The sequence below is a fragment of the Pungitius pungitius genome, chromosome 16, assembly GCF_949316345.1.
Source record: "Pungitius pungitius chromosome 16, fPunPun2.1, whole genome shotgun sequence".
NCBI classification, from domain to species: Eukaryota; Metazoa; Chordata; class Actinopteri; order Perciformes; family Gasterosteidae; genus Pungitius; species Pungitius pungitius.
In genome coordinates, this window is record NC_084915.1 from 17,589,302 (window position 1) to 17,659,027 (window position 69,726).

The 69,726-nt window shown below is 47.0% G+C and overlaps 4 protein-coding genes across 7 annotated transcripts in view; 2 read left to right on the plus strand and 2 right to left on the minus strand.

Annotated features, from left to right (window-relative positions):
* Positions 1-3,588: 3,588 nt before the first annotated feature.
* On the minus strand, positions 3,589-30,389 carry pdlim4 (PDZ and LIM domain 4). The gene is made up of 7 exons (XM_037467892.2): positions 30,141-30,389; positions 24,387-24,538; positions 18,180-18,261; positions 10,219-10,763; positions 9,910-10,067; positions 6,023-6,161; positions 3,589-5,003 (listed from the first exon to the last, which is right to left on the minus strand). Exons 1-7 carry the CDS (start codon positions 30,231-30,233, stop codon positions 4,799-4,801), a joined length of 1,374 nt encoding a protein of 457 aa, XP_037323789.2. The 5' UTR covers positions 30,234-30,389; the 3' UTR covers positions 3,589-4,798.
* An 8,556-nt stretch (positions 30,390-38,945) lies between these two features.
* LOC119215724 (prolyl 4-hydroxylase subunit alpha-2) lies at positions 38,946-51,816 on the plus strand. 3 transcript variants are annotated; one of them, XM_037468136.2, is made up of 16 exons: positions 38,946-39,067; positions 42,889-42,985; positions 43,810-43,906; positions 44,157-44,308; positions 45,274-45,411; positions 45,546-45,785; positions 46,571-46,767; positions 47,107-47,283; positions 47,362-47,432; positions 47,617-47,716; positions 48,108-48,161; positions 49,227-49,286; positions 49,366-49,431; positions 50,455-50,523; positions 50,785-50,881; positions 51,164-51,816. In XM_037468136.2, the coding sequence occupies exons 2-16, from the start codon at positions 42,907-42,909 to the stop codon at positions 51,232-51,234; spliced, it is 1,668 nt and encodes a 555-aa protein (XP_037324033.2). In that variant the 5' UTR covers positions 38,946-39,067; positions 42,889-42,906; the 3' UTR covers positions 51,235-51,816. The 3 variants fall into 3 exon arrangements, with proteins under 3 accessions (XP_037324033.2, XP_037324035.2, XP_037324034.2); XM_037468138.2 differs by lacking the exon at positions 49,366-49,431; XM_037468137.2 differs by lacking the exon at positions 49,227-49,286.
* A 51-nt stretch (positions 51,817-51,867) lies between these two features.
* Positions 51,868-61,499, minus strand: pou2f3 (POU class 2 homeobox 3). Its single transcript, XM_037468139.2, has 12 exons — positions 61,451-61,499; positions 58,081-58,109; positions 57,047-57,148; positions 55,992-56,097; positions 55,798-55,886; positions 55,527-55,700; positions 54,788-54,929; positions 54,529-54,662; positions 54,279-54,443; positions 53,894-53,942; positions 53,284-53,383; positions 51,868-53,024 (listed from the first exon to the last, which is right to left on the minus strand). The coding sequence occupies exons 1-12, from the start codon at positions 61,497-61,499 to the stop codon at positions 52,985-52,987; spliced, it is 1,179 nt and encodes a 392-aa protein (XP_037324036.2). The 3' UTR covers positions 51,868-52,984.
* Positions 61,500-62,623: 1,124 nt separating this feature from the next.
* trim37 (tripartite motif containing 37) overlaps positions 62,624-69,726 on the plus strand; it is a 10,522-nt gene continuing 3,419 nt past the window's right edge. For both annotated transcript variants that reach the window (XM_062558084.1, XM_037468059.2), the window contains exons 1-19: positions 62,624-62,841; positions 63,372-63,451; positions 63,582-63,683; positions 64,165-64,205; positions 64,385-64,501; positions 64,783-64,870; positions 65,053-65,175; positions 65,451-65,574; positions 65,923-65,990; positions 66,303-66,427; positions 66,514-66,564; positions 67,077-67,158; positions 67,368-67,444; positions 67,570-67,749; positions 67,851-67,965; positions 68,041-68,235; positions 68,310-68,443; positions 68,604-68,686; positions 69,681-69,726. The exon at positions 69,681-69,726 is cut by the window's right edge and continues 182 nt beyond it. In XM_062558084.1, the coding sequence (XP_062414068.1) occupies positions 63,431-63,451; positions 63,582-63,683; positions 64,165-64,205; positions 64,385-64,501; positions 64,783-64,870; positions 65,053-65,175; positions 65,451-65,574; positions 65,923-65,990; positions 66,303-66,427; positions 66,514-66,564; positions 67,077-67,158; positions 67,368-67,444; positions 67,570-67,749; positions 67,851-67,965; positions 68,041-68,235; positions 68,310-68,443; positions 68,604-68,686; positions 69,681-69,726 (1,772 nt within the window). In that variant the 5' untranslated portion in view covers positions 62,624-62,841; positions 63,372-63,430. The remainder of the gene's footprint in view (positions 62,842-63,371; positions 63,452-63,581; positions 63,684-64,164; positions 64,206-64,384; positions 64,502-64,782; positions 64,871-65,052; positions 65,176-65,450; positions 65,575-65,922; positions 65,991-66,302; positions 66,428-66,513; positions 66,565-67,076; positions 67,159-67,367; positions 67,445-67,569; positions 67,750-67,850; positions 67,966-68,040; positions 68,236-68,309; positions 68,444-68,603; positions 68,687-69,680) is intronic.

Consider the following 69,726-nt stretch of genomic DNA (forward strand, 5'->3'; position numbering starts at 1 on the left):
TTCCTCATAGACGTCTATGGGAGCAGAGGAGTCGCCCCCTGCTGGTCACTACACAGAAGTAGAGTCATTTCCTCATAGACGTCTATGGGAGCAGAGGAGTCGCCCCCTGCTGGTCACTACACAGAAGTAGAGTCATTTCCTCATAGACGTCTATGGGAGCAGAGGAGTCGCCCCCTGCTGGTCACTACACAGAAGTAGAGTCATTTCCTCATAGACGTCTATGGGAGCAGAGGAGTCGCCCCCCCCCTGTTTTTTTTATATAAGCTAATTGATTTTTCTGACTGAGCTTTGTGTGCTGAATTGGAGGAAGAACAAGGAGAAATCTTCACACTTGAATGCACATTAATCCTCCTTTAAGCTCCAGGTTTGAGTCATTGGTCTGAATGTGGAGATGAGATCATGTTAGCTGGTGACGAGCTGCAGCAGCAGGCTTTCATCTGGGCGGTCTAAACCCCCGCACATCTGTGGGTGGATCGAACATTATGTCATATTAACACAACTATAATTACACAATCCCTATCATTTACACAGGGGTGGCTTACCCAATTGTGTGTGTGTGTGTGTGTGTGTGTGAGCGCATGGTCTTGGTGTTCTCGTGGTACTTCTTTTTCACGAACTCAAAAACCAGACATTTTCATTTGGTTTTTGGTATTTATTTTTTCTGGTTTCAGTGTAAATCGATCCTGAGGAAACACAATTAATTGAAGCAGAAACGAACCAATGGAAACACACACAATCTGCGAGTGCATTTATTTATCCACCTTCGTCACACCTTAAAAGAAGTCTACAATTAAAGTTTCTTTGGGCTCGAGCCGAGAACACAACGCGTCGTCACTTTTCGCGATGACATCGTCCTCCATTAGAAGTTGTGTTTCTCTGCACCGAGCTCCTCCGTTTAGGCAGGAAAGACACACGTTGGCATTCAGCTACGTGGTTGCATTCCTCCAAAGGAATTGGAATGTTAAAAGTGAAACTTTCTCTGCGTCATGTCCTGCAGAACCGTGAAGATGAAAGCGCTCTAACGATGCGTTTCAGTTGTGTTTAACAAGGTGCGACCGGTGCGTTTTATTTGGTCAGAAGCCTGTTTGGATTTTGGCGGCAGGTCTCAGGCTTCTGGCCTAATAACCAAAAGCAGCATTTCTTTATTCTTATTTTATATTTTTAAGCTACGAGATTCAAACTGCTGGTGTCTCTTCAGCAGGTCCCCCCCCCGAGGAAGAAAAGCCTTCTCACTCAGCTGAAGATAAAAGAAACAAAGAGGCAGAAAGAGGGCTGGTGGGGTTCTTCATGCAGTCACTATGGCATCCGCTGAAACACGTCGCTGTTTGTCCAGGGAAGGGGGGGGGGGGGGTGGGGGCGGGTGAGCTTCAGTTGTGTCTTTTAAAAAGAGTCAAAGGGGCAGACGGGAAGAGAAGCAGAGAAAGTGCAAGAGAGGTTGAAGACATCTGTTTACATTCTCCTGTATTGGAGGGCTTGCTGTGATTGGCTCCCCAGTTTACCGTCAAAATAAGAGTCCGACTTGGACCCCCCCCCCCCCCCCCCTATCCAGTTCGTTCCCCGTGTGAAGCGGATTTTACCTACGAACTTCCAAAGTTCTTTTAACCCCAAATAAAATCTATTCCTTTAGTAGTAATTAATGATGGAAGTTTATTTTGAAAATCCTTTTAGCTAGAAGTCTCTTCTTATGTTGTGTGCTGTATTTCTAATTCTACATTAAATTGTAACCATTCACGTTTGGAATCTGACTTTTAGAAAGTGTCCCAGTAGACTGAGGACATTCTTCACGAGGCGATTGATCGGATTAACGAGCAACGTGAAGATTTCAAAGAAGAAAAGCATGTTGTTTTTATGTAAAACCCGTCCATTGTTTGGATCCCTTTCAGTTCACTTCATCCCATCATCACGTACATCACGTACAACGCACATTTTACACATTCACAACCCCGTCAAAGTGAATAAAGATGGACTGGATGCTCACGTGGGTCCGTGCCTGAGAGACATGTGGCTTTCGTTCCGCTCCGACACAATTGGCACAAACTTGGAAACTCAAGTGAAATGTTGTCAACATGTTTAAAGCACTTCGTGGCCTTCTGCCACTCGGCGTTGTTTTCATGGGATTTCACAGCTTAAAGGAACCGTGAGAGGAACTAAACAATGAGTGACCTCTGACATGGCAGCACGCACAACATAACACGATGTTTGTAACAAGTCATGTTTCATCTAAACATCGAAATGCTTCGCATTGTTCGCCATTCTAGTTCGTTTGGTAGAAAACAACGAGTTCTTAACATTTATTTACATTCCACGTGTTATTAAAACCCATCTGTGGAGTTAAAAAAAAAAAAAAAGTCGGTGGTGGAGAGCTGTCAATCACAGTAAGCCCCGCCCTAAAGCAGACCCTGCTTTCCGCTCCATTTGAAGCTGAACGGACCATAATTTACTGAGTGAAATCAAAGCTTCATCCTCCCACGAGGCCTCAAGAGACGTGAATCCGGAGGGAGATGTTTACACCCAAACATCTTTGTGTACACACTGGAATACACACACATGCGCGTCCACAAATAAGACAAAACACAACCTCCTTCAGTCCACTAGAGCTCCAGACTTGTTATTTTGAGGGGAAACTTTCCGAGGCCCCAGCAACGTGTCGTACGTGGTGTTTAGTGTGAGGATTCAGTAGAAGATGGCGCCTCAGAGCCCAGGACACGGCGCCTTCAGATGTTTCCTCACGCCATCGGAAGCAGAAGACCTCGACGGTTTGATGGACTCGAGTCCGGTTCCAAGTCCAAGCTCTTGTTTCCTCAGCGATCAGAAGCATTTATTTTAAAGTGGACTAAATGTTTATAGCTGGAAAGAATCCGAATTCCTTCCTCGCGGCGACGTAGCGGTTTCTCTCTCCGTATCTCCTCTAGTTTTCACCGCGTGGACACGTGAAGGCTTTTTCACGCCAGGTTCCCTTTACAGGCTGCAGATGAGGAACGCAGACCTCCGTCTCTCTGGAACATCGAGGAAGGCCCCGGGGATCCGTCCTCGATGCACTTTCCTCCTCCTGTCAGTAAACTTCTGCTCCAGGGGTCTTCAACCCCAAACTGATGGCGAAATGGAGCATTTTAAATTGCATTAAATTGTGTTTATATTATACTGGGCCAAGTGACCCTGTTATTCAATACTAAGCTATTCAAATTATACACAGCTTCATAACATTAACATTTTTATTTTTAACATGTGCACGGTACATAAACATACATCTTGCATACAACACTGAGCTAACAGTTAATAACAACTTATTAAAATCATGTTTAACATACATTTAGAAGGGACAGTGTAATGTGTATTTAAAGACAATAAATACAATTCTCATTCCCAAGACATTTACATTTGTGGAAAACAAATAAAAGGGTTTAAATAATCAAACAGAAAGAACTCTATATTCAAGCTTTAAAGTTTCAATCATGTTGGTTGATACACGGTGCCGTAGTGCTAGAATAAGAGTATTAATATATATATACTATATATATATATATATATATATATAGGAGTATTCTCCGTCCTTTGCATGTTTTGGAGGGAAGAACGAGAACGATCACGTCACGATAAACCACTTCTCATTTTATTTAGATTTTTAAAAAACAACAACAAGCAAATAATAATAAGATAAGACAAAAAATGACATGTGTTGGTAGCACAATAAGTTAAACAAAAGAAGAGGATTTGAGTGAAAAAAAGCCCTGTGAGTGACGCTCGTTACGCTGCAGAGAAACAAATATGTACAATAGAATCAGCAATAGAATCCTCACATCATTTACAAGCCCACTGGTACCGGCGCCATGCCAGCAGCTACACATCTGCTAACATCAAAAAATATAAAAAAGATAGACATCAGCACTACCAGATCCATTTTTAGTTTTATTGTTATTGTCATTTCAAATATTAAGAACAACATCACTCTTTACTGCACTATTCACAATGAGCCGGGACATCGGAGTCATAACGACCCCCCCCCCCCCCTCACACCCCCTCAGAGGGAATGGAGAAGTGGGTTTAATTTGCTTCATGGAGAAACTCGAGTTCATAATACAAGTATTTACTTTTTCTCTTCTCCCAGGAGGAAATGTAATGTATTGATAGCTGAACATCAAAACCACGCGTCTCCGTCTCAGATGATCACATGATTCCTTAAAAGTCGTCTCGAGAAGCTCACCTCATCATCTCACCTCATCATCTCATCGAGTACAGGCTTTATCTACATCTCAGGGGGCGGGGCTTGTTAATACGGTCATTCACGATTGGCTACAGCTCGCTAAAACTCCAAAACAACATCTGCTTACAAGCAAACTACGGCTAAAAGGAGGAGCAGAGAAAGTGGCCACCAAACAGAGATGCTTCTAAAAAAATGTCCATCTGCAGCACGATTACGATTACGATGTTTAACTTTAAGATATTTAAAAAACACAGAAGAACTCAAAGCCCTTGAGACCTTTGAACATCGTCACACCAGAACGTTCCAAGCGCTACAAAGAGTACAAAATGAGTCCAAGTGACCAGCATCGACCCGCAGGTATCTCACACACACACACACACACACACACACACACACACACACACACACACACACACACACACACACACACACACTCACACACACACACTCACACACTCACACGTTAGTGTGGTTCTTTAAGGCTGCAGTGAGGGTTTCAGAGGGAGGCAATAATGATTGTTATGTTGGTAAAAAGGAACAACACACACACACACACACACACACACACACACTTCCCAGTTAGGCTGCAGCCGGGACTCAGACCAGCTCCACCTTGGAGTTGGGGTAGACGGCGACCACGTCGTAGCCCTCTGGGGGCTGGACGCGGGCCATGGCGTGCGTCTCGCAGTACAGGTTGTCCTCGATGAAGAAGTAGCCCCTCTGCTTGAGGTTCACGCTGCAGTCGTCACAGGTGAAGCAGCCGGGGTGGTAGAGCTTGTCCCTGGCCTTCACGATGGTGCCGCTGGAGGAGATGGAGGAGGGTTAGACTTTAGGAGGGGACATATTTAATGTTCACCATGTTATCGTTCCATTATGTTTGTCCATGAACCCTTGCATGAAGCACTGAGTCTGCGTATCAACACCATTAGCAGCGGGTGCTCTACGCTGATAGCGGCTTTCAGGGAGGTGCCGTAGGACACTTTAAAAGGAAGTAAGTGATGACAAATCGCTGGTGACTGACTCACTGTTTGACTTTCACATTGTTTTTGCTTATCAGAAGTTATCTGACTATATAACTGCTCTATTTGAATGCATTTCATCATATATGGCCGGCCAAAGGGCAACACTGGAGCATTTAGAAGTTCACTGCTTTGTTCATTCACTAATAAGACTTTCACTTCTGGCCTTCAGCCATGAGCCCGCCTCCTCCTCCTCCTCCTCCTCTAACCGACTTCTCCTCGCCGTTTAACCTCTGACTCGCTTTTAACAAGCTGTAAAACGCTCCCAGGTCACAGCGGCCCGATTGTGTCCCACAATGCCCTTTTTGTAACGAGTAAGCCGGTGACATCACGGCTCACCTGCAGCTGCTTTCACAGAGGGGGGGGGGATTACCGGTGCATGTGGAAAGGTGTGTGTGTGTGTGTGTGTGTGCGTGGGAAAGGGCGTGGAGGAAGGCCGGCTCGGTTTAATCATTCGACGGGATCAATGGCAATGGGCCGTCTTGTTTTCGGGCCTGTTGCTGCAGGTTGAGCTGCACCGGTTCACTTCCTTAACTCCCCCCCCCCCCCCCCCCCCCTTTAAGCTCTGTGACCACGGGCGCAGGCATAACATCATTCAACAGCAAATGGGATAATAAATCATTCATACTGTTGACGTGGTTCGTGGCTGCACCTTCAGTAGCCTGTAATCAGGGATCGCAGGAACCATAATTTGAAAGCATCACATTTGACTCCGTGACATGAAATAAATCAGAAAGATTATAGCTTTGTGTTGAAATAAACAGCCAAAAGAAACATGCATAAAATAAACATTTGTGCTTACACAATGCCGTTACAGCAGCGGGTGCACTGGGGGAGCTTCTGGAGGCCCGGCATGGGGCCCGGGATGGGGCTCCCCAGTTTGGGGACCGGAGACCTGACCGGGGACTTCAAGCTCCTCATCCGCTCCGTTGGGGACACACCTGGAAAACAGCAACACAAACAAAACCAGCTGAGAATAAATACAGGAACATGTGTAACAAACGAACAGAGCAGCAGGTCCAGGTACCAGGCTACTTTAAGCTCCACAGTAAGGCCAGTAAGGTCTCCACCAGGTGCGTCTCGTAGCCGTATACCTGTCCAGCCGGCTGATTGGTGGTGGGCCGACTCACACTCACTGACCCGAGCACGCACCTGAGCACCAGGATCTATTAACAGCGTTCTTCCACCTGAGACAATGGACTGGTTCTGCAGGTTTTGCTGATCCCCTGCCGAAGGTAACGGGCTCGTTAGTGTCAACAGGAAGCTGCCCCCCCCCCCCTCTGCTCTTCCTCTCCTTTGTGTTTGTGTGGCACGCTACCTGGGATCCAAAGGACTGAACAAAGGGAAGTTTGCACAAACTGTTTAGGAAACTTTGTCAAACCTTTTAACAACTGACTTTGTTTTCAGTTTTGTTGCTATTATTTTGCTATACCCTTTTTTGTACCCTTTGACCTTTCACGAAGCCGCTGTGTATTCATTATTACATTCGCTCCTTTATCTCACTGTAACGTCTGTTTGTTTGAAGACGGACCCTCAAACAAGTGATGGTAGTTCTTCTGGTTGTGGACGGGGGGGGGGGGCTTGGTTCCCTCAGACGGGTCACCGGTGAACCGGGGCCAAACGCGACTTCCTGTTACCGACGTTTGGCTGCTCAGGCCAACGGGACACCTCCAACTCACCGCAGCCCAATTAGCTCCCACGTGGCTAACAGTTAGCTTTAAGAGCTCACATCAGCCGGGTGTGTTATTTCTGGGATTAATGTCTCCATTACACGATGATCCACTCCAACGGAAAAGATTTTCCGTGTGCAGCGTTTCTCCCAGAGGGGACGTGGTCAGGAGTAGAGACCCGACAGCAGAACGAAGGAGCGCTTGTTTAGTCTCGACCCGTTTGCCTCAGACAGTCAGACACCGTGGTTTGATTTGACACACATCTCACCACACGCAACTTCCACGGCTCCGTGTGACGAAACCCACCCCCCCACCCGGACTTAGTGTAAAACCGCCCCCCCCGCCCCCCTCGGACCCGTCACGGGCAGCACGGGGAGCTTCGGGGAATTCAAGGCGAAAGTGAATCACAGAGAGGAAAGATAAATAAACAGCTGCAACAATTTCAACCTTGATTTGTCACTGAGCCGCTGCACGCTGCACGGACTTCAGGGTTGGATTTTTCCGAGGAGTTTAAAGGTGGTTTCGTCGAGACTGTTTGGTGGGAAAGATCATGGAAAATGTGCAGCTTGAATGTGTCTGAAAGAGTTTTTAAACTTTTAATCTCCGGGGGCCGGGAGGAACAAACGCCGCGAAGCCAAAAGAGGAGAAATGGTGTCAGAAAGTGCTGATCTGAAGGAATGAATGTAATCTGATCATCACTCCTTTTTGTTTCCATTAGCTGTAAACAGAGCACTTCAAAGCTCCCTTTGCTCCAAACAAACCATGTTAACCCAACATTTTATTTTCCTATTTTGACTTTTCTTTCAAAGCATTTTTTTGAATTAATATTTTACTCTTTACAAAAAAAGAAATTGACCAAACTTAATTCAGCATAAAATATTTGTACTTTTTAAAACTTAAAAAAAAAACTTTTTGACCTAGACTATTTAGATTTTGTTTTCAAAACCTTTTTTCAACTTTTTAACTTTTTCTTCGTAAACTATTTTTGACCTCATTTAAAAAAAATTTTTTGGATTTAAATATTTATTGACTTAATATTTAACATATTTCTAATTTTTTATTAAAAAATGTATTAGACCTAATATATTTAGATTTGTCACTTTTTTACTTTTTTACATTTCTCAAAGTAATATTGTTTTTTAGCTTTTCTCAAACCCTATTTTGACTTTTTTCCAAAACTGGTCACAGGTCTCCTGAGGAAGGAGACCCTGATCTCATCTACTCAAACTTGCTTTTGTGGCCATCATTCATCTCTGTTGTGACGAGCTTTCTGCTGATTTACTGCACAGACGCTTTTCTTTAAACACACGATGGACAAAAGTAGATCTTTTGTTTAAACAAATAACCCTGGAGTTTAAGTAATGGACGAGGCTTCACTAAAAAGGTCAGTGGAATTTTGTTTATTTACTTTTCCAAGGTTTGGAGAAACACTCCTCCTCCTCCTCCTCCTCCTGCCATCTCCTCTCCTCTGTAAAGGCCTGTTAGCATATAAATAAGTAACCGTAACATCTTCTGGTAAAAAGTCCCTCACATTGCTGCGACTTTCTGTCATGGATCAACCTCAGGAAATATTGCATCCAACACCAGTTTGTACTTTCATCCACATCGCTTTGCGCTCATGGCAGGGTCGGAGGAATTCTGGGTAAACTGACACTCTTGTTTACTTTGACTTTAAAAGCCTCTGAAAGTCAACATGGCCTCTGCGGGGGGCTTTCACCTTCAAAAGGGGGGCCGACTACTGTGATTCGAAAACGCCTGACGACAAGGTATGCGTCCAACAAGAGGACGATTCGACTTTCACCTCCAGGGCTCACTTGTAAATTTGACCCGTTTCTTTCTTTTAAAACACAACAACAAAGCGAACGACTTCAGCAACGTTTCCACCAACGGAGCGATTTGCTTTTCGAATGATCCCAAAGTAAAGCCGAAGTGTCCTCTTGTGTCATCGAAGGCTTAACCTGTCACTCAAGGACCACTCAAAGGGTCCCCTTTAAATCGCTTTAATCCGTTTGCACTGCCCCCCCCCGAATCTGTCTCTTTACCGGGCTTCGAGCTGAATTAAGGAGAATTTGGCCCTGAGCCAGAGTTGTTCCTCGTGGATCATCACGTCAGAAGGTAGAGAGCCGGGCCTGAGGCTTTGCAAATGCAATGCTTTGCAAATGGCTTTAAAATAAATGTTTTTTTAGATTTCAATTTGACAGAAAACAGAAACCTTAGTTGTTGTAGCAGCTGCTCCATGACTGAAACACACTCCTCGCCATCAGAGAAGGACGTGAGGAGATCGGAAAAAGACCGGACCACCCACTTGCAGAACCAAATGCCGCTCCATGGAAGCTAAGCTAAGCTAAGCTAAGCTAGCTTACGGCACTAGTGCAGACTCCCACGTCGCCAGCCAACGGCGTTACTGAGGCGAAGAGAAACATTAATGAAAGACACTGTGCATTATAAACCCACATCTCCAAGGTTTCACAGGCCACTTTCACTAGTCCAGCCCCCCTTCAGAGAGTCTGGGGGTCAGCTGCTGTCAGCATGACTCCCACTCAAAAAGCCGGAATGCTGAGCAGTCAGAAGGCAGACGGGAAAGACGTATTTCTCACTTTATTGTCCTCTTGTGAAGTTATTTTTTGTAGTAAATTGCCAAACCAGAACCTCCCTGCCATGTTCGTCCGTGTGCGAGCTATTTACAGCACTTCATCTTCCTCCTGCTGCTTCTCGCTCTGCTTCTCTGCCTCGTAAACGTCCTTCTTTAAAAGGAAAGCTATGCCAGTGAGACGGTGAGAGAGGAGCTGCCCGAGAGAAATGTTCCTCTGGATGGAATCATGAGGAGGAAAGATTTAAAAAAAACACCTTGATGATAGTAAATATTTGTTTAACTTTACCTGCTCAACATCATGATAACAGCCAGTTTGTATCGAGATCAAAATAACGGTTAATAGCCGTTATTGTAGCTAACGGTCACCATGACACATCGATCCTCCACCATCACGCAGGCGTAGGCCTCCACCCAAAGCGCGCCTACCTCCGTCCTCGGCCTCCAGGATCCCCTGCAGGTACTTGAAGGAGCCGGACTGTTTGGGAGCAGAGACGGGCTCCTCGTGGTCCTGCAGCATCTTGTAGACGTCTGAATGTGGGTCGAATCCATTCCCCCCCACGGGGGACTGAGGGGGGGGCTCCGGGCTGAAGGAGACGAGGGAGGGTGGGGGGGGGACACGGTGCTGTTGTTAGTGTCACTCGCTAGCTTACTACAGGTACAGGAAGTAACATAATGATGCAGATCTGTAAAGGTTAAGCAAGCGGCTGAAGAAGACAAACCCCTTGGTCCCCTCACCTGTGAGTGGTGCTGAGGCTCAGGCCTCCCATCTTGCTCGGCAAAGATCTGTCTCCATTGCTGCCGTTATGATAAAGTCCCGCCGGGTTGTTGTACTGAGCGTGCCCGTTCCCGTTCCCGTAGCCGTGGCCGTTGTTGGGTTTGGAGTGTCCGTTATTCAGGTGAGTGGACTGGGGAGCCTGTTGGTACTGGAGACCCTGGGGGGACTGGGGAGCCTGTTGGTACTGGAGACCCTGGGGGGACTGTGGAGCCTGCTGGTACTGGAGACCCTGGGGGGACTGGGGGGCCTGTTGGTACTGGGGGGCCTGTTGGTACTGGGGAGCCTGCTGGTTCTGGGGTGTCTGTTGGTACTGGAGACCCTGGGGGGACTGGGGAGCCTGTTGGTACTGGAGACCCTGGGGGGACTGGGGGGCCTGTTGGTACTGGGGAGCCTGTTGGTACTGGAGACCCTGGGGGGACTGGGGAGCCTGCAGGTACTGGGGTTCAGGGGTGTACGAAGTTTTGCGACTGGAACTTCCATAACCGCTGGTGATGGGACGGAAATTCTACCAAGATAAAAAATGAGATATCCATTGTTTATAACACTGAAATTGTGGAAAACCAGATAAATGTTGATACAAAAGCTGAAACAGAAAGAGCACGTTAGCAGAAAAATGATTAATAATGTTAGGAAGAAAACAGGTAATGGGCCCATTACACAATAAGCCATTAGGTTTTGGGTCAGGAAATGAGTGAAAGGTGGAAAACCACAATCCTTCAGAGGCAAAAAGAGTTGTTCCTAAAAGAGGTTTCTCAGCACAGGGGGATTGAGGGAAAAGCTTTTTCCCCCTTTAACAGCCATGTTGGTTAGGAAGGAGCTCCAGTTAGATCTCCTGCAGATGTTTCTGTCAAAACAAATTAACTTGTGTGGTGTAAATACTGAAAGAACATTTCCCCCCTGCTGCTTCCTTTATGGATCGAAGAGTTTATGGAAGCTGACAGATCCGAGATACCCTGAGAGATGAAAAAAGTAGACTTTATATGTGTGTTCAGATGGAGCAGATTAGAAGAATACACTGGAATAATGTAGGATAGATGCAAAGACACCTTACAATAGACGTCTGAGACAAAGACCTCGTCACCATGACGACAACCAATCGACTGCAGCTTGGAAGCATTGAATTCAACGTTTTTAGCCTCCGTGGGAGCGTGGCTTTTATTACATGTTTGGGAAGCCTGCTCCATGTGCTCCTGTCTGACTAAATGGACCTCCACTCACTAGATGGACGTTTTACGGTTTCGGGGGATGACTCAACGTTACTGATAAGGTTTAATAGCTCACGGCTTGCAGTGATGTCACCGCCTCTCGTGCGGGGTTTGGGATTTCTCCGAGACGGGCGGCCGCTCCTGAGGAGTAAACAGGAGTAAAGAGGAGTGTGCGTTGTGATAAGTCCACACGATAAACATCTGAAACCGAGTGGCTTGTTTACAGGTTAAGCAACGCAGGCGCATGGGAACCGGTTCCACCGCGGAGGCAATGGAGCCAGTGTTTGTGCAGGTGTGGGGCGCCGGCTTGGCCCGGTCATTGCCCGCCTCTTGTAGTGAAGGAGACCTTTGAGTCTCCCTACTCTTCCCCAAATAAAAAAAACGTCTTGGCCAAACGTCGGCGGTTAAAGTCGGCGCAGCGTCTCTTGCGGAGCGTCACACCCAGCTCCACCAGACACTCTGAGGCCAAACCACAGCCGTCTCCATATCTTCATCTTCAGCCCTATTTGCACAGATGGTGGACCTCATGTGATGGTAATCAAAGGCTCCCTAAACCTCCATGTTTGAGTGACCTAGAAGGAGGAACTACGTGATAGAAACACCAGGTCCGAGCTTTTCCTGATTCAACAGCGCAGGAATCTTTCCAGAGGAAAATCATTTTTTCAATGTATAACTGATAACTTCCTCCTCCTATGCGCGCTGAAAGGTCTGCCCAAGTCGTGGCGGCACTCCTCTCACTACTTTCGGGACCAACTTCCTTTAAAGCAACGTCTCTGGACGGATCTTCAAAAAGCGACGTCTTGAACTTCCGTTTCTCGTCTGCTGAGAACAAACCCGAAGACAAAAGGGCGAAGTTCCTGAGAACAAGTGATTGTCCCGACACGTGTTTTAAGTATTATTGGGAATCCATTATTCATTTCTAATGTTTGAACAAGGGCTGAACCTGGGGATATCAATCAGTGCAGTAAGGCGAGCTTAGTCACGTCTGTGTGCACAGGAAATCCCAGAGTGCATTGTGCTTCATGCTGTTGCAGCGGTGACTCCTAATCTGAACATCACGGAGAGGACGGGAGCGCCGACAGTGATGGACGGAAAAGAAAATCAATGCTGTCCTTCACAGGGGAACGAAGAGGGACATCAAGTCAGTTTTGTCCACGTAACCCTCGAATGTCCAACAACAACAACACACGACACCACCTCGCTGCCATCGATACCCAGAGGCCCCCCCAAGCTGGTCCCTGATATCTGGGACTGTGAAGAAGACGGAATACTGAGTAGAGGGGGGGGGGGGGGCGGCATCAGGGTGATGACCTCTGTGTTTTGGTTTCCGGTGCTTTTTCCCATGGTGTTTGCATGTTTTCACCTTCACACTCCTTCTGTCCCAGCAACTAACCCCCCTCCTCCCACACAACCCATTCCGTCTTTCCACAGATGCCTTGCCTGCAAAGATGTTTGCTTTGAGATTTACAAGGCGGCACATCTGGTGCTCTCCTTGAGAGAATGCCCCGCTTTCTAACAGTCCGGACCTGCACATGCGTTTTTTTTATTATTACAAAAATCCGCTGAAAGCAAACTGTGGCATCAAGAAGCCGCTCTGTGCCTCTGTGGAGCCTGGACTGCGTTCAGCTTTAATGGAGACGTCGTCCCTAAGTGACAGTTAATCTGGTGAATGTCTCATCAGCCGGATCCCCCCTGGAAACCGTATCTTATTTTTCCCAACGTAGTCAGAAGAGCTCAAGGTTAATATGAGCAGCTTCAGTCGTTATCGCAGACAGAAACTCTACTTAACAGACCCGTCCGTGACATCATCCCTTTCCAAATTTCTCCCTCCCTCCACTACATTCCTTTCGGGTTTGGAGCGAGAGGGGAGAAGAGACGGCAAAGGGAAGGAGAACGGCTCCCAGAGCAGCAACTATTCATGAGCACCAGCATTGTCAGGCCGCCATCTGATGTCCCCGACCTGTCTGACAACGGCGCCCGAGCGTGGCGAGTGGTTCGGGGTGACAGGATGCCAAAGGAGGAGGAAAGGCATTAAAGTGAACTTCACTCTGTGGGAGATGAAAAGACGGATTTCTAGCTGAGGTCTTTCAGTTCCTCCTTTCAGCAGCGTGACTTTATCAAGTCAAAAACATTGTTTTCATGCACCAGTCCTTGAAAACATCAGAAACACACATTTAAGTGTGCATTTCTTTACAGTTTCATCCCTCCTTACAGTTTTTACAGAGGGCTTCGTTCAGTTATCACTTGATTTATAAAACACTTTATTCCAAAAGGAATATTTTTGTATGTTTTATTTAGTGGATTTATGGAGCGACACATAGAAACAGCCAAAATCCTCCTTAAAAACCTCAAAATGAAACAAGCACAAGGATCCAGGTTTTATCCAATGTCAAGATTTACGTCGTGGAGATGTCCATCTGGGGGAGTTTCAGGGTGATTTTTAACCATATTCACCTGCAGCGTCTGGCTCAGCTCACAACCACAGTTGGGTCAGGGAGGGGGGGACATTAATTGAAGTCATATGCCCGTCTTTAGCGGAAGACCTCGGCCTGCCTGCCTCACCCCGCACACACACACACACACACACACACACACACACACACACACACACACACACACACAGCTCCGTCCTTTTCTGCCTCCTGCGTGGTTTAATCCCTCAGGACCTTTGGAAATTAAGCCTTTCACATGGCGCTCTGCACCGCTAACCAAACACAAACCAGCCTTTTATGGCTCCCTGGGACCCGGCCCCCCGGGAGCCTCTGTGGGAGGACGGGCAGACGGGCCCGAGTGGCCGGTATAGAGAGATGAAGTTTAGGGGGGGGGGGGCCACAGGGGTGATTTAGGGCTTCTGGCCATGAGCCCCTCTGAGAGGGAAGAAGATGGCTGACGTTCACTTGATCAAATCACTCTATTGGATTAGGCTTTTAAGAAGCTTCTACCACCACGACAGAGGATGAAAACATTCATATATACACACACATACACACATATACACACACATATATAGACACATACACACATACCTTGTTATTAAACTCAGAGAAACCAGAGGAGGAGTCCAGAGTCATGATGAATGTTAATGAGCCCAAGCTCTGCAGACCTTCTCACCCCGGCAGCGAGTGCTGACCCAAGGAAAGCCGCGAGGGAGAAGGGGGGGGGGGGACTCCATTATTAAAATCCCACAGACCGCTTTGGACATTTCTGGAGATTACTGGCTGATTAGTGAACACAAACAACCAAATAAGTGGGGTCAGAGGGGCGTGATCCAAGAGGCCGGTGACTGAATGAATGTGGAGCTGCTCAGAAAGCCCATTGGCCGTCTTTGTGGTTCATCCGGTCAAAACCGGCCCCACGCTTCATCCGCCGTAGACGTTTCACCAATTAGGTTCACCGCTATCTGCTCGTTCTTTTCTCCTTCGAACTCAAAGCCACAGTCCATTCACAAAAGGGACTTGAATCCCGCGGGCGGCTGGTGATCACCTCCGAGCCGCGAGAGTCACGCGGGGACGGCGTGTGTCAGCTCCCGTCAATGCCTTCAGCTGGCGGCTCCTGGCGAGATCCACATCTGCTTCCTCCTTCTTTCCACCACGGCTCAGCAGATGGGCCTTTAATAACAGGGGCGCCTGGCATTTTTCATTTCGCCCGCCAGAACACTGGCTTCAACACGGACCGATTCCAAGCCGCCCCCGAGTAGATTTAAGGGAAGGGTTTCTAAAACCTGCAACTTCAGGAACTGGTGGTGAACATTGACTAAAACCTTCTTTCCTACCGAAAAAGATGAGATTGTGTTTCAGCGGCTCGTAGCCCAGAGCAACCACATGTCATTTCATCAAAGGCTGATGAGTGTGTTTGAGCGCTATCACTGTAACGATGAGACCGTCAGAGGAACCCGGTGGAACCGACGAGGTCAGAGGCTCCTCAACCAGGAGAAGACAGCAACGGAGCTGCAATGAGCAGCTTCTGGTGACAGGCTTGAGCACGAATCGGGGCTCGTACCGGACCTTTCAAAGAATCCGTTCGACATGTAATAGCAGGGTGTGATTCAAAGAATCTATTGTAGAATGGAACCTTCATCAATTTCATTAATGACACCTGTGTTTACCCTGCTATTACAGGCCCAGTGGCTGCTGGGAAAAGGGCCCTTTGTTGAAGAGCAGTGACGTGGTCCAAGCAGAGCCACTTTGATAAAGTACGGTTCCTGAATGAAAAACGAGTGAAGCCTCCCTCCACATTGTTGTCGTAGTTACGCTATCACATTGACTGCACAGTTTAACGACCCTCAAATGGATTTGCGCGCTTTTCGACGCGGCACATATCACAAACTACACGCTTGAACCCATCTGGAAAAGATGAGTTTCACCCTCTGGGGGAGCTTCGTATCTTCCAAAGACAAAACAGAGTGAACTGGCGCAAGAAGGCTTTTCCTCAGTGTAAGAAGAGGAAAGAGCGACGCGACGTGTTCCCTCTCCTCCCGACCGGCTTTCAGTCGGAGTTTGATTGACAGATGGTTCCCGTTTCTACGTAACCAACCATCTGGTATGGGTCAGGTTCCTTTTTCTGAAAGGTGGCCTCGACCAAGACGTTTGGAGAACCACAACTGCAGAGCCATTCAGTCCTCAGCGAGGCGGCGTTTTCTAGCAGGTCATTCAGTGCAATCAGCTTGACCTTAAAAGTCTCTCTCTCACATGTGGTAGTCAAACCAACACATGCGCTTCCCGTTTTACTTACTGCATGACAACGGGTCTTTATCTCATAGCTGCCACCTCGCATTATCAAAAATCATTTCTATTTCAGGAGTGTGACATCCAGTAGGCGGTGGAAAGTCGTGAGCTCATTTCTTTGGCAACACGGCACTGCGAAAACAACGCTTATAAGCAACAATGGAGCATTTCCACATCGGCTTTTATAAGAATCCCACGTGTCCAAGGTGAAAGGAAACACCTCAAAAGTTCCCAAGTGTCACTTCCTGCCGAGTTCCCACGAGCGCGGCTGGAATTTCCAAAGTCAGCCAGTTGGTCCAGAACAAGGAGGCCGTCATTCAGAAAGGAAAAAGTTGCATAGGGAACATCATAAATAATGATGTCATTGGGTTCAGAACTATTCGGAAGGCCTTATGCGGCCTCGAGTGGTAGAGAAACTACAAAATTCTTTCATGACTGTGGAGGCCAGAGAAGCGTGAGGTCATTTCCCAGAGGATTTAACTATTTGCATTAAGTGGCCTGGAACGTCTCAGATCACACTCTGCTAGTGCGGGTGCTGCCTCGGCACAGGGGGGCTGTGGTTGACAGATCCACATCTTTGCCGGCAGGTCGTCATTGGAGCGTCACACACTTCAGTCTGGATGTGGGGGGGACGGGACGTCCCGGTTCATATAGGGTTTCCAGTCCAGGGACAATCGGCATTGTTGCCGAGGTACGCTGAAGTCTTTCTTCTCTACAAGACTTTCCTCTAAAGGCGCCCAGAGGCTGACGGATAGATTTCACTTCAGCTCTTTGTGGTTCTGCCCCGCCCCTTTCTCTCTCTGAAAGGAGACCCTTCCCCATGCGGGGGCTCGAGAGACACAACAACCACAATGCGATACTTGAGGAATTGACGCGCATGCTTCTGAGCCACAGCGCGCTCATTGTCTCTTTCAGTCACACGGCAGAAACCTGTCGGCTCGCCAGCTGTGGAAAACTTGGAGAAGATCATCTCCTGGAGCTCGTCATGCCTCCATTGTCCGTCTGGCAGCTCGGAAACGAGCGAACAATCGAGATAGTATTCCAAAACCTCTCCAGTGAACAGTGGGGGGCATTATCTCATTCATAACCACGTGAATGACAGCGTACAGCAGTCTACGGATCGAGTGTTGTGCCCGTTTCCATGGATTCTGTTTGTGATCTGAACTTGTGAGTTATGAGCCCAGATGTGGAGGATCCTCTCTGAAGTGGTAGGTGGCAGAAGAGCCCGACCCGCAGCAGCAAATCCCAAAGTACAAACCGGACTCACATAAAGCAGACCGGAGTCTCGCCAAAAACAACAGTTCAACACCTCGTGATGACGTCAGAATTTACGTCCTCCGCCCAATACTCCCAATTAAACAATGCAAAGCACTGGAGCCCAGTCCGTTAGCGGTTAGCCGTTAGCTCTCCTTCTCAATCGTCATATTCAGCAGAGATATGTTTACTTCATAAAGTAACTTGGTTAGGGATTGGCCTCTAAAAAGCATTAATGCCGTAATAATAATAATAATAATCCATAGTTTGTATATTTTAACTGAATGTTAGCGATCGTCAGTAAAACTTTTCCTTTTCTTAAGTTTATTGATATTCATGAATGGTTGTCGTGATACAGACCAAGTGAACTAGACTTCAATACTAACATATGATTTAGTATGCCGGAAAAATATTTAGTTTGTCGAAAATACCAGTATGTTTTTTTATTTTTTATACATCTGGTCGCATTTTGTGGCATTGAAGGGCAGCAGCAGGCTTTGCTGGTTCTTCTGACCCGGAGTCGCCATGTGAGCAAGAGGGTCAAAGTTCAAAGTGGGATGATAAGACAGCAGTTGAATGCAGACTTTGTAGGGGCGCCTGGAGCATGAGCCGGGCTGGCAGCATGAGAAATTCAAGCGGATTAGTTGTGACAGCCTCCCAGTGGGCGTGAATGTGAAAAAAGGTAAAGAAAAGCCGCGTTACTGGTGCTCCGGTAAATCCAGAGTAAACAGTGGTTACCTGGGAGTTGGGCTCCATGTAAGGGCTTGTCTTCCCGTCTTCAATAACCGTCGGCGACCACACTCTGTCTCCTGATCCCGACCTGAAAGACAATACCCATGAGAGAAAAGACAGTCGGATCAATTCTGCCCCATTGGACACCAAAGTGTTGAAGCTGGTTCCCCCAACGAGGATACAAACAATGGTTCATTATTTCTGAGCGAGCGGGTTCTGAACCCTGGTAAAATGACTGGAAGCTCGACCAACGCCACAATTCTTGTCTCCTTCGAAATCGGATAAAGTTGTTGATGTAATAATTAGTTTCCTCAGTTTAACCCCCTCATGTTTCATCAAACACACAAATAATAAATAAAGAATTTGACAAAAAGGTGAATTAAATGCTCCTTAGAACAGAATGCACAGCCACGGATTAGACTAAATAGATTAAGTTTGAAGCGACGGTCAGTACTGGGAACATTTTACAATAACCACTTTTGTCCCACTGATGTTTTTTAAGGTTTTAAGGTTTAAGGTTTTGCACATTTGGCAGGTATTCACGTTGGGGTACCTCAGCGTTCTGGTATGAAGATAAGGTCCCAATCACATCATAAAAAGAAAAACCCTGCATTTTGGGCCAAGAACTTATCAAAAGTAGTGATAACTGAATTAGTGGTATCGGAGTCCTCCCCCCCCCCCCCCCCTGTAATTGACTCCAGTTGCATTTCCTGCAGCAGTGACGAAATCAATCACTTGGAGCCCTGCTGAAAGGCCCTGTCGGTCCTACGAGTCTTTCCAGAGGATGAAATGCTTCAGTGAAGTCAACGGCTGATAAAACGTGGCGATTAAACAGCGACGGCATCGCTCAGCGCTTCACTTGCATCACTCTTTTACTCTTTTACTTTCCAGCTCTAGTGTTGAAGTGTTGGCAGTTCTCTTGCTGTCTCACAATAAAACAAAAAAGATCAGAGGGGAATTCTTTGGTTCCTTGGGTTGGGGGCGGGGCTTCGTTGCCATGGCGTTGGCGGTCCAGCAGGAAAAGCATTCAACTTCCAAAAAGGGGAGTCTGCCCCCCCTCCCAACCAGCAGCACCAACTGCCTTCTGACACAAGTGGGAGCTCGGTCTGAAGAGGCCTGTTTGAAATGACCTTTCAGCCAGTGAGCAGGGTTTCCATTAATGGAGATGAGAACATTGCACTCATTACACTGAAGGTCCAAACAGGCATCAGGAGTTTTTCAATTACATCTAAAAAAAGTTATCCGCGTCTTCATTATTGGATTATCGTTACTCCTTGATCTCGGGCATCAGCTGACATCCCTCTGCCGCCTGCAGCTCATCCAAAACAGCTGGAACCTGGTGCTTTTATATTATTACGTGTAAAAACCCAGAGTTATCGGTCAGATCTGTAAGAACCTTTTTAGGTCATTACTTGTGTTTCCTCCAGGAATGAAGAGGCCTGTCCTCCAGCATCAGTCAGTCTGGAGTCTCTCCACCTCCCATCGCTCTCGCTGTTGGTCGATTTTCTGCCCGTTCCACAGTAGAATCCAGCTGTTGAAACCCCCCCCCCCCCCCCATAGCCGAGAAATACCTTGTGATGAAATATAAACCAGATCTTCTGAGAGGCTTTATCTCCTCCCTCTAGCTGCAGTACAGGAGCGCTGTGAGAAAACATTTCTCTTTCTAAACACAGATTCATAATGATGAGTGGGACGCGGGGGAATAGTTACAGACTCATTTATTTAATGTGGTCTTTGGTTGCTCTTAACTGCTGCATCAATGTCCTGATTGAACCAAGACAAATGAGGCCAAAGAGGCCTGAAGGAAGTCTCTGGGAGTTGTTCCTCCGGTCACGTCTCCCTCTGACCTCCCACTCACTCAAGTTTCATTCCTAGATTGGCGAGGGGTTCTTTTTTTGCTGTTCGTTTGGTCCCTCAGAGCTGAAAAAAAGGTTCCTCCAGTCAGGCTCCCACCACGAGACCCCGTGATGCTGTTACTCCGAGCAGCTCTTCTAGGCGCGCACTGCGCACAGATTCATACATTCACACATTCACACATTCACTGTAAGACGCTCAGCGTGTGGCACCTAAAAAAAAGTGTCTCCTTCAAGAAGTCTTTCAAGGAATTTGGATTATGTTCGAACAGTGAGGCCGTGACGTCCTTACGCCACGTACCACGTACTCAAAAGCCATCTGCAGCTCCAGCTCCCTGCCAGCCGGCACGTAATGAAACAGGAGCAGCAGAGCTTCACCAGAACAAGACAGTCAGGAGCACCTTCTGCTCAGGCACCAGACACCATTTCTCAGCACATTTAACTTGCACGGCGCAGCGAGCCTCTTTCTGAACAGCCCGACCGGCGGTGGAAACGCGTCCAGACCGCCATCGGGCCTCTGCGACCACACGGCCTCCTCCAATAAGCCCTGGGAAGGAGGAGGAGAACCGCAAGGGAGGTGATGGCAGGTTGGGAGAAGAGGAGATATAAAAAGAAGAAACGGCCAATGAGTGAAGTGGGACTTTTGGTTTGGAGAGGGAGAACGGTGTTACGGGGTGGTACCGACCAGGGGGCGAGGAAAAGGTCACAGGGATGACGGATGAAGAGGAGCAACCCCCGCAGCTGGTTCCTATATTCAAACGGTCCGTTTAGGTGTGAGGAGAGAAGAGCCAAGCAAAGCAGACGTGACACACTGCAACACGGGCCTCGTGCGTCTGTCAGCGGCCTTCTGACGCCAGCCAACCCGGAGCGTCACAGCGCTCCTCCTCGCCTCCATTAGCTCGCCGACGCCACGAGCCGAGAGAACCCGGCACGCTGACGGAGGGGGGGGGGGGGCAGATGGAAAATGGAAGGCTGCGGTGAGGTGGTGACCTCACAGCCCGTTTACTCCTTTTTTGTTTCTCTTTCATTCCTTTTCCTTTTCACATTTCATGAGCTATGAAATGGTGTGAATTTAATTTGCCATCATGACCCTCGTAGTGTCAGAGCTCATTCATCATGAGACACCAGAGCAACTTTGTTTTTTTTAGCATTTTAATGTGCTAGCTTGTAAAAAAAAAACTCGCTTTTCTTTTACAACAATGAACCCAAGTGACCATATTTAGATTGATGAACAGACGTTGTCTCTGTTAGAGACCTGTCAATCAGCGTGTAGCCCCACCCTAAAACACCCTCTCTTTTATGATCTGTTTGACTCTAAATGGACTATAATTTACTAAATGAACATCATGTTGTGTTGAAGGAGAAGTAATTTTCTCGTTGACGTCTATGGGAGCAGAGGAGTCGCCCCCTGCTGGTCACTACACAGAAGTAGAGTCATTTCCTCATAGACGTCTATGGGAGCAGAGGAGTCGCCCCCTGCTGGTCACTACACAGAAGTAGAGTCATTTCCTCATAGACGTCTATGGGAGCAGAGGAGTCGCCCCCTGCTGGTCACTACACAGAAGTAGAGTCATTTCCTCATAGACGTCTATGGGAGCAGAGGAGTCGCCCCCTGCTGGTCACTACACAGAATTAGAGTCATTTCCTCATAGACGTCTACGGGAGCAGAGGAGTCGCCCCCTGCTGGTCACTACACAGAAGTAGAGTCATTTCCTCATAGACGTCTACGGGAGCAGAGGAGTCGCCCCCTGCTGGTCACTACACAGAAGAAGAGTCATTTCCTCATAGACGTCTATGGGAGCAGAGGAGTCGCCCCCTGCTGGTCACTACACAGAATTAGAGTCATTTCCTCATAGACGTCTATGGGAGCAGAGGAGTCGCCCCCTGCTGGTCACTACACAGAAGTAGAGTCATTTCCTCATAGATGTCTATGGGAGCAGAGGAGTCGCCCCCTGCTGGTCACTACACAGAAGTAGAGTCATTTCCTCATAGACGTCTATGGGAGCAGAGGAGTCGCCCCCTGCTGGTCACTACAGAGGATGCAGCTATAAGGCTTCTCTTTTCAGAAGTGTTGTAGCCTTGTTCTGTGTTTTGTGAAGTCACAGTTGCCTTTGATCACCAAAGTCTAACACAGATCATCTTTGAGTGCAAGCGGACGTTTGTGCCAAATTGAAAAGGATCCTCTGCAGGCGTTCCTTGACGAACAAGATGAATGATTGATGATCTAAAAACATATGCGCTTTTCAATGTTGAAGTTTCCATGAGTGATTCTTTGAGGAAAAAACAGCTCCCGCCGCAGCACCAAGTTTTCCCGAAGCCTCTTTATTTCTTACTCAACCCCCCCCTTCCCGTCCCCCGACGGTCTTAAATGCTCCGTAATGGGAATTATAAAAACATGTGGGTTGTGAAAGTATTAAATGCAGAGAAGTTGCAAAGCGACATTCTTGTTTTATAGAAGCCCCGAGGCTCGGATGGATCTGGTGTTCTGTAATTTTGGTTCACAGCAGACGTGTAGACTTGTATATTTGTCCATCGGCAGAAAGACTAAATTACAGGTTTCCTCCTCTGTGACTCCGTATCATATGACCGCGTCTTCCAATGACGGCCAAAACTGGTGCCCTCTGAAATACTGTTTCTCAGTGAGTCAGCGCGAGTCCTTTGGGTTCCTCCTAGAGCTTTGACCCCAGTGTCCGTGGTTGCATTTAAATAACCTTGTTATTGGCGCGGCCCACAGTTGAGGAGTCGTTTCATTACATAATCGCCGGATCTAAATTATTTTAAGCCAACCACAACCGTTTCTCATAAATGTCAGAGTCCACAATCATTCAAAGCCAAGAAGATAAATGTGGCATCAAATAGAAAGTGAAATGTGTTGTTGCATGTTGTTCCAAAATCAACCCAATTCGTCATTTGATCTTCTTTGTCATTTGTGGGAAATTATCTTTACTGTTACGCAACTTATTGAGTTGTGGCCAAATACTAAAGTGTTTCCTCAAATATAACTCATCTTTGACACGCTGACGTCTCATTTCCCAGAAAACCAACTTCACAGACCTTGAACTTCATCCACCAACCAGAAAACAAAACAGCAGCTTTGCATTGTCAATTTATTTTTACTGTTCCAATTTTATTTTGGTGGTTTATGAAGCTGCCAATACTGTGATTTACTTCCTGTTGGAAGTAAGTGTGTTTGTTCTCATCCTAGACCTCCATACCCATCTTCTTGTTCACACACGTAGCAGAGAAAGCCCCTACGAGGAGTAGGGCTGGACCCTCACGATGAGCGAGGCCAGACCCCCATGGGGAGCAGGGCCGGACCCCTACAAGGTGCAAGGCCGGACCCTATGAGGAGCAAGGCCAGACCCCTAAGAGGAGCGAGGCCGGACCCATTAGAGGAGCGAGGCCGGACCCATTAGAGGAGCGAAGCCGGACCCATTAGAGGAGCGAGGTCGGACCCCTACGAGGAGCAGGGCCGGACCCTACGAGGATCGAGACCGGACCCTACGAGGAGCAAGGCCGGACCCATTAGAAGAGCGAGGTCGGACCCTACGAGGAGTGAGGTCGGACCCTACGAGGAGCGAGGTCGGACCCTACGAGGAGTGAGGTCGGACCCATTAGAGGAGCGAGGTCGGACCCTATGAGGAGTGAGACCGGACCCTACGAGGAGCAAGGTCGGACCCATTAGAGGAGCGAGGCCGGACCCCTACGAGCAGCGAGCTCCAGCACCCAGTTGGCCGTTGACAGGCACCGAGGCTGAAACCACACAGCGTTCCTCTGGCGTTGCCAGATTTCGCTCGGCACTTTCCGACCCCGAGCGTCTAATGGAGACGTGGGAGGCAGCTGACATTTCAGTTTTTCCTTTTTATTCTCCGTCATTAACTCTTCAAACGGATGATTTCCACTCGGACAGAAACACGCTGCCCGTGTCCTCCGCTGAACGCCGAGTCAGCGATCCTCCGGTGAAGCTAATTTTCCAACCAGCCGGCGAGCTGATAAAGAGCACGACGTGGAGCTCTGACATCCATTTCAAAAAGGTCGACATGTATTCAAGCCTCGCTGACTCGGAGCGTTTAAATGTGGCCGTAAAGCTGTCGTCCGTCCGTACGAATGAACCAAAGCGAGAGGCAGTGAATCACCGCAGTCATAAAAAGAGCATAAAAGAATCGAGTTGTTCAACGCAGATGTTACTCTCATATCCGGACATCCTCCGTAGAAAACAATGAGCTGAATAAGCACGATTTAAGATAATAAATAATATGTCTGCACCAGTAGAAACACAGTAGAGCATCCTAACGACGCTGTAAATGGATCAATGCGTACGCCCCGTTACCATGACAACCCCACCCCGCCCTCTCCGTACCTGCTGATGTGGAGCGCCAGCTGCTGAGTGCAGGTCTTGATGCGGTTCTGAGCCTCCATGTGCGTCATGAGCTCCGTGCGGTCGCCGTTGATGGCCAGGATGGTGTCGCCCGGACTCAGGGCCCCTTGGGCGGCCTTGCTGCCCGGCGTCACCTGGAGGACACACATACACACACACACACTGTTAGAAGTGGAGTCAAACTGTCAGTGAGGAGGAAAGACGTAAAGCAAGAAAGAAAGAAGAAGGGAATTAGCGTGGCAGCGTCAACACGGAGGCCAAATTCAACAAAAGCAGTTCTCTTTGATTTTGTAGTGTTGGGCGTCACTCGGGGTTCACGTTCTCAACGACACGGACGAGCAAGAGGACACTCAAAGTCCTTTTTTTGGAGGTAGTGACGTTCTGTGAGAGACCTGCAGCATTGGTACACGCCTCGCCTTTTGAAGTCCAGTTCAAATCACTCACTTCGCGATCACCCCGGACCGATGCCCCCCCTCCCCCCCCCTGGATCCTTCTCAGGTGAACGTCGTGTTTGTTTGTGCGTGTGAACTTTGAACCTCCGCCGTCTCTGTGCAGCGTTCCAGCTGCTGGCAGACATCTGCTGGATATGCCAATACGTTTCACCTTCCCAGTAACATGTGATAGCGATTATCCGCCTGCAAAGGACCAATGAAATCACGGGACCGAGAGGTCCACGGTGAAACATCACCAGCGATGAATCAAACGGATTTAATAAAATGTGAAGCCTTGCCACGATGTCTCCGTGTGGCGTGAAGCGATGACACCGCACGGGCTTCATCTGGGCCGCACTCTTTTTTCCAGCCATTAAGGGCGAGGACGCCGCAGACCGTTTGTGGAGGAATTCAAAGCGCAATCTGTGTCGTTTTCATAGTAGTTACAGCTGGATCCCACAACACTGGGCTCCATGTGATTTACGGTTCTGAACGCACAGCCTGGAGGCAAGTTTATAAATCTAGAAGCAGCAACAGCTGTTGGCAGCTGGCTGAAGGAGCAAAAGGCCAAAAAAGGCCCAGCTACAGTCATTAGTACAACAGAATATTTGGGATGATTTTAAATGGAGTCCTTGGTGTCAGGTGATTCGTCTCTGTTCCAATCACCAGTTTTTAAGTGGAGGCGTCCCTTTGAGCGGCCACTGCCTGACCCCCCGAAACATCTCGGAGAGCCTCTCCTGAGAGCACATTAACATCTATTGTGTTTGGAACGAGGAGCGCAGAAATAACACCGAGTTCTCTAACAGACACAAATCTCGGGATCCAAGATAAATCGGGATATTATTGTCTGGAGGACGAACAGACGGTCCACATGTGGAACTCCTCATTCACAGCCTCAAATGTCCCTGACCCAGGTCCTTCAAGCCCTGAGGCCAGGGGCATTCTGGGAAATATGTGTGTGTGTGTATCATAGGAAAAATGCACTTACTTTAGCTTTTTGTTGGAAAACAGACATAAAATGTCAGAGGAGATAATATAAAGAGACTTAAAAATAAAATTGTATAAAATTGGTGCAGAAGCAAGAATTACGTTTTTTTGTGGGGAGGGGTGTAACACATTTGTTGACACACACACCCTCCCCCCCTGTCTGAACTCGTGGTCACCTACTGCTGCGAGAATGCCGAAAAGAAGCACATTTAAGTGTGCAGATACTCTTTAAATGTGTGTGTGTGTTGGGATTGTGCCGAGACTGTGTCATAGTGGGCCAAAGTCCATGCACCCCCCCCAAAACACACACACAAACACAGAGAGAGAGTGACTTATATCACCTCAGGGTTGAACAATGAATAACAGGGTATGAATCACACACACACACACACACACACACACACACACACACACAGTGGACTGAGGTCAAACATTCCCGTCTAAGTGTAAGTCAAGTGAAGAGGTGGTTCAGACCATCACCACGTGATGAATCTACACCAGGCTTCATGTTGTCGAGCTCAAATGAGAACATGGTGAAAAGGTGAACGTAGATGATTGAGGGTTCCAAGCTGCTGACGGGATACGAGAACACAATCATCCACATTTACTCATTTAAAGTAACGATAAAGTCCCACCCTAACATCATTTTAGAGGGTTAGACTTAAATGAATGTATGATCCTGCCAACAGTAAAATGAATGACTGTATTGAATCCAATGTGAGGACCCCCCCCCCACCGTGGTGGATTGAACGGCGAGGCCTCATCTGCTCGTTAGCATCCTTCTTCTGCTCGTTTGAGCGGGAAGAGCAAAAAGAACGTTTGTTTATTGTCGAGGACGTCGCGTCGTCGCTGGAGTCAGGCGACGAGTCGGACACCCTGAGGGAGTCTGGCGAGAGCGTGACATCACTCGTGGACATGACTCATCACGCGGCGCCTCACTCGAGCGCCATCTGTTAGCTCCCGTGAGTCAGGGGCGGCGCGGCTCGTGGCAGCGAGGCCTCGGGGTCACGTGACCCGTCTCTGGTATGCGAGAGTCCTTGTGAGACACAAAGAAAACGTGGAACGACCTCGCCGTGAAGGAGCAGACGTTCCGCAAACAGCGCTGTGGTTCTACAGGACTCTTCTTAGAGGACAGGTTCACACAGCAAAGAGGGGGGGGGGGACTATTTACCCAACACGCCATCGTGAGCTCTGTCCAGATGAAGGCGGACGACAGTGAGGTCGATTATGGCGGCAGTGGCCTGAGTCACCGATCACACCACAGCCGCCATATTCACCGCCTCCTCGCTAAATGCTTTGGTAGTTACACCATCTCATTGTTACGTCTCCTGCTGCCTCTCGTGCTCACCGAGGCCATTTAACAGCACACACACACACACACACACACGCGCACACACACACTCACACGCACAGTTTCCAGAGCTGATCCTGGGACATTATCACCGTGAGGAGGGAAGAACATCTGCTGCCTTCAGACCTGGTTTCCTGGTATTTACAGCTTCCTCTGTCTCAGAGTGCAGGTGTTTCAGGCTTTCACGTTTATTGATGAGGACGAATGGAGGAGGTCCGTCCGTAGAGACACGAATGCTGTGGTTTTGTAATAAATAAAGCATAAAGCATTTAGATTCCAGTCTGTAAAGAGTGTAAGAAGTGGACGTGGTCATGGAGATGCACCTTTTGGTTGGTTCTTTGTTTTCGTCTTTTTTTTCTTCGTTTTTTGCCGCCTTGTCTTTATGAAAACATAAGTATACACAAAGACACTTTTAGGCAAACAAATTAAAAATGAACCTTCATTAACTGACCCTAAATGGACCATAATTTCCTAAATGAACATCATGCTGTACTTGAATAAGACTTGAAACTGGAGATTAGGACGATGAACTCATATTTGCAATGTTGTACTGTTGTACTGAGGGAATAAATCAAGCGAGAAGTAGAGTCATTTCCTCATAGACGTCTATGGGAGCAGAGGAGTCGCCCCCTGCTGGTCACTACACAGAAGTAGAGTCATTTCCTCATAGACGTCTATGGGAGCAGAGGAGTCGCCCCCTGCTGGTCACTACACAGAAGTAGAGTCATTTCCTCATAGACGTCTATGGGAGCAGAGGAGTCGCCCCCTGCTGGTCACTACACAGAAGTAGAGTCATTTCCTCATAGACGTCTATGGGAGCAGAGGAGTCGCCCCCTGCTGGTCACTACACAGAAGTAGAGTCATTTCCTCATAGACGTCTATGGGAGCAGAGGAGTCGCCCCCTGCTGGTCAGTAGAAGTAACACAGGCATCACTTTTCATCCCTGGAGGTTTTCCACCTTCTGGAACCATATCTCAGGCTATCCAGAGAACAGCAAAAGTTATTTCAGCCATCACAGAGCTCGCAGGAGGTCTTCGTGATACTTTAATGCCCCCAAAAGAGGCATTTTGAATACTATAAAGGCATAAACTACCCTTCTCTGAGACGCCGTCTCTCTCCCTCGTGCATCGCTCCCAGCCTCACCGTTCAACACTCTGTAATGGACGTCTCCGGCGTGCACCCAGCTTGTAGCACGCATGTAATAAATAGCAAGCTTGGGAGATTCTCAGGTGCATCAGCGGCGATGAATCACGCTGCGCTAAACACTCAGAATGTGAGCGGCTCCCTCGTGGCGAGGAGAGACAACTCCTTTCCCACCGTTTAGATTCGTTTTCATCATTTCTCGCTGTGAACAAAACTATTACGGAGTTCTGCCAACATCATGTGCTGTGGTCGGCGGATGTTTCAGAGCATGAACTAAAGGGCTTCAGTAGTGTGGGTGTGCGTACCGTGTGTCTACACTCTAACAGTGTGACCTTATATATTTTGATCCTTCCTTCTTGTTAAAGCCAGGGTTTAGGAATCAGGCAAAACACCCCTTTAGGTTTTTATTGCCGTCTTTACTATACTCTGTTAAGTGCAACCTGCAATTATCTTGCACCGTGCACGCTGCAGAGCCCTCCTCGTGCACGCAGGCCACGCTTTCTGCAGTGGTGCAAGTTTGCATGGACTGAAGTGGCAAAAAAGGAGAAAAGTGCTGATATTGGAGCTTCAGCTGTCAGTTGTAAAAATGATTTAAGAAGTCAGGAGAGTCAGAAGTGCTGAAGCTGCACTGGGCAACACTTCTAATTCTGCATGAAACCAACACAAGAGAGTTCTCCTTGAGATGTTCAGTTTGCTTTGGAGGCGCCAGGTAAGCAGGGGCGGGGGGGGGGGGGGGTCTCATTCATCTGGAAAACACCACCATCGAGACTCTGGATTCTGTCAAAGCTTGCTGCTGCATCCAAAAGGTATTCAGGTGTAACAAACAGAGAGCACTTCAGGTTACACCCCCCCCCCCCACCCCGTAAATCTAAAAATTACACTTCCAGGTGGAAGTCCCGGGGGCTTGTAGTTAAAGGGTCGGTTTTGGGCTGGTGATACAGCTGAGCACAACACCTGGAATCCTTCAGAGGAACCAATGAGCTCTGATGAAAAACAAATGTCAGCCCCCCCCCCCCCAAACACCAGTCCTCCTGCAAGCCCTGCAGCAGGAGCGGGCCGTGTTTATCCTGGCCGCAATGAACTATTGGCTACTGCCAGATCCACAGCCAGATCCAGTGCCACGCTGACCCGGGACCCATATTCAGAGGGTCAGAATATGAACACCGTACCACGTCGATGTGAACAATGATTAATCTAATAAATCATTTCATTCATGTGTTTGGAAAGATCACCAAGTGCATTTCTGACGGAGAACTTCAATGCAATTCATTCAATTGATTTTAATACAGTTTATAGAGCGAATAAACGGATTGGATTTCAGCTATTAAATTAAATGACAGCTTTTATGAGCAGATTGGGTTGTTTCTTTCGTGGAAAATCTAAATCTCGCTCAATCTAATCTTTTTTTTCCCCTCTGAGACAACAATAAACCAAATGTTTTACAATATGCTGACAGTTCATGGACCGAACAACAAATCGATTAAGAAAATAGAAAATATTAATCCGCAAATGAATAAAAAGTGTTACAGCCATAACATAGTTATTATAAATCATAAAAATTGCACTTTTTCCGTTTTATTTTCATTCGACTCTTAGAAATCTCTCGCTAAAGTATTTGCCAACGTTAATTTCCAGGGATTAGACGGCGCCGTCTGTCAGCCGTTATAAAGCAGAGCCGAAGTTTTTTAAGCGCTTCTAACCGCTATAACCGATAATAAGCTTATCAGTTACTGAAGAGCAGACCCCCCCCCCCCCCCGATCGATTCCCATTCATTGAAACGAGCCGCGTGACCCGGATGGAACCGGCGGCGGGGCTCGACCTACCCTGGAGACGGTCAACGGGGTGCTGAAGTCCCGTCCTCCCACCAGCCGAAAGCCCCACGGAGACGGTCCCGTTAGCGTCACGGTCTGGGTCATGGCTGGTGTTGTGTTCAAAATGCTGTTATGTTTGGGCGGTGGGGGGGGGGGGGGGGGGGTTAATATCCACGGTCCCGGGTTAACGGTCAAAGCGAGAGTCCTCCGCCCTGCTGCTAGGCAACGCCGTCCCGTCGCTCTGAGACTTTCCTTCTGTGCCTCCGCCGGCTGCTGCTTAAATAGCGAGGCGATGCCGGCTGGTCCCGCCCGCCTCCACGGGGAGGGGACGGGGGGGGGCACTGAAATCAGGTTGTTCAACAGTGTGGGGAGAATATTAATGGGGGGGGGGGGATTTCATTGTTCTTTAGTGTATCTGCTCTTGTTGCACCAATCAGTGAGAACACAGCTAGCGTCAGATAGCATCAATTAGCACCAGCTAGCAGGAGCTAGCGGACAGAACCGGTCTGCTTCCAACTCCCTGAGCCCAGCCCCCCCCCCCCCCCCCCCTTTGGTCAACCTAACAATCATCCACGTGTTTGTGTCTCTAACTTCTATTTGAGGCGATTAACATAACAAGTCAAAATCACGAACTTTTTTGTTTTGGTACAGGCAACCCCTTGTACCATGTGACCTAATAATACAATAGATAACTGATCACTGATCAGGGGTCTCAAGCAAAGATCAGCTTCAATGATGATGAAGTTACGCCAAGTAGATTTCCCCGGAATCCTCTCTGCCCCGATTCTTTCATTTCCCCAGAGCCGGTGAGTCAGCGAGTGATCTCATGAGGTGATCCTGGGAATCTTCCCTTCAGACGACTCAGTTTGAGTCAGACCCCCCCCCCAACAAAAGAAAAAGTTTAACAAAGTCTCACCAGGTGGGTTCATTTTTTAACACAAAAAAATCTTATTAGCCCATGACGCTTCACTCCTGCGCATTAAACCTGAAGATTTAAACAAAATAAAAGTGACAGCCAGTCGGGTAAACATGTAAACAAAGGTGTCCCACGCGCGCTTAGGGCCGCTCCTTTAATGTTCACCCTCGTGGCGCATCGAGGGACGTCGAACCCTTTTTTTAAACCTCCGCAATTGGGTTCCATTAAGCCGAGAGTCGTCTTAGTCACACGCCGTACGACGTCAGCTGCCAGTCAAATTTGAATTTCTCAGAAAACCTTTTGCAATCGTCCACGTGGGCGTTTGGCGCAAGCCGCGACCTGACCTGAGTCGCTCTGAAACGCGAGTCTCGCCAAAGACAGTCGAGTCAGCGGCGGGTGAAGACGAGGTTTAACTCGCTCTCGCTCTTCCAAAGAGGTTGATAGGAGCGGCGGGACTTCCCTGCCTCGGGTTCGCCAGGGAATCAGAGAGAAAAAAAAACGACAGAGGAATTCCAATCAACAACTGGGGATGGACCTCTGTAGGATGGCATCGCTCTCATGAAGCGTCCACTCTCAGCAGCCACAGACCATCGGACTCAAAATGAGAAGTAAACGAAACATCTGGAACGTGTGCAGTGGGTTCCGTTGGGAACGCCTTTCAACAAAGGAACCGTCCTTTGCGTTTCAGAGACGCGCCGCCGACTGTGAATGTTTAACATCACTAGCAGATGTGCGCGAGCGTGAACACGAGATCCGACATGGATCCAACAATGAAGGACCGGTCGACTCGGGCGGGGATGGATCCGTATTATGAAACATCTGTCTCCTTCTGGGAGCGGCGTGGGCTCTCCGTGGGGAGGGTTCCCTCCTGCCTCGGACAGGCCCCTGACGCGCGGTGATAAGCGCAGACGGATTATTAACTGAGAATCACAAACAATCGCAGACGGATCTGGTGTGGCTGGAGGGAGCGGACCGGGCCCCGGACCTGCTGTCAGAGGTTTGTAATGCATGTTCCAGGAGGAGCCATGAACCCGTGCAGTGTGTGGCAGGTATCTGCTGTCAACTTAAACGTGAGCTTCTGGCTGTTGCTACGCCTCACTTTGCGTCGGGCAGACCCGAATGAAAATTCCTCGACGTGTTCTGTTCTGGCGGAACAGTGGCTGGGATTTAGAGGCTGACCTTCAGCCCTCAGGGTGTTTACATCCACATCGGGTGAGCGGTGCCAGACTCGTATCCCTCTTTACGAGAACGCGCTCCCAGGAGAAACTGCAGCGTCGGCCGTGTCAGCAAATCCCCCGAAATGTGTTTGAAAACCAAGTGTCGGAGGCCCGCGGGCTGGAAGCGGGGCGAGGCTCTGTGACTTTGTGGAACCACGAAGAAGAAGTTCTAGAAGGCATGCCAGAGGGTCAGAACCCGACACTGTGTGTCTCTACGTCCCGGGGGTTCTGCCTGATGTCTTCACCAGCCGATTTGCTTTAGATGAAGATCCTAGTGACGTCAGCGGAGTCGAGCCCGCCTCTTCCTCCGGACCTCCGACTGCGGCATCTGAAGCTGCATCTGGGTCAGTCCTCAGTGGACTGTCTGAAGGAGGTTCTGGTGAACCTGCATGATCGTGTTTGGCTTTGTTTGGAAAGAACCAACACATGAGTTCCTCCCTCTCGTTGCCTGCATCAATCCTCCTCTCTCTGACTCTTTTTCTTACACACAGTGTGTAATTAAGCCCACCGGGGTGATTCATCACTACCACCCAACTGTCCATTCGAACCTCAAGGAGCCCGAGTCCCAAACAAAAAGCCTAATTCACCCCGAGCGCACTCATTATGCCGAGCACGAGGCGACGTGATGCTGAGACGAAGGCCGTAAACAATGCAGGTAACAAGAGCCTCATCCATTGGACAGCGACTAGAGAGGCCCGAGGGAAGTCCATTAGACATCCTGCAGTATGACTTGTGTCTCCGAAGGAGACATCATCTCAAGCTGGCTGCTTTCTACGAGCTTGTGGTTTTTTTGGTTGGACTCCAAATCAGAAAAATGTGTTTTTGGTTTTTGGAGTTTTATAGTTAGTTATATTTCAATCTAGAAAAGCCGCCTCGTGTTTGTGTGTTTCTGTGTCTGTCCAAAATGTCATCACTTCCCCATTTCATCCCATCAAACCATTGGGTTAAATTGTCACAATTAGATTTGACGTCTTGTGGTCACAGGGTTGTTTGTCCAAATTAAAAAAAAATTCCCCCCAAGGCATTCACAGGGAATCGTGTTCCCGAGAATCCACTCGACCTGAAGTTGAAGTGACCTTTAACCCCCCCCCCCCGAATCAAATCAGTCCGTCTTTGAGTTCAGGGGGATGTTTCTGCCAAAAAGAGAAGATAGAAGAATCAGCTCTAAATTTAGGATCCGCTAAAAACCAGAGCAACTCTGTGACAAAGCCGTCTTTGTGCTGATGTGCTGGATTTGTCTGACCAGGGAAAGACAAACAAGGACAAACAAAGCCCCCCCCCCACCCCCCACCCCCCGCATGCCAACTGTTGACAACAACAGTTTAGAACATTCACAGCTTCATTCGTTGAGGTACGAACCCGCCGAGCGTCACGCCGGCAGCTCTCACTCGTGTTTGGCAAACCTTCATCTGTTGATGCGCACACACACACACACACACACACACACACACGGTCGTTATTGTGACTTCATGCACAACATCTAAAAAACCCGGATTCAACCCGTGTGAAGGAGCTGGAGAGCTGCTAGACATTGCCATGGTAACCACCTGCCAACCAGCACTCTTGATATCGATAATCCATTGAACAAAAGGTTCAATGATACCAGTGGTGTGATTCCCCCCCACCCCCCCCCCCTCGGCCTGCACGGTGCGTGCTCGTGTTTTAGGGGCTTTAACGAGCTTCAGTGCCCTGTGATGTTAATTGCGGTTAGTAATTGGAAACTTCTTTGTTGGTCACGGGAACGTTTCTCTGCAGCTCTTAAATGCAGACTGCGGATTCCCTGTGGGGAGCACACGGCGTTTACCTCAAAATAAAGAGCGAATAAAGGAACGGAGGGAAAAGGTGTTAAAGGATCACGCACGCCATAAACCGGAGGGGAAGCCGTGTTGGTTAAATACCTAGGAACCTTTTGTATGTAAGCGTTTGTTTCCTGGGGGAGGTGTTAAAATAAAGAACAGGGTTCTAATAATGTGGCGTCTCTGCGAGTCTCTCTAACTTAATAATATTTAACAATCAAGGCCAACTGGACAAAGTCCATCTGAGTTCGGCTGAGGAGAGGGAGGGTGAGGGGGGGGGGGGCTGTCCTCCTTCAGCTTCAGCAGTGAAATCCACATTGAAGTTGAGTACGTCGTCTTGAAGGTGGGAACATGAAGAGTATTCTGGGATGCAGCTCACTGTGTCATTGAACTGATTTGGTATAAAAAACATTTGACATTTGGAGATCGGTTGAAGAATATTCTCCTCAGGAGCACAAATAATGACAATTATACGGAGAACATCCCCCCCCCCCGCTTTGAGGTTGTTAGGTTTCATGTGAGGGCCATAAAGTTGCCATGTTTTCTCTCACATATCTCAGGTTTGTGACAGTTTTACTTTGTTCAGCCCCGTGAATGGGTGGGGGGGGGGGGGGGATCAACCCGGCTTCAACGCACACACACACACACGCACACACGAGTGCACGCTTTAAGATCACGGTGTTCCTCTGTGAAATGTGGGATGAGTTACGGCTACTGGTCAGCCGTTAGGCACCACACACACACACACACACACACACAGACACACACATGGACACACGGACACGCTGACAGACCAATTAAAACTCAGCCCGTTCAGGCATTTCGCCGAGTGACGTTTTAAAGACAATAGTTGGAACTCAAAAGATTTCATAACAATTTTCTTTTCCCCCCACACTGTCTCTCTCTCGTGATCCTCTCTAAATGCGTCGGTCCGTCCCTCTACAGGAATGTCAAACAGCGCTTGTGAGAAAGACACATAAAAGGGCAAACACACACACACACACACACAGACACACACGTACTCACACAAACCTCCCACCGGCAGGAAATTACCCGTCGTCTGGCTTTTGTTTTATTTCATTTCTTGAAAGCCTGTTTATCTGATTTCTTTCTTCTATTCCCCCCCCCCCCCCCCCCCCGGCGTCCCACAGGATCCTCGTCCCACACGGTGAAATGTTGTGTGAGGTCCTTGTCTTCGGGGACGTCGGTGGCTTTATGGGACGAGAAGAAGGAGAGTTTACCCGTCTCCAGGTGATGAGTTCCAGACGGGCGCATGCTGCCTCTCCTTTATGACCCCCCCTCACCCCCCCCCCCCCCCCCCCTTCCCCCTGCCAGGGTCCATCGGCGAGTTTATCCCTCTGTGACACTGATGTTTTATGGCACAGATTAAGGCTTTGACTGAGACATTCGTACAACTTCTATCCACCACGAATCGGCAAAACAGGTGAAAAGGTGTCAGTGAAAATGTTGTTGGGGGGGGTCAGAGTTACTGAAGCAAAAAAAGGCATATGGACTTCTTTAAGGTTATATTAAAGGAAAAGATCACATCTCTCTCAAAGGATTCTACTGAGGGGATTTTGTATTCATATCTTTTTTATTTCTTCATTAATCAGAAAACGCTCTCAGCAGCTCGTTATAAATGGATTTTCATGTTTCATGTCCTTAGTGATCAAATGTTTTATAAATCAGAATATGAGCAATATGTGAACAAACTCCTCAGTAGAAACCATGAGAATACAGAGAGGATGGAAACTAGTCACACACACACACACACTCACACACACACACACTCACACACACACACAGCAGGAAAACATGACAGATATGTGAATGCGTGGAATCCACTCTGCGCTTTATGGACACGCAGGTGGCAATAAAACGTCTTCACCTCGTGGGAACCTTCTCACACGGCACGCTGCGTGACCCCTCCCTGCCCCCCCCCCCCCCCACACACACACACACACAAACACACACACAAACACACAGACACACACACCTTCTATCTCCACCAGAGGCTGAACCCACGTGCGTCACGTCAGTTAATAAAGGTTTATGGGTTTGAATGAATCAAAACAGCTCTAACCGCTGTGTCCTGGTGAAGGGGAACAGGGCTTTAAGCTTCCTTTGGGGGGTTTGGAGGGAAAGGGAGGGGGGGGGGGGCACCAGGTCGGAGATTGGGGTGTTTGCAGCGCTGACTGTGAGTTGAGCCGCCGGCCTCCGCTGACGAGGTTTGACTTCGCCTGAAACCCGAAACCAGCTCTGTGTGTGTTCACCTTCAATCACACACACACACACACACACACACACACACACACACACACACACACAGACACCCACACACACACACACAGCGTCTCCCCTGTGCGTGTCCTCTCTCAATCATCCCTGCTAACGACGCTAAGGGAGCATCTCTGACCTCATGGCCTTTGGGATTTGGAGCGTCGGGGGGGAAACCGCACTTGAAGCATCTGGAAAGCTTTAGCCCCCCCCCCCCCCTCGGTGATCGGGTGGAGGCCGGCGCTCGGCTTTGTCGTCAGGTGACACTCGGCGGGGTGAGACACATTCGACCCTGCTCATTAAAGATGGCCGACGCATTCCTCCGCTTTGTTTCAGGGTTTTTCAGTTCTTTTGTCCCGTTTCATGGCGGCGCTCAGGTGTGAAAATGACCTGATGCTTGGCGTCATTCATCAGCACAGACAGCCAAATACCTTTGGTTTTATGTCAACAGCGACGCCCCCGCTGGGTCAACAAGGCCCGCTTTAGGACCCCATCATTCTGCTTCACTCAGGCGGGGGGGGGGGGGGGGGGGGGGGGGACGCTGTGTATCTACATGCATCTATGTGTATCTACACTCAGGGCCTTGTGAGGCCATTTGAAACCAATGATGACAAACCGCGACAAAGAAGAGAGGAAGAGGGTGAGGAGCTTAAGCAAACAGACGTCTAACGCCACGTTTCTTCAGATGTTCTGACCCTGCATGGATCTATCATGTGACCCCCTTTGAACCACCAAACAGAAGCTGAGGGGCTTTCTCCATCAGTGGAAAAGCCCCCCGAGAAATGTCCTCAGCAGCACAACGTTTTTAAGGACCAATGCAGAATCCAAGTGGAAGCTCCGTCGGTCGCCCACAGAATGAATCAAGAGGGACTTTTATCCTTTGAAGGCTGCTGACGCTCAGTGGACGACGAAAGACGGTGCATCTTCACGCATTGTGACGATTACTCTGAATTTGTATCGTTGGTATTTTTTACAGTGTTAGATGTTTGCTAAGTTAATCTATGGAGCAACTATCACACGTACATGACTCATGTGTTTAATTAAGGCATGACTACATCAAATCATTTATTTCATAGCTACTAAGTTTGGTATCAGTGATTATAATCCGATATGGAGACAAAGATGGATGGATGGACAAATATAAAAGGGCACCACAAGCTGTTTTTCTGCTCCTTTCTCTCTGTTTGTAAAGATTTGAACTGCTTTCTGAGAGCCAGTCTAAGTTATATTAAAAATGGGTCTAGTGTTGAACCACAGGGACATCTGCTGGTCAGACTCCATTCAAAGTATCCACAAGATCAAACACTTTTAATATGGCCATTTAAGTCTAGGGAATATATCGTTTAATCAGATTTCTGATTAGAAAAATAACACGGTCCTTTACATAATGTATACACATATATATAAAACAAGTATATTCAATAATATAATACATGTAATGCAGACTCAGTCTGACAAATACACAGAAAGAAATGGAAATAAAACCCTTAAAAGTTTAATAAATGTGCAGGCTAATGGGAAAATGAATAACTGTACACATTAGATTACATTACATGTCATTTAGCTGACGCTTTTATCCAAAGCGACTTACAGAGAAAATATGATATAACATATAGATTTGAATGAATAACATAGTAAATGATAAACATAAATTAAATTAATTATAAAAATAAAATGTCCTAAACATTTCCATGTTATAATTTATTTCTATTTCTGTGCACATATGTAAACCTGCATAGTTGTTTGATAACTGAGGGGTATATTTATAAATTGCCGTCTTATAAAAACTATGAAATGTCTTTTGATGAAATGATTTTTCCAGCTAAAACCAATTATTTAACTCGTAGATGCAGGAACTACAAGTTGTGATCATTAAATCTTTGTGGGGATTTAATTTAAATGTTCTCTTTAGTACCACTGAAAGCACAGGAACTAAACACAGATACTCTAAGAACAAAATTAAGTGGAAGTGTTTTCTTCTTCCAGAGAACAAGGTCAGAAACACAAACCAGATCCCAACTTGACACGTGATCGGCAGCACGTAGAACGTTACCGTAAAGACCCTGAAAGACCCAACTGGAGGGGCAAACGAGCCCTGTGATCCTCTCCATCTGCAGTTACTTGGAGGCTCTTATTGATAATATATGACCTTTAGAGACTGGGAATAAAACGTAGGTCTACGGACATTTTATATAAATAATGCATTTAAAATGAATTTCAAATAGTTACATTTCAGACGGGACTGGTCTGACTTTTTACTCCACTATTTATGCAAGAGATTGCATCACTATTCATGTTGTCATTATCTTCACATGCAACAAAGACAAAGTGTACACAGATTGATCAGGTAAAAATGAAACACAAATAATGCAACAATTTCACATGTCACGTTATTGTTTTGAATTCAGGGCTTGGTCGTATTGGATGAAAGTGTGTTCTTAACACCATGATGATTTAGCAGCTACTGATTGTAATATATATATATATATACACATGGTCGTTATATATGTATATAACAATGTATATAGGTACATATATCTACACACATATATATATAATCAGATTTAACACGAGGAATGTCCCCGCGCGCCTGCTCCCGGGTTTACGGTAATCCGTCCCGGAGGCTTCTGTACGTGGCAGCGTCAAAGCCCCCCCAAAAAAGCCCTCCGCGTGCTGCTCGGGACCCCGGTGTGCCAACGGCGAGCACGTCTGCACCCCGACGCGGGAATAACGGTAAGATAACGTTCGGTACCGTAACGGGTGCCATTGGTGACGTCACTGGCCCGCCGAGGCTCGCAGCGGGGCTTCGAGGGGATTTGGTTTTTCTTTCTTTTTTTTCGGGGTCGGTGCCAGGCACCGGAGACGTTATGTGGTACCCGGTGAGGTGAGAGGACCAGCGCCCCCCACCCCCCCCATCCGACCCCCCTCCCCGCCCGACATGCCCGTTACTAACGCTGCATGCGCAGTAAACAAGCAAGTAAACAACTGTTTTAAACTTCAGGACCAACTTTTATTCATTGTTTTAATTATTGTTTGTGCATTGTGCATTGTTTGTGTCATGCTTACGTGACGTCACTAAAAAAGCGTCAGTTATTTAAACATTGCTGTTGACCCGAGATTTCTAGAAACGACCATGTGACGTCATTTGTATTGGTATGGCCCAGCTGGAGAAACCAATCATGTCTGGGGGGTTTCAGTATAAGTTCATCAGGAGTACAACGTTCGACCTTCTTACTCACAGCCACTGAGCAGATGGGGCTTGTTGTGTACCGAGAGGAAGTTGTCTCAAACCTGCATTCTGTGTAGTGACCAGCAGGGGGCGACTCCTCTGCTCGCATAGACGTCTATGAGGAAATGACTCTACTTCTGTGTAGTGACCAGCAGGGGGCGACTCCTCTGCTCCCATAGACGTCTATGAGGAAATGACTCTACTTCTGTGTAGTGACCAGCAGGGGGCGACTCCTCTGCTCCCATAGACGTCTATGAGGAAACGACTCTACTTCTCTCTTGATTTATTCCCTCAGTAAACATTGTAAACATGAGTTTATGGTCTCAGTCTCTAGTTTCCAAGTGTTCTCCAACACAGCGTGATGTTCTTTTGGTAGATGGTGGTCCATGTAGAGTCAAACAGACCATAAAGCAGAGGATGCTTTAGGGGGATTGTGAGAACTTCAGTGGATTTTAAGGAAAAAGAAAAGATTGATATTGTTATAAGATTGCTTACCCTCCGTGGTGTCTTTCAGAGTATATCACCCAATATGACAAATAGTTACCCATCGATACAACCGTTTCTGCCTCATTAAATTGTACCGTGTGATGCTCTCCTATTAGGTTTATTTTAAATATAGAGCTCCCAAAATAAAGGTCTCCTCCGCCCTCGCCGAGCATCGCCGCAGAATAGAGCGCTGCCTGCACGCAGGTGAAAGACGCCCTGCAGCATTTATATTCATACAAACTTCAATACAAACAAAAAGGAAAGTGAACACAAAGAGACACACAATCCCGTGGTGACTGTGAGGAAGAGGAAGCTCTGAAATCGGTGCACGAAGTTGCGAAATTGTTGAAAAAACTGGAAATGATTATTTGTCCAAAAATGTGATGTTGTGTGAAAGTTGGAGCGACTGAACGTTCTGATGAGAAGCAGAGACCATTCAGGACATCGGCTGTTCTTCTGTGTTTGCTGATTAAAGTCACAACTACGGGTCTGACAGCCTGACCCTCGGTCCTGGTCCTGGTTCTCCCGGGCCTCCCTTCCCACCAACGGGTCCAGCACTACGTCCTGGGCCTCCAGAGAGGAGGAGCTTTACTCCTGAAGGAAGAGGAAGAGGAAGAGGAGGAGGTCCCTGCTGGAGGACCTGGTCTGTCCACGGTGGACACGTTTCACCAGAGTCTGACCCGGTGTCACCGATGACATCATCAAGAGCTCTGTAGAAACCGACCATCTCCTCTCTGGTGGTCTGGTTTACTGGGGACGGTCTATAGAGGATCAGGACTAGACTGAGACTGGTCCAGGACCAGTTAGAAGTTCCTCCCAGTAGCTATTTTCAATTGTCTTCTGCACACTGAAGCAGGTTTCAGCTTTGCATCTGAAATAGTTTGGTCTGGCGGTGCAGCGGGGGATTGCCTGAGCACGCTCTCAGCCCGCCGATGCGCCGCATGCACACGTATGTGGCGTGTTACGTAATGTTCATCCATCGCTCTGCTGTCAGCTCTTAAACGTTGAGTCTTCGCTGACAGAGAGAAACCGGTTCAGAGCCTGATACTTAAAAAAAAAACACAACACAACGAGCCTCTGGTCTGCGTGTCAATGGAAGGGACCTGGCACTGCGTTGGTGAACGACCTGGTCCCCCTGGTCTACTGTTCACTCACAGAGCGACGCCCCTCCCCCCCCCCAGTGGACTGTTTAGGAATAGCAGCTACTTTTATAGAAATGCAATTTGTCTTTTACAAGGAATCACTTCTCAGGTCTAAGATTTTCTTTTTTTTAAACAATTTCCCCAATTGAGCTGAAGGCTTCTTGCTGCTTTCTCTTTTCTCCGAGCGCATGTTGTCGAGTGAGAGAAGGAGAACATCTCTCTCTCTCTCCAGGAATGTGACATGGGTGTTTCAGCCTGTAATAAACCGGAGGGGTTGACTTTGGGCCGAGACGTCGTTCAGGCCGTAATTACAAGGAGGGGCCGTCGGGTCCTTTTCATTTGTAAGCCGGGGGGGGGGTTTTGTTGTAGTTATCTGAGCATTTCCATCACTCCTCCTTTGGAGCCTCAATGAGGACCGCAGGGTGTTGTATATGAAGTTATTGTGGATAAAGGTGATGCAGGACTAAATAAGGTAATATACTCTCTACGCAATACATATACAAGCATTTTAATTACACCAATATTTACTTTGTATTCCCTGTTAAAGAACATTATGCAACTGAGTCTGCAGACAGAAGTTGCAGCGGTACAATATTTATAATCTTAATGATAAATAAAAAAAACAAGGAATAATCATCATTTATTTGTAACCATTGTTTTTTACAAAGAAACTTTCATTGGCTAATGATGATTTAGTTTCAGTCAAAAGAAGCTTGAATTCATTTAAAATAAAAATGATTTTTATTTCCGAATGCGTGTTGTTTTTTCCCACATCTGTGCGGCATCCAAAAGTCTCTCTGCTTTCTTCCCAACAAGTCGTTTTTTTTTTCGTTCCAGTCAAAGTTTGCTGTTGGAGACGCCGAAGTGAAGTTACACCCGAGCATGATTACCATAATTACAAAAGCTAACCGGCGATAAACGATAGTATTTAAACACAATGTTTATGAGCTGTTTAAAATCCCTTCAGCTGAGGCCTTTTTTAGCAGTTGATTCTGAGGGAATATGTGAAAGTGGCTTTAAAGGCTTTTCACGGCCCTCCGCTAATGAACCCTTCTGACTCCTCGTGTCCCAAACCGTCCTCCAACGAGCTCCGGTTCCCACAGACGGATCCCTGATGTTCAGGCTGCCCCTTAAAGGACGATATATATACATATATTCGTCATGTGGCATCTTGTGTTTGAGATGAGGAGCTTTAAAAGGAGGCAGAGATTATTGTGTCATGTGACGCTGTCGGGGGAATCGTGACAGTTTTCGCCGATGTGACAGCTGTGGCTTTAAAGCTTAAACTCGTTGTCGACACTTTGTCGTATTTTGTCGGCAGGTGTCATGGGAAATGAGTTATTTTCCACCTGATTCCTCTCCTGAGGTCTTACCACAGCAATAAGAGAAAGTGGAGCAGGGAGATTTCTCCTCCTTTTTCACCTCCACACAGCTGAAGAATTCTGAAGAACCACCACGAAGCATCTGGGAAATATCTGGTGTTAATTATACACATATACACCAAATGTTTTGGTTTGAGAATAAACCTCTTAATGAGAACACCGAGAATAGAAGCCATCAATCAAAAAGCCTTTCTGCAGGAAGAACGTGCACGAAACAGCACGTTGTTCTGATCAGATGAGAACATTTAGAAGCTTATCCACAGATTTCATCCAAGGGTTAAAACCGATATTGTGTGACGATGTTTGTCCCCGCAGGTTATTGATCAAGACAGAATGAGGACGTTCCTGTTCTTCGTCCTTTGGACGCTGCTCTGCTGCTCGACTGCTCGGGCAGAAATCTTCACCTCCATCAGTAAGTCTGAGCTTTGTGCTCCTTTGAGACATGTGCTGGTGTGTATGCGTTATTGTTCTGGTCCCATAGACGTCTATGAGGAAATGACTCTACTTCTGTGTAGTGACCAGCAGGGGGCGACTCCTCTGCTCCCATAGACGTCTATGAAGAAATGACTCTACTTCTGTGTAGTGACCAGCAGGGGGCGACTCCTCTGCTCCCATAGACGTCTATGAAGAAATGACTCTACTTCTGTGTAGTGACCAGCAGGGGGCGACTCCTCTGCTCCCATAGACTTCTATGAGGAAATGACTCTACTTCTGTGTAGTGACCAGCAGGGGGCGACTCCTCTGCTCCCATAGATGTCTATGAGGAAATGACTCTACTTCTGTGTAGTGACCAGCAGGGGGCGACTCCTCTGCTCCCATAGACGTCTATGAGGAAATGACTCTACTTCTGTGTGGTGACCAGCAGGGGGCGACTCCTCTGCTCCCATAGACGTCTATGAGGAAATGACTCTACTTCTGTGTAGTGACCAGCAGGGGGCGACTCCTCTGCTCCCATAGACGTCTATGAGGAAATGACTCTACTTCTGTGTAGTGACCAGCAGGGGGCGACTCCTCTGCTCCCATAGACGTCTATGAGAAAATGACTCTACTTCTGTGTAGTGACCAGCAGGGGGCGCCTCCTCTGCTCCCATAAACATCTATGTTTGCTATATAAAAATGTTTAAATGCAGGAAGTGGTTAAAGACAACTGTGGTCCCCTGATTCTTTAAGTATGATTGAAGAATACGCCGCACACTACGCTGATGTTTGTCCCTCGGTGTCCTCCCCTCTCTGCAGGCCAGATGACCGACCTGATCTACACGGAGAAAGAGCTGGTCCAGTCTCTGAGGGATTACATCAGAGCAGAGGAGGACAAGCTGGCCGCTGTCAAAAGGTACCCGACGGGACATTTGTGGGGCTCTATTTTTTGTTACCTTAGAATGAGATGTCATGTCAGCTCCTCACTCCATATTATACTTGATTTGTTTAATATCTACACTAAATAGTCATATCACTTTAGACCCTTTTTCACAGCACATTTTCACCAGACTGTCATGGGACTTAAGATAGATTTCTCTCATTGTGTATCTTTTATGGGATGTTTTGCACTAGCCGTAACGCGTCTGTCCCTCTGTCCCTCCTAGCTGGGCCCACAGACTGGACGATCTGACCCGGGTGTCCACCTCCGACCCGGAGGGCTACCTGGCTCACCCGGTGAACGCCTACAAGCTGATGAAGAGGCTCAACACGCAGTGGTCCGAGCTGGAGACCCTGGTGCTGCAGAACCCCTCTGACGGTAAGGAAAGGGAGCAAGCAAGGAAGGAAGGGAGGGAGCAAGCAAGGAAGGAGTGGACAAGTATGTAACCACAGAGTGCTTGCAGCTCTTTTTGGTGGAGTTAGTTGAGGAGCAGAGGAGCGAATAACCAGGAAGGTTTATGCTTCATACTGGGAGGGGGGCGGATGAATCGTGACCTCACCTTTTTATGCAAATTAAGTTTGCGTACCTGCAGTTTGGAACCGTACCTCTGGATCTGATGAAACGCCCCTTTTGTCTTGACTTTCTCTACATTATCTCCGGATTATGCCCAACGACAGGCAGTGAAATATCTGGTAGAAGAATGAAAAAGAGAAAGGCGGGGGGGCGGGGGGGTGTTATTTCCACATATGAATCCAGATCCACAGGAAGGAGCGAGAGAAGTTGAGCAGCTTGTTTGCAGCTTGTTGGATCGTCTCCATCGGGTCCCGGGGGTCCAGTGGAAGAACACGCCCTGCACCCTGTGAGAGGACCTGAGCGCCTGGCAGGCAGGCGGCGGGAGTCATGTGACGCACCCACGACTAATGTAAACGTCGTGAGGAAGACGCGTCGGTGAAGATTCTTCACTTTTGTTTGGACAACAAAAATGGAATCTGGAATCTTCAACCAGCGACATTATTAAATGAAGATGTCACGTCAGGAGTTTGTTTCATGAATTCTCCGGGTTTATTGAGCGAGAAAACGAGAAGAATAACACACAAAACCACACGTGGTCTTATTTACTTGTAGCAAAATGAGTAGTTGACCTGATTGATTTGGTGATTCTGTCCTTACTGTCTTATTTTAGTCTCTATCCTCTATGGCAGAGGTTCCCAACCAAGGGAAACATCTACAGGGTCCCTGAAATCAACACAACAAAAGGTCGACAAAGGTCGCTCGTAGAAACCTCCCATGAACTCGATGATCTCGCACCCTGACGTTGCCGCCCTCTCCTCCCGTCTCTCCAGCGTTCGTCTCCAACATGTCGGTGCACAGACAGTACTTCCCGGGTGACGAGGACGAGACGGGTGCAGCCAAGGCGCTGATGCGCCTGCAGGACACGTACCGACTGGATTCCGAGGCCTTCTCCAGAGGAAAGCTGCCAGGTAACACGGGGAGGGATTAACCAGAGGGAGCGGCATGCAAAGCCAAGCATTTGAGTTCTTTTGCTGTCTCAACAACTCCCCAAAAAGGGACAACTTGGAATACCACCTGTAGTATCCTCCCCCCCGCCCCCCAGGTGTGCAGTACAATGCCCTGCTGTCGGTGGACGACTGCTTCGACATGGGGAAGACGGCGTACAACGACGAGGACTACTACCACGCCGTGCTGTGGATGCAGCAGGCCCTGAAGCAGCTGGACGGCGGGGAGGAGTCTGTGGTCACCAAGGCGGACATTTTGGATTACCTCAGCTACTCCGTCTACCAGATGGGAGACCTGGCCCGAGCCATCGAGCTGACGCGGCGGCTGGTGGCCATCGGTGAGTCTTTAAGCTGCGTTCTGGGTAGTGACCAGCGCGGGGGGGGGGCGACTCCTCTGGTCCCATAGACCACTTCCCTCAGTAAACATGAGTTTATGGTCTCAATCTGTAGTTTAAACGTTGACTCAGCTTCTTTTGGAGAAACCCTTTTAAACCAGTTTATCTGTCATCAATCTTTTCTTTTCATTTTTAAACAGATTATTTGACAATAATCTCTCATCTCTATGAGGCCAGAAGCCTGGAAGACGTTCGGAAGGCGGGACCAAATAAATATTTGAAAACCCCACGATTAAGTAAAGTAGTGTTGTGACGTTACCGCGGTAACTTGGCTTATCGCAGAAGTCTCATTTGTATTTCTACCTTTTTTAAGCTCCTGCAGCTTCTCACACTTTAACCAACTTGACATCAGTGAGGATCCCGTTTTTAGAAGTCCAGGATAGCACCCTGTGATATTTAAGGGGCTTCGTTGAACCCCTCCTGTAACGCACACACACACACACACACACACTCCTCTCTCTCACCCTGCAGGGCGAAGGCAGCGCTTGTGGTTTGTGATATTTCATCCTCTGCAGAACGAGTCATAGTAACATTTAGAAGGTATTTATAGTACAGCTAATGCATGCATTGGAATAACTAATCAACTTAAATAACTAAGTCTTCTCTTTAACTCGTTAACTCCTTGTCGGCAGACCTGAGGGGTCGAAGCAGTTTGAAGCCGCTTCCTCTCCGCTCTGCAGCTCATTCAACCACTAACGATGCGCTTCGCCCCCCCCCCCCCCCAACAGCCCCCACCCACCAGAGGGCCGGAGGGAATCTGCGGTACTTTGAGCACCTGCTGCTGAAGCAGCTCAACGAGCAAAACCAGGACTACCCGCCGGCCCCCGAGGAGCCCATCCAGCTGGGGACCTACAGCAGACCCAAAGACCACCTCCCGGAGAGGGAGACCTACGAGGCGCTCTGCAGGGGGGAGGGGCTCCAGATGGTGAGAACGAAGGGCTTTTATCTTAACGTGCATGCAGGGTGGTCACTTTTTGTTGGATTGAGGGGAGACCCTACAGGTGAGTAGTAGTAAAGATTAGTTAAATCACTCTCTGGATGAGGGGGGAACCTCCTGTAGAACATCCAGAGACCTCCTGACTGAGACTCCCGGATCCGAGTGCGAGAACAAGCTCATTTCAAAGAGAATCCTGGTTTCAGTTCCTCAATGAATAGACGCCATCGCATTACGATCCACTAAGACCGCGCAGCGCCACGCGCAGCCCCTCTGAGCCGGAGACTAAACCCACTTCTGACTCCCTTTTGGTCGTCATGGTTACACCAGAACGACGCCAGGCGCAGCCGCCTCTTCTGCCGCTACCACGACGGGCGGAGGAACCCCCGCCTGCTGCTGAAGCCCATGAAGGAGGAGGACGAGTGGGACAGCCCCCACATCGTACGCTACCTGGAGATGCTGTCCCACCAGGAGGTGGAGAAGATCAAGGAGCTGGCTAAACCCAAGGTGGGACAAAGTGACGAATTACAATGAATTGAAATGAAGCTGTCTGCAGATTATGATTGTTATTTATTTGTTTGTCAGCTGGCCAGAGCTACAGTCAGAGACCCCAAAACCGGCGTCCTGACCACCGCCAACTACAGAGTATCAAAAAGGTGACAGAGAGGTTATTTTATTAATTGTTTGCAGCCTTTATTAATAAATGTAATTTTACAAACCAAGGTTTAATCAAATAATCTCATTAATCTCAATCATTTAGAGTGATTCAGCTTCTACGAACAGTGACACGTGTCAGGTCTTAACTTCTGGCTGTGTGTCTGTGTGTCTTTGTGTTGTCAGCGCGTGGTTGGAAGAAGACGACGACCCGGTCATCGCTCGAGTCAACCAGAGAATAGAAGACATCACAGGCTTGGAATTAGACACTGCAGAGTTACTACAGGTGACGTCATACGTAAACTGAAGAAATACACAAAGTATGACATCATCATGTTACACCCTACAAAACCAACGATAATAGGTCTGTGGTAAAAAAAAAAGCTGTAGATGTTGTAAAGTTCTCCGTTGCAAATAAGTCTGTAAATACACTTTATAAATCTGTCGACATTCACATTTATACGTTCACAGACAGAAGCTTTTTTGAAGCTCCGTTATTCATCATATTTTGCAAGAGTTATTATTGAAAGACCATGAATTATCACACCACAATTAGTGAAGTGGGAATATGTATGTATGTCAGGTTAGAAAATAAAACCCACCTTTTAATTTATAAAGATGTATGTTCTCACAAGTTTGTAATGCAACTAGTTTAATTTTCTTTGTTGGGTCAACAGGTGGCTAATTATGGAGTTGGAGGACAGTACGAGCCACATTACGACTTCTCCAGGGTAGGTTAATGAAAATTATTGTTAGGATTGTTGTCATGTTTATATAGCATGCTTGTTACATAGCGCGCGTTGTTATATAGCGTGTGCTGTTATATAGCGTGTGCTGTTATATTGCGTGTGCTGTACATAGCGTGCTGTACATAGCATGCTTGTTACATAGCATGCTTGTTACATAGCATGCTGTGCATAGCGTGCGCTGTTACATAGCGTGCGCTGTTACATAGCATGCTGTGCATAGTGTGCGCTGTTACATAGCTTGCGCTGTTACATAGCATGCTGTGCATAGCGTGCGCTGTTACATAGCGTGCGCTGTTAGATAGCGTGTGCTGTTGGATAGCGTGCGCTGTTACATAGCATGCTGTGCATAGTGTGCGCTGTTACATAGCGTGCGCTGTTACATAGCATGCTGTGCATAGTGTGCGCTGTTACATAGCTTGCGCTGTTACATAGCATGCTGTGCATAGCGTGCGCTGTTACATAGCGTGCGCTGTTAGATAGCGTGTGCTGTTGGATAGCGTGCGCTGTTACATAGCATGCTGTGCATAGCGTGCGCTGTTACATAGCGTGCTGTGCATAGCGTGCTGTGCATAGTGTGCGCTGTTACATAGCGTGCTGTGCATAGCGTGCGCTGTTACATAGCGTGCTGTGCATAGCGTGCGCTGTTACATTGCGTGCGCTGTTACATAGCGTGCGCTGTTAGATAGCGTGCGCTGTTACATAGCGTGCTGTGCATAGCGTGCGCTGTTACATAGCATGCTGTGCATAGTGTGCGCTGTTACATAGCGTGCGCTGTTACATAGCGTGCGCTGTTAGATAGCGTGCTGTGCATAGCGTGCGCTGTTACATAGCGTGCTGTGCATAGCGTGCGCTGTTAGATAGCGTGCGCTGTTAGATAGCGTGCTGTGCGTTGCGTGCGCTGTTACATAGCGTGTGCTGTTAGATAGTGTGCTGTGCGTAGCGTGCGCTGTTACATAGCGTGTGCTGTTAGATAGCACGTTGTTCCAGTGCCTCCAGCGGCTGGGCTCTTGCTTGTGGCGGCTTAAACCTTCTAACACTCTGTTGCAGCGTCCTTTTGACAGCAATCTCAAGCGTGACGGAAATAGACTCGCAACCTTCCTGAACTACGTGAGTACACGGGAGCGAGCGAGCTGGCGGTTTCTTTTCATCATGTACTTTTTTTCTTCTTGAATTTTTATCTCTGTAGAAAGATGAGCCCGATGCTTTCAAAAGATTAGGCACTGGAAATCGCGTGGCGACTTTTTTAAACTACGTGAGTACGTGCATCCAGTCGCCGTTGAATGAAGGCCGGTCGCGTGGCATCGCTCAAAAAAAACTACGCTCGGCCCCACGAGCTCATTCACAAGCTCCGGTTCAATCTTGGATTTGGATTGATTGACAATATTTTGGGCCTTTTTAAAAAAAATTGCAGTCACACATTTCTAAATGTAGACTTGCTCGATGTCACCGACAGGCTGCGCTCATGGATGGTACTTTGCAGACAAATACCTCAGACGTTCTTCTGTCAATCAGTTCCAGTACATATTGTTGAGAGGTTTGTTGGCCATCCATTAACATGCTGCAGTAGAAGATGCTCTTCGATTTACCCTCGCTAACACTGGGTTATACGCAATACAATTATACACAAGAATTGTACTTTTAAATAAGTTTTCCTTCTTCCAGTGATTGAAGTTTGCTTTTCACCTTGATTCATGTGGAATATTAATTATCTGTATATATTATCAGTCCATTTGTTCTGAATAATCAAGCTGTTAATGGGGATGGACAGGATAAAATGATATAAGTATAACAGGATAAAGTAAACCATTTATTCCTGAAGGTAAATTATGCAGCAGATACTACAGATATAGAAAGAAATATGGCCTTGAATTCAAAAAACATCTCCGGAAAGGTTATAAAATATATAGCATTCAAATATTTCAACAGAACAATAACAGACCATCACTTCAGATCAATAAACCGATCAGACGCTTTGCTCTTTAGTCTTCTCTCTCACTGAAGTGCACAAAGACAATGTCCTCTGCTGTGAAAACATGTGACATGTCGTTTTGTGCACTTCATTTGTCCCAGAACCTCTTTTGTTTCATCACAAATGACTCTTGAGGGAGCTGTAGAAGTTTCTCACATTGTTTTTAGTCGTAAATATCCCTCCATCCTGCCCCCTGACACCTAACAGCATCTGCCAAATGCTTCTATTTCTAGACGTTTACATCTGTATGTAATCAAAACTTCACTTTTAAAAGAAATATACAGCAAATTTGTTGTCTTTTCTCAGATGAGTGACATTGAGGCCGGAGGAGCCACCGTGTTCCCCGACTTCGGAGCAGCAATCCGCCCGAAAAAGGTAAGGTGTGTGTGTGTGTGTGTGTGTGTGTGTGTGTGTGTGTGTGTGTGTGTGTGTGTGTGTGTGTGTGTGTGTGTGTGTGTGTGTGTGTGTGTGTGTGTGTGTGTGTGTGTGTGTGTGTGTGTGTGTGTGTGTCCTCACAGATCAAAGACTCATGAAGCTGGAGGAAGATGAAACGTTGTTTTGTGTAAAAGCGCCTGTTGCTCCCATGCGGCGCTGGCGTCCCGTGATGCGTTTGGGTTTGTGTGGTTTGGCCTGCAGGGGACGGCCGTGTTCTGGTTCAACCTGTTCAGGAGCGGCGAGGGAGACTACCGGACCCGACACGCCGCCTGCCCCGTCTTAGTGGGGAGCAAATGGGGTGAGTCAAATCTCTCTTGGGGGGTAAAAGCGCGTCTGTGTCTCCAGATTATCAATAGATTTAAAAGGTTTCAGTTGTTCATCCCATTGTTTAAAGAAATGATCTGAATAAATGTAATCTAAATAAGACATTTTTTAAAGGTATGTTGATTAAAGTTACAATCTGTTTATTTTTTTATTACCATTATTACTTCTCTTTGGACGGAAAGAAGTCGGCATTGATCTTCATGTCCTACATGATGAAGATTCCAGAGGCTTATAACGTCTTCTTCTGTTTCATCAGTGTCAAACAAGTGGATTCACGAGCGTGGGCAGGAGTTCAGGAGGCCCTGTGGCTTAACAGAAGTGGACTGAACCCCCACCTGAACAACACTCCATTTTGCTCTACTTGTCCTCAGCCTAGAGACACATTTTATAAGAACATTAAAACAATTTTTGTATGAACTGGCTGGATGATTTTTATTTTATTTCTTTTAGCAGATAAATACAAACTTTTATTCCGCTGATCCTAAAGCAAGGATATAAGTCTTTTTAGTCACAGCCCTTCAAAGTAAAAAAATTGCCGTTTGTGATAAATAAAAACCCTTATTGAGCTGAAACCAGAGCTGTGAAAAACTAAAGATCTCAGAGTGATGTCCGACACAAATCTTTAATATCTGAAGAAGCAGTAATGTGTCCACCTAAGAACGACTAATGCTGCAATACGAAGACGTCTGCACTAAAACTAACTTGTCTAAAGTCTATTTAGATGTTAATTTGGGAAACAGCTGTTAGTGACCATGTTTTAAACACAAATTAACTTTTCAAATACTCACATTGTTTACCTCAAGGACAAAAAAAAAACATTTCCTCCAATCATGTCCTCAATGTTTTTATTTATAGTGTTTAAATTATTCCATATGTTGTCCTCCTTCTGGAGGGCAGCAAACACTTTAATAAACAGTGTCTTTCATTCAAATGATTTGCGTCATGACTATTTCTCTCGGATAAAAATCGTATGAATCCTCAGGTGGTTTTGGTCTCATGGGATGTGAGACTGTGACCTCACCTTTTTTCACCTGATGATTTGGTTGAAAACCTTCTGAGTCTTTGAAGTGAGTTTTATGGGGTTTTTTTGTTACATATTTTGCGTTTTGATTGTTTTCATCATCTTAATTGCTGAGATCCGGTTACGGCTCAGGTGATGTAAAGAAACCTCCAGGTGAGTCCAAGTTACAAAGTGAGACTTTACAATCAATCCGTTACCATGGAGACCACCGTCACAACCTGACGGTTTTACAAATGGCTAAACGGATAAAATCCGAATCTTCAAATACTCCATCACATCGCCATGAAGATCAGAAGAACGCTGTTCCTGTCAAGTTCTTTATTACGAGGTACAATCATCAAAAGACATCTCTCCGTAGCTAGCATAGCATAGAAGAGCTAATGCTAGTTCAGGCTGCGCAATGCTAACAGTGCTACTCTAGCTAACTCACCTTCCTACCACATCTGCACTGTAGGACAGTGATTACTACAAGTCTACTTGTTTCTGCTTCCCTGTTGTTATAATAACTGATCCAAGTGATGCCGAAACTGCAACAATAAAAACCACAGCTGCAGTAAAACAGATTTAGAGAAATAAATATCCAAATTTAAAAACCTTCCTGATCAGCAATAAAAAAGTTCAATATGGCCTCTTTCTAACTGCATAACTATTGAGAAGGCTCAGTATGTAACATCATTTAATAAAACCACAACATTAACTATGAAATGAACATCGCAACATACAATAACAGCAACCACTGCGAGCACGAAGATGGCAGAAAGAAACCGGGGATCCGAACACCCAAAACCGTTTGTTTCAGTCCGTTGGAGTCGAGCACGAGAATCCCCGCTGGGTTCACGTCAGGTGAACGTCAGGTGTGTGCTGTTCGGTTTATTCTCCCTCATCGAGTCACCTGAGCGCCGAGCAAACAGCCGCAGGACGTCCTGAGCTTTTGTTTTTTTTGTGTGTAGTTTACGTCACTCGGGCGTCACACGTTTCTTCACGTCCTTCTCAAAACGACAAAACAACAACAACAACAAACGAGCAGAGGTTGGATGTGACGGAGGTGGTGTTTTCTCAGTGATGGTACGCAGGGTTCCACGTGCGGTACCACGACCTGAAACACAGGGAACCACACGGTGAAGGTGCCTCACATTGTTCCATCATCTTCACCACTTGATTATTAAAGCGTGAATACAACGTGCAAAAGTAAAAGAAATAACCGCGAAGCTAAAAGTCGACCTCGACAGTTGATTTAAAAAAAAGAGATCGTAGGAACAGAAGTTTGTTGTCCTATAAAACCACACATTTCCGTTGATACGCCTTGCGTTTCGGACAAAGCGGCGTGCAGGTGTGTTCTGGTGGGCGTGTCTTACCCCGGCGCGCTGTAGGAGGCGGGGTTCACCTGGGACACGGCCGACAGGCCGCTGGGAGAATGTTCCCGGCTCGCGCTGTTCGGGGAGGAGCTGGAGGACACTGGAAGGAGAAGCGGGTCAGAGCGTCAGCGCGCATCGCATCCCACATCGCATCCCACATCGCATCCCACATCGCATCCCACATCGCATCACACATCGCATCCCACATCGCATCACACATCGCATCCCACATCGCATCACACATCGCATCCCACATCGCATCACACATCGCATCACACATCGCATCCCACATCGCATCACACATCGCATCACACATCACATCGCATCACACATCGCATCCCACATCGCATCACACATCGCATCCCAAATGGCATCACACATCGCATCACACATCGCATCCCACATCGCATCCCACATCGCGTCACTTATCGCGTCACACATCGCATCCCACATCGCATCACACATCGCATCCCACATCGCATCCCACATCGCATCACACATCGCATCCCACATCGCATCACACATCGCATCCCACATCGCACCACACATCGCATCCCACATCGCATCCCATTACGGCGGCTTGTGCTGTCGAGCCCCAGAGGGTACTCACCTCCGCCGGGGGCCGGGGGGCTGTAGGGTCGGGACGCTGCAGGCTGGAACTGTGTGGAGATGGATGAAACATCTCTTTAGGACTGTGCAGTAAATATGCTTTGTGATGCACTTTGACACCTGCAGGGAGGGGGGGGGGGGGGGAGGGGGACGATTCCCACCGTCTGGTGATTTATTTTGTTCATAAAAGCAGAATAATAAAATACAAATGGGCCATTCTGCATTTTATTCAACTTAATTCCAGACACATGAGTCTATATGAAAGAATGTACTTAGAAGGCACCTTGTCAGGTGTATGAAACGTGTGTTTCGTTTGAATGACCACAGATGAACCCCATCTCTAATAAATGTGTACATACATCTGTGTGTTCTTTTAGACAGCTAACCATTCTGGAGTTGTAGCTGTGCGACCTGACTGATAAACTAGTCACCGGGCAGTAGATCCTCTTCTCCTTCTGACGCCGGTTACAGAACCAAACCCGGACCACCTCCTTCTCCATGGACAGCTGCTCCGAGATCAGCGTTATCTCCTCAGAGTTGGGCTTGGGGTTCTGACAACAACAAAAACAACAACAAAAGGATTTCATTCTATTGCCTGGCCTTTTCTTTGAGGCCACCAACGCGATTGAACCTCACATCGAGGAAACGCTTCTCCAGCGTCTGCTTGATGTTCGTCTCGATGCTCGTCCTCTTTTTCCGCTTGCGTCCGTAGCCCTCAATCAGCGGCGGCAGGGAGGCGGCGTTGCTCATGGAGTCGGGGGGGGAGTTCTCTGAGGAAAGGAGCGACAGGTGTGACTGAACGGCGCTGAAGACGTTCCTGTCTTCTGGTGGTTTGCTTCTCTTCGAGGAGGAGATTAGTGAAACTGTAAGTGGTTCAAAAACATCTCCTGTGTACCTGCGTCGCTCAGCCACTTCTCCAGCAGAGGTTTGAGCTTGCACATGTTTTTGAAGCTGAGGTTGAGGGCCTCGAAGCGGGAGATCGTCGTCTGACTGAAATCGTTGCCGTAGAGTTTTCCCATGGCGAGGCCCACGTCACCCTGCGGGGACACAAACCCGTGAGCTACAGCGTCGCCAAAAAGATCAGCGGAATCCACCTGGCAGCTTCGATGAGAAGAATTACAAGATGCTTCTACTTTGGTTTGAAGGTGAAGTTCCTCTATTTTTGTACAAAAAGACCGACTACCATCCGACTCGTGTCTTCAGCGACCAAACTCATCATCATCGTTGACTTCCAGGACAAATGACTCGCCATCCATTCTTAAAGTAAACCATGGTAAATTTGTAATCGATTACGGTAAAAAAAAAAGTTTATGCGCACGCCTCAAAGCCACCAGACTCAAACTCCTCAAACCGCCTCGGTCACGTCTCCACTCAATAAACCCTCAAGTCACTGTGGAAATAAACCCCTTTGTAGTCTTTCATTGTTCCAAAAATCAGCAACTTTTGCAGATATAAACACGCCTTTGGAAACATTGATTGCTTTTTATCCCTGTTCTCAAAGCCACAGGACCTGAGACATTCAGTTGTTCCACCTGGATCCTGAACTGCAATATTCATGTATGAAATGAGTCTTTTTAAACCCGGCATACCCCTTGGTGTCACGTCACGTCAATAAGACGAAGTGCTTTGGTTACCTGGGTGAAGCCCAGCTTGATGCGTCTTTGTTTGAACGCTTTAGCGAACTGCTCCAGCTCCTCCAGGTCGCTGGGCTCCTCCTGCAGGGGCACCGACATGTGTTTCATCTGCAGGTGGGACATGTCCATGTGGCTCTCCATGGAGGGGCCCCCCAGGCCGGAGCGACTCATCGGCTGCGTCAGAAGTCAGAAGAAGAGAAGAAAGCGTTTCAACAACGTTCTTCTCTCCGCGTCCTGCGGGGGCCGTGGGCGGGAAGCGGCCTGGGTTTACCTGGGGGGTCAGAGCCAGTCCGGGTTGATGCTGAAGGAGGCTGGTTTGACTCTGGCAGGGAAGGGACAGCAGGTTCTGCTGCAGAAGGGCTGCAGACGGGAAAACAAGTTTACTTTGTGTTTTTGTAGAAAAAAAAGAAAAGAAACCCCCCCCCCCATGAATTCCTCAAAAAGGAGCCCGTGTTGAGCGTCCACCTTGGTGGCTGCTGGGGCTCTGGGAGAGCAGGAAGGAGGAGGGGGCGGGCAGGTGGGAGGGGGGCATCAGAACCAGCTGCTGCATGGTGTGCAGAGAGGTGAGCTCCTGGAGGGAGACACAACAGCACAAGAGTTTGTAGTGAATGAACTACATAGAGACATATGTCAACATATGATGGACACTACATGAAGTATTTCACTGAGGTACTTTACATGAATATTTTAATTCAGTGCTACATAGTACTTCATTTAATTTCACTGTATTACATTTGTCTGACAGCTTTAAGTACAATTTTTCTAAACTATTATTTATCACTCAAAGTTATCTAAAGTAAGAAAGGTTTTCATTTCGTAGTGACAAATACGACCTGATGTCTTAATTGAAGAAAAGAATTCTAGGGTTTGTTTTCACTACATTTCAGCATTGAGATATATTTACTCAAAGTCCTTTAAACTGGTCTTAACTCCCACAATGCATCTCTTTAGCATCAGTTTTCATCAAATGTCTTCCTGCCCTTTCAATGTTCTTTTTTGCAAATTCCAAATCTGTGATATTGAGTTATGACATCGCTGTGACATCATCAAGATCATCGACACAAAGGGTTATTGAACTGTTTTCACTGGTTAAGTAAACTTGTCATCACTTGACTTTTCTTTTGGAATATTAAATGCATAAGTTCTACTTAAAACAGAGTTTTAATTACTTTGATTTACCTCAGCAACAAGTAATCAAAGTTCCATGCTGTAAAAGGTGATGATGTATTGCAAACATTTTATTTAGTCTGTATTATTTGCTTTTTTTTAGGTTTTAGGGGTTTTAATGTGGGATGGAATCTTTGTTATTCTATTTGTACATCTTCACTGGCTAACTAGAATGTTGGGGTTACAAGTTTTTAATTCACTTTTACTTTGTTTAATTTTGACACACTGACATTTTGAGCCAATAAGCTTGATGTTTTAAATTAGGCTAACTAACATTGTTGGGTTGTGGGGAACATTTTCCTATTTTTAAGCCTTTTAAGCTGTGTTTTTTAGCAAGTATTAAAAGAACCGACCCCAGACAGCTGACCTCCGGGCCCTGGAGAGCTGTGTGTCAGGTGACATGTCTTCAGTGAGGCGGCTGAATGAGGCGAGTCGCCGATCTCCTCAGTTTTTATCTGAGACATCGAAAGCACAACCAGAAACAGGATTAAGTTCTGGATCGGATCATCAAAAGGATCATTCAATGTGTGAGTGTGTGTGTGTGAGTGTGTGAGTGTGTGTGTGTGTGTGTGTGTGTGTGTGTGTGTGTGTGTGTGTGAGTGTGTGTGTGTGTGTGTGTGTGTGTGTGTGTGTGTGTGTGTGTGTGTGTGTGTGTGTGTGTGTGTGTGAGTGTGTATGTGTGTGTGTGTGTGTGTGTGAGTGCGTGTGTGTGTGTGTGTGTGTGTGTGTGTGTGTGTGTGTGAGTGTGTGTGTGTGTGTGTGTGTGTGTGTTTGTGAGTGTGTGTGTGTGTGTGTGTGTGTGTGTGTGTGTGTGTAGAGACCAGTTTGGTAACATGGTACAAAGAGCGATAGACTCTCTCCCTCCCCTCGGGCTAGCCATTATGCAAATACCCCCCCCCCCCCTCCCTCCCCCCTCCATCTACCCCTGAAAGCAATGTCACTTCCTGAAAACACCAGCACTGCCAAAAAAAAGAGGGTTTGGAGAAGTAATCCAAATAGCCGCAAACTATTTGAGGTGTTTCTAAAGGGTGGTTATTGATATGTGGGGGGGGGGGGGGGGGCCAGGTAGTTCACCCTCAGGGGGGGGCATTCAAAAAGTCCGTTGAGCCTCTGAGTCTGAAGTGAGATGTTTGGTGATATTCTTCAGCTTGTCTGCTGTTCACATTCCAACTTTGCTTCGCTTTTAAAGGCACATTACGTCTTGTTATGTTTGTATTTATATACTATCTATGTATGTATATATAAGGTATATGTACGTATAAATACATATCTATATTGTACGTTCCTGTCGATGTGTGTATATATACATAGAGATACATCTATGTATACATATGTATCTGTGCATGTATACATGTTCAAACGAACCCTCCTAAATGATGCTACTCACCTGTCGGTTGAAGTCGATCCCGTTTTGTTCTAAATGTCAGAAGAGAGACAGAGATTCAGGTTTGGCTTCTTGTGACACACAAAACAAATTAAAATCATGTAAAGGTGATGTTTCGTGTCGACACAATTAACGTTAAATGAGTTGCAAAAAAGGCTTTGATAAAACTTAATTTATGGGTAGAAAATCAGAGGGAGCTATTTTGAATTTTCTCTTTAAATTTGATTTGACATGATGTCATTTCTTCCACTCTGCAGTCCAATACCTTTTCAGTCACTCCAATATTTTATTTTATTCAACATCTTCACGAGCTTCCGAAGCTGTTGCTTGTTTTTTTGGGTCTGTCATCTTTTCATTCTGTCTTTGTTGTCATTATATTTTCTAAATTTAAGTTGTATACATTTAACTATTCATCCTGCATCACGAGCCCGAAGTGTCTTTGGAAGGTTTGGTCCTGCAGTGAAGTCCGTCTTTAAAGAGACGTCCAGGAGGACGACGGAGGACGAGAGTTCAAAGGTGCGCTGGATAAGCTCAGCTCATTTGAATGTCAACGTGTGTGTGTGTGTGTGTGTGTGTGTGTGCGTGAGAGACACTGCTGGGGACACACAATGCAAATATACCAATACAACCCCCCCCCCCCCCCATCCTCAACCCAGCACCCCTCCATGTCACCCCCCCCCCCCCCACACACACACACACACACACACACCCATAGCACAACCAGCATTACAGCCAAACTTCCAGTATGGAAATGAGTAAGACATGCAAATCAGCTATGAGCACGCTACCCCCCCCCCCCCCCCCCTCACACACACTATTCCTTTATCTCCATTTCAACCAGTGGTTTCGTTGTTTTTTTCCTTGGAAAATGAGTAGAAGCCGCTTTGGGAAGAAGTGCAGTGGAATGACAGATGATTCGTGTACGACACGTTTCACCAAAGTGAGTCTTATTGTCACCATTCACACAGAATTTGACATTTGTGTGCATCTTATTTCACATCCATCCATAGATTGATCTGAATTAATCCCTTTACTCATCTGACAATCAAAAATACTTTAAAAGGTCCTATTACTGTTTTCCTTATTTATAATATTATAATAGTTGTCTACTTTCTGTATGAACAAGTCAAAAACTGTAATATTCAAACCATAAAAGTATTTAAAGGAGGTCCATTAGTTTTATCTTCTGAAGCTTTATGTTGCTGTAGTTTGTTTGAGGGGCTCGAAAACCCGTTAAAACCGTTTTTGTTCCACAAACAGGAGGAAACAGCGTTTTGTGGGGACTACTTTCAGCGGCGGATTAATCCACATTTGGAGCTCTAGTATTAACACGTGTTCCTGGGAACGAAGCAGCGTGTCACACACTCAGTGGGGCTTTTGGTCTTTGCATTTGTTCAAATAATAATAATAACAGCTTATAATATAAATAATAACAGACAAAGAAAGCGAACAAGGTACCTTCAACATGTCTGCACCAGGTGGACCTCAAACTGTTTGTTTTGGATTCATCAAGCGGAGAGAAGCCTCCTTCTCTTTGAACGGACTTGTTAAAAATATCAGTTTAAATGAGCTCAACCTCAATCTCTCAAGATAATTTACTGCTGTCAACATGTTTTTCTCTTAAGCTCAGTTCAGATGTCTTTAAAACGTTTTTGGTCTCACTATGTTGAGGGATATACAGTATATTGATTGTGAGTTTTGGGTGAATTGTCCCTTTAAGCAGGATTTAAAGAAGACATCTGATGAAAAAAGCAAAAGACTTGAACTTGAACTGCAGGGATTGTGTTGCTTGAACCTAAAAGACAACACAAAGGACCCTTTGGTGTCATCGGACCTTCCGTCGAACATCGAGGCGGCACGAAGAGAGAAGCCGTCCCTCCTCTTCCTCCCTCCAGCAGTCCAACGCTCACGTCACCCACAATACACAGATCCCACCTGCTCTGCTGTCATTGGTTCACCTTCGTCTCTGAGATTCAGAATAAAGTTTGTGGCCCTCAGCTAGAAAATAACAAGTGAAGATTATCCAATCAATCTGATCTCTTTTTTTCTTTTTTTAAAAGAAATCTCACAGACCTCCAAACCTCAATGACAGGCACATGGCCTCCTGATGAAGAATGAACAGGTCTCTAGCCTGTCGACAGAAACACGGACGTGTTCCACTTCCACCAAACGGAGCCGTTTTCCCTCACGCAGCCATTGTCTCATTCACTTCCACTTTCTGTAGCTGTTCCTGGTTTTTTTGTGTGTGTCCTCGACCCCCCGCCGGCGTGCTGCTCTCATCAAACAGCCTCAGGGCATCCTGGTACGGCAACCAACTGTCACACACACACACACACACACACACACACACACTGACTCACTGCTTCTAAAGGCTGCTGTCATCTCTGTCACATCGTGGGGATCAGATGTAATTAAAGAGACAGTGATTAAGGGAACAGTACAAACCGAATAAAACAGGACTTTGCCTCTTTGTCTCTTTTTTTTAAATCTACAAATGAAAGGATAATTTGGGGGAACCCTCCGACATGGTTTCAGTGCTGGACCCCCTCGCTGCGCAACTCCCAGAAACCAGGAACCAGTTTGTGGCCTTGATTGTGTTCAGCATAACTTATAATAACTTTGTTATTTCCCACCAGATTATAAGCAACAAAATCCATTTAACTTCTTCCACCAAAGAGCTTTCCTTCAATCATTCTTAAAGGGACAGTTCACCAAAAATGTTACCTTTAAATACACCTGCTGTGCTTTTCATCAAACTAGATGATTTATTCCATTAGTTGACGAGGAGGCCTGTGTGTGTTTTCAGTGTGGATCACTTTCACCACAAGCCCAGTGCCACATGATCCCATTTTATTGCAGGGAAGCATCTGTACATTTCATATCTCCAAAACTAGGCAACTCAAACTATAATCTATACTGCTCCACAGAGCCAGAGGGGCAGACAGGAGAGGTCTGTTCATGGTTTATGGCTCTCCCTGGAAGTCGTTCAAGTTGAAATGTTTATTAGAAATATTATCTCACGCACCGCGAGAAGATCTTTGGAGCAAGGAGAAAGAATTTCTTCTAGATTTTGTTCAAAATGTCCTGAAAGTAATTCCAACAAATATAAGGGTATTAACTCATAATGACTAAAAGTCATTTCAGGATTTCCCAAAGATTGCTTTTAGGAAAATTCAAACAAAAAAATAATCTTTTATATTTCTGTTTCTGTTAAACTCCCCAAATGAAAAATGTACATATTCAAAGACCATTAAAAAAGTGCAGCATCACACAAACTATTTTGTGTGTGTGGAGGGGATTCCGCTGTGTTTTTGTGCAGCTGTGAGGGTTTAAACAACAACAACAACATAAAAGCAGGTGAAACCGTCCTCACCTGTTTGCTCGGCTGGAGCCTCCGACTGCTCCACCGCGTCCGAGCTCATCTTAATATACCTGCAATCAAAAATACGGCTGATTTTCCTACAGGATTGTGGCTTTAACTATTGAGTTTATTCTAATGCCCCCCACCCCTCCCTTCCACCACGCAAAACTCTACACACTCCTATTTGTCATATTCATAAGCAAGGTCAATGTTCCCATGGAGCATTTTCATGAAGGAACCTTTCAATAAACTCCATGAAGATAACAAATAAAAAGCACTGATGAAGTTGAGAGTGACTCACCTCAGAAACAAACAGCTTGTGTCCCTCCCGCTGCCGTCTGTCCTCTCTGAATATTCAAAAATGAAGCAAGTGTTGTGAATGAAAACTTTATTGGAAGAATCCACCGGCTGCTCATCAGCATTTTGGTAAGTGGAGAAAGGTTCACCGGGCTGCAGGAGCCTGCAGACCTGCACTGCATGAGGGGACCATTTGCATACTTGCCTCGGTGCAACCTATCCAGCTTCACACTGTTTGCATAAAACAACAATGGGCTCACTGCAATTACAGTGTGTCTGTGTGTTTGTGTGTGTGTGTGTGTGTGTAGGGGGGGAGGGGGGGGGGGTGTAACGCGATGCTGTAGTGGTCCTAGACGGGTGTGCATACTTCATATACCTGTGTACATCAACCCCCTCATTCAATTATAAGATGAAGACAAATATTTTTCGCCCAAAGCCTAGAATTTGACATTGATTGTGTGATTATTATTTCAATTTAACGTAAGTGTTTTCTGTGTCCATTTTTAATATCATTCTAAGTTTGTCTCTTAATGTTTTAGATACAGTGTCTTGATTTGCTTTTTGGAATTATTATTGATAGATAATGTAATAAATGTGAAGCCACACAGCAGTATATCACGTAACTACATTTTGTTTCACCATCACCATCAAAGTGATGAAAAAACAAAATGCTTTGCTAATCATAGTTATAACAGATAGTTTTACTTTTGGCAGATGAAGTTCTCTTTGATGCCGATGTTCTTTGTCTCTCTTGAGGGAGAAGATCTACGCCGTGGTGCTGCGGTCTTCCCGATAGGGGGCGCTAATCCCCCATTAAGCCGGTGGACGATCTTAGACCTTCCAAATCCAGCGAAGAAGAAAAGAAGCCATTTGATTGGTGAACGCTGGGTGACGGACGGCTTCAGAGCGAGCGCGACCGCTACATCTTCAATTTGGGAGGAAAAAAAAGCCAACAAACAACCCGTTTTTCAGCGTAACTCCTGCTGCTACACAACAGCAGCTGCACACATCCCGGCTTTTACCGGCGCATTGACCCGCCTGCTGTGTCGCTTGGGAAGATGATGTAATTGGTCGGTTGTTTCTCAGGTGAAACCGTCTCAGTTGAGGTAAGTGAGCCGCAGTGCTAACGACAGCTAGCCAGCTAGCATCAGAGTTCAACGTACCGTTTGATGTCACCTGGTTGTTTCACCTGGAGACTGTTGTTTTATTCTAAGAGTCTTAATGCTTTTTAAATAACTGCTCACGGACGAGCTGCTGGTGAAGACATTTTGACAACAACGTCACGGTGATGAAAAACAGGCGTTTATCCCCCAGCTAATCGAATGTATTTTTTAAACTGTTACAATTTAGGCACAAAATGCATTTTTTTACACTAGTGTAATAGTTTTGTCCCCTGAAATGATTTAAATGATTAATTCGTCCATAAATGGTCTCTAAATGTTCAGTTGGTATATTATATGTATAATACATGTTATTTTGTGTAGAAGGCTTGGTGGTAATAATAAAATGAATATAAAAGTAATAAAAACAATAAAGGTGTTTCTGTTTACTGCAGTGGCAAAGAGACAAAACATTTATTAACAGAAATGTAAGCTTTTTCAAATCGCTTCTGCCACAATTTCTTCTCTTTTTTTAGACCTCTTGCTGCAACTTGTTTGATTCGTCCCTCAGATCAAGAACTTCAAACTGGCTGAAATGGATGAACAAAGCGTTGAGGTATGTAACACACACATACACACACACACACACACACACACACACACACACACACACACACACACACACACACACACACACACAGTTGTGGTCACTAATCATTAAATCATTACCAATGTCCCCCCTCCAGAGCATCGCTGAGGTGTTCCGCTGTTTCATCTGCATGGAGAAGCTGAGGGACGCTCGTCTCTGCCCTCACTGCTCCAAGCTCTGCTGCTTCAGCTGCATACGAGTAAGTGGTGACGTCATCCACGCGCCGTAGCTCAGTTCGTATCTTCCACAGTAAAGTAATTGTAAAAAAAACAAAACAATTAAAGGTTTAATTCTCTTTGACAAATTATGAGACGAGCTCCAAAAACACAGTCATTTCCCACAGAGCAGTGCTGCAGAGGGTTTTATTACCCAAAACAGAGGATGTGGTATTTGACTGAAAATACAGATTTGATGCTTTTAATTAATGTTCATGAATCCGTTCTTCTTTGAAATAATGCATATTTCACATTTGAATTCAAATTGATAAGCACATAACTTATTTTACTTATTAACAGACATTAATCTTCTTTATTTAGTCAGTCTGCTTAACATGCTCCTGTTAGGATTAATTCATGGTTTGTGTCTTTTTGCGTCTTTTAATTACTAAAGTGAGAATAAGAAGTCTTTAGTGCAGAAGTCGTATTTCGATGCAATAATCCTAACTCTGTGTTGTCTGACAGCGGTGGCTGACGGAGCAGAGAGCTCAGTGTCCACACTGCCGGTAAGCTGCCGCTCGCACACATCTGTAACACAACATCTGTAACCAACATTTAGAAATGTGACCAGCATGCAGGAGCAGACTTCAGCACACGGAATGATTTTGCTTTATTTAATAGGAAGTGAATTTGACGACTAAACAAAACTATAATAGCTATAAATCGATGGTGTGTGTCCATGCAGCGCCCCCCTCCAGCTGAGGGAGCTGGTCAACTGTCGCTGGGCGGAGGAGGTCACCCAGCAGCTGGACACCCTGCAGCTCTGCAGCCTCACCAAGCACGAGGACAACGACAAGGACAAGTGAGCTGCTGCTCCTCCTCTTCTTCCTCAACGTTTTCATCCTGCTTCTCCTCTTCCTCTTCCTCATCTTCCTGCTCCTTTTCATCCTGCTTCTTCCTGCTCCTCTTTTTCCTGCTATGGGAGCAAGGTTTTTTTTTAATTGTTTCATTGGAGGGAAAGTTCTTCTTCTTCTTATCATTATTATTATTATTGAGATGAGAAAAGGGGAAATCTTGTTTAACATTCCATTAAACCAGAGTGCTCATCCTGCTGTTTTTATCATGTTTGTCATCTGATTCCAGATGTGAGAACCACCACGAGAAGCTGAGTGTTTTCTGCTGGACCTGTAAGAAATGCATCTGTCACCAGTGTGCTCTGTGGGGAGGCATGGTAACCTTTCACCTCTTCACAGTCACAAACGCCACAATAAACATCTGTTCAGGCTGCAGCTAGTGACGCAACACTTTTCAGACTAGGTCATTAAGATGTTCAATCTGTAAAGGTCGTGACCTCACTCCGACGGCTTCACGTCACACGTGTCGGAGACTTTAGTTTTGTTTTGTTGTGCTCAGCACGGCGGCCACACCTTCAAGCCCCTGGTGGAGATCTACGAGCAGCACGTGACCAAAGTGAAGGACGAGGTCGCCAAGCTGCGCCGCCGCCTCATGGAGCTCATCAGTCTGGTGAAGGAAGTGGTGAGGAAACACTATGGATAGAGGGCTACACCGCGGTCCATGGGCAGAGCTGAAGGAGCAACGTATTTTATTTATAGAACACAAAATTAAAAAAACAACATTTCAATGACTGGGAAACCTTGTGAATGTAATATGTAAATTAAACAATGTGTTATCAGTTGCTGTTTATAAAGAAGTCAAGCTGAGTTCCACTAGATGGCATCACCAGGTCGATATTTCAGACATGTTGGTCAGCTTGTGTGTGTGTGTGTTGGGGGGGGGGGTCATGGGGTCAGGAGAGGAACGTGGAGGCTGTCCGGGGAGCGAAGGACGAGCGGGTCAGAGAGATCCGGAACGCTGTGGAGATGATGATCGCTCGCCTGGACAACCAGCTGAAGAACAAACTCATCACCCTCATGGGTGAGAAGCTTCTCTGTTGACCTCTAATGACCTTTCGTCGTGGGTTGGATGAGAATCTTGTGTTTCAGTAGACCAGAATTTAAGGGGAAACGGTAGTGAAAATCAGTTTTTGTCACGACTGAGAAAGGAGTCCCGATTCTTTACTGACGTAACGGTTAGAAAGAGGTTATTTAACGTCCTCGGTGCGTCCAGAGGTTCAGATCCCAACTCGACACGCAGAGGAAGACGAGCCTTTTCTTTTATAGCTCCGCGGGCTCCAAACGCTGCTGAAATATTCATCGGGGCTGAGTGGCCTGCACCCGGCCCGACACTCTGCTGAAAATAGACCAATGTCTTCCTCCCCACCAGGCCAGAAGACGTCCTTGACCCAGGAGACGGAGCTGCTGGAGTCTCTCCTGCAGGAGGTGGAGCACCAGGTCAGCCCCGAGCCGCCTCAGGCCACGTGTTGGTGATGCTGAGCTGTGTCAATCCATTCAGCGCCTCAGAGAGATTCTGAAGTTTGAAAGTGATGCAGCTTGATTTTATTATCATCATTTCACCCCCTGAATCAGTTTAGTTTGTTACAAAACAGTTGTAAAAGAGAAAGTTGATGATGGCCTTGTTCACAATGGGAGAGATCCAGATGCTAATTGAGTTAGCTTCAGAGGATCAGGAAGTCCGAAATGTTAAAAAAAACAAAGCCATGTGCCGTGGGACCAGCAGGATGATTGTTGTGTTGTGCTGAACAGCTTCACTCCTGCAGTAAGAGCGAGCTGATCTCCAAGAGTCCAGAGATCCTGCTCATGTTCCAGCAGGTCCACCGTAAGCCCATGCAGTCCTTCGTCACCACGCCGGTCCCTCCGGACTTCACCAGGTAACCTGCTCACCTGTTGGGCAAAGAACCCGCCTCGGGCTGCTCTTCAGGTGTGTGTATTTACTTTATTCTGTGTGTGCTTTCAGTGAGCTGGTTCCCTCCTACGACTCCAGCACTTTTGTTCTGGTCAACTTCAGGTAAATCCTCAACGCTGCACAGATGGGTCCAAACCCCTCAGTGCGGTCAGCCCAGTTTGACTCCACATGGACCATCAATCACTAAATGAACATCATGCTGCATTGAAGAAGACTTGAAACTAGAGACTGAGACCAAAAACTAAACTAAAAATGTTTACAATGTTTACTGAGGGAATAAATCAAGAGAGAAGTAGAGTCATTTCCTCATAGACGTCTATTCTACTGTAGAGAAACAATTCAAATGAAAAAAGAAATAGTCTTTACTACTACCACTTGATGCCAATTCTTTACCACACCGCTTAGTACTAAAATACAAAAAAAATGGATTCATTATTCAAGGAGGAATATGAGAAAGTGGTTGTTGACAAAGAGGATGAGGAGCACTTTGAAGCACTTCCTCCCACCGCTGAATGTATTTCGAGAGCTGAGACTTGAACCTGCAGGACGTGGATGAGTGCACGTGGTCCACAGGCTTTGATGTGTGTGTGTGTGTGTGTGTGTGTGTGTTTTAGCACCCTGCGGCAGCGGGCCGACCCGGTCTACAGCCCTCCTCTGCAGATATCCGGGCTCTGCTGGAGGCTCAAAGTCTACCCCGTGAGTTTAACTACTGACCAGAAGATAAATGGTGCCCACGTTGAAATTCAGGTCTCATTCTGAATAACTCAAAGAAGCGTTTGGTTTAATGTTCATCTTCAACTCAAACACATCAGTTTTCATGGCTAACTGATGCCAACCGACATAAATGTAGGAAATAATCAGACGTTACTCGGTGTGTGTCTGAGACGGTTCACGTGTTTCCTCAGGACGGGAACGGAGTGGTCCGTGGAAACTACCTCTCGGTGTTCTTGGAACTGTCTGCTGGACTTCCTGAAACATCAAAGTACGAATCATGAATCTCCTCCGAATCTTTCAGTCCAGTCGAAGGTCAAATGATTGAACGTGTTTTCATTTTCACCCCACAGCCCGACCCGGGTTAAACCATGCGCGGTGTGTTTGTCTCCGCAGGTACGAGTACCGCGTGGAGATGGTCCACCAGGCCTCCAGCGACCCCACCAAGAACATCATCCGGGAGTTCGCCTCCGACTTCGAGGTCGGGGAATGTTGGGGCTACAACCGCTTCTTCAAACTGGACCTCCTGGCCAGCGAGGGCTACCTGAACATGCAGACGGACACGCTGGTCCTCCGGTGGGCTCTCACACACACACACACACACACACACACACACCTGGTGGTTGAGTTATCCACAGTCAACTGAAGTGTTTTTATAATTTTTTTATGCTGCACAGATACCAGGTCCGCTCCCCCACCTTTTTCCAGAAGTGCAGAGACCAGTACTGGTACATCAGCCAGCTGGAGTCGGCCCAGAGCGGCTACATCCAGCAGATCAACAACCTCAAAGAGGTAGAGTGTGTGTGTGTGTGTGTGTGTTTCAAAGTGAATGAGTTCTGTTTTCATTCAACCACCTCATCGTTTCAGAGGTTGGCCATCGAGCTGTTCCGCCGCCAGACGTCTCGCAGCTCCTCCCCCCCCGACATGAGGCTCTCCGTGGGGACCACCACCGCCTCCGAGAGGGACCCCCGCTCGGTGAAGAGCGACGACGACCTCCAGACCGCCCTGAACCACGCTAAGAAAGGCGTGGAGGAGGAGAGGACGCAGCAGGACGACTCTAACGTGAGGAAGGCCGTGGCCCCCCCCGTCTGTTGGGGACATTTGAGCGAGAGAGGCTCACGCTGCGTGTCCCTCAGGAGCTGTCCGACGGGGACCTGGAGGTGGACTGTCTGACGGAGGAGGAGGTGAACCCGCTGGATGGCAGCAGCACCTCGGGGAGCTCCACGGCAACCAGCAACACGGAGGAGAACGACATCGACGAGGAGACCATGTGAGAACGGAATCGACAGCTCATTGGTTGAGCCATACGTGTGATTTGTTATTATGTAAATGTGGTTAATGGTGCTGTTCGATTGCTTCCGGCTGATAAAGGTTCCCACCAACAAGTATGGATGTTTTTTGTGATTCGTATATCATCTTTTCTTGCACAGGTCTGGAGAGAATGACGTTGAATTTATTGGAAACCTGGAGACAGAAGAAGGAGAGCTTCCCGATGACTTGGCTGGAGCAACAGGTACGTTCCTTAAGTCTATTATACATTTACTCCAAGCTTCAAGACAACTATATTTATTTGTGAGCCAGATGCTGTATTCAAGAAGATTGAAACTAGAGACCATAAACTCATTTTTCAATGTTTACTGAGGGAATTAGAGAGAAGTTTCCTCATAGACGTCTATGGGAGCAGAGGAGTCGCCCCCTGCTGGTCACTACACAGAAGTAGAGTCATTTCCTCATAGACGTCTATGGGAGCAGAGGAGTCGCCCCCTGCTGGTCACTACACAGAAGTAGAGTCATTTCCTCATAGGAGTCTATGGGAGCAGAGGAGTCGCCCCCTGCTGGTCACTACACAGAAGTAGAGTCATTTCCTCATAGACGTCTATGGGAGCAGAGGAGTCGCCCCCTGCTGGTCACTACACAGAAGTAGAGTCATTTCCTCATAGACGTCTATGGGAGCAGAGGAGTCGCCCCCTGCTGGTCACTACACAGAAGTAGAGTCATTTCCTCATAGACGTCTATGGGAGCAGAGGAGTCGCCCCCTGCTGGTCACTACACAGAATGTAGCTTTAGGAGACTTCAGCAATCGCCTCATTCTTCGGGCACTCCTGAGGTGAAGAAGCCCCCGAACTGCAGTTTTTAATAAGGTCTCGATATATTCAATCATTCGGTCAATACAAAACCTTTTTAAAAAGCAACGAAGACGACGGAGACAAATCCCATCAAACACTGACGGTCCTCTCAGGAGAAGCTGCCTCCTTCACTGTGTTGGTGTGGAAAGGCACGAAGAGGACGATGAGTCATTGTTGTTGCACTGAACCCCCTTTGCAGATATAGAAACACTCTGTGTGGGGGGGGGGGGGGGGGGGGTTGTGTGTGTGTGTGTGTGTGTGTGTGTGTCGAGCTCAGCAAAGTGTTTTTTTTTTTTTTTTTTTTATCATGAAGTTGTTTAGTCTTCTCTGCTTTTGTGAAATGGGAACTTTTTACAACCCCCTCCCCCCCCCTCCCTGCAGGCGGTCCCAGCTCCGCCGTGCGTTCCTCACACCGCTCCGCCTCCGC

Coding starts and splice junctions, on each gene's coding strand:
- pdlim4 (XM_037467892.2), bottom strand. CDS start 30,233: ATGACCCAGACCGTGACGCTAACGGGACCGTCTCCGTGGGGCTTTCGG. Junction 10,068..10,218: donor AGCCTCAGCACCACTCACAG/GTGAGGGGACCA, acceptor CGTCTCCTTCAG/CCCGGAGCCCCCCCCTCAGT. Junction 6,162..9,909: donor CCTGGAGGCCGAGGACGGAG/GTAGGCGCGCTT, acceptor GCTGTTTTCCAG/GTGTGTCCCCAACGGAGCGG.
- LOC119215724 (XM_037468136.2), top strand. CDS start 42,907: ATGAGGACGTTCCTGTTCTTCGTCCTTTGGACGCTGCTCTGCTGCTCG. Junction 43,907..44,156: donor AAGCTGGCCGCTGTCAAAAG/GTACCCGACGGG, acceptor TGTCCCTCCTAG/CTGGGCCCACAGACTGGACG. Junction 50,524..50,784: donor CAGCAATCCGCCCGAAAAAG/GTAAGGTGTGTG, acceptor TTTGGCCTGCAG/GGGACGGCCGTGTTCTGGTT.
- pou2f3 (XM_037468139.2), bottom strand. CDS start 61,499: ATGAGCTCGGACGCGGTGGAGCAGTCGGAGGCTCCAGCCGAGCAAACA. Junction 54,930..55,526: donor TCAAGCTGGGCTTCACCCAG/GTAACCAAAGCA, acceptor GTGTCCCCGCAG/GGTGACGTGGGCCTCGCCAT. Junction 54,663..54,787: donor GAAGTGGCTGAGCGACGCAG/GTACACAGGAGA, acceptor TCCTTTCCTCAG/AGAACTCCCCCCCCGACTCC.